Raw genomic sequence first — 72,089 nt, 5'->3', positions numbered from 1 at the left:
ACTGGAATTACACTCAGGGCATAGGTTGCCATACCATCAAAAAGAACAGGAGTACTTGTGGCACCTTAGAGACTAACAAATTTATTAGAGCATAAGCTTTCGTGGGCCAGCTGCGAAAGCTTATGCTCTAATAAATTTGTTAGTCTCTAAGGTGCCACAAGTACTCCTGTTCTTTTTGATGGTATGGCAACCTATGCCCTGAGTGTAATTCCAGTGCTCTGTGCTGTATTAAACAATGACTTCGATCAACAGTGGATTGTCACAGCTCAGCTGGCATGTGATATTGCAAATTTGTATGTCATTCTTTTTACTTGCGTTTTTAAAAGGCACGCTTTAATGAATAGTTTTCTACAATGAGTAAGTTTGTCCATTTTTAAGAAAGTGTTCCAAATTCAGTGGTTCCTTCATTTATAATGGAATCCCTAATTTTTTTTCTGGGGTGGGCCTAAAGGCCTCTCCCCAGCCATCTATGCCCACGTACTGTAGAAAAGAAAGCCAGCTAAAGAAGGAAGAATCAGGTCTTCTTTTTGCACATCCAGGGAACACAGAGCTCTTATCAGCCGTCAATTCTCTACTTCCTCTTTCCAGCTTCATCTATGGGATCCCAATATTAGATCCTCTGTGCTGGCACCATGACAGGATGACATTTCCATCTGTTATGATCAGAAATGTTCGGTCCCTGGGGCACATAGGTTACTACCCATTCAGAGAGAGAGAGAAAAAAAAAAGGAGTTAAATGAAACTAAAGTAAAATAAATTAACCTTCATGTCAGTTTTGTCCTATGTGCCATTTACAACCGTTAATTTAACATCCATCTATCATATTTCTAATTCCATTCACTGCTGTCAGTTTAACACTCTATTCTCCTTTCTTCCAGTTGAAGGATTTATGTGGGGACAGCTGTTCCACTGCATATGATATGCACTCCAGTGGTATGTAGCGAGTTACCATCCAGTGTACCCTTTTCTATTATTATACATATATATGTTGTCTGGCAGAATGAGTTATTTTAAATAATTTTGACAGATAATATTGAAGTTTATTCAAAGCACTTTGTTTTCAACAATTTAAATTTTCACAGGTATGGGAAATGTTGGGGGGCTGTCACACAATGGGGGTACAGACAATTTTTTAATCTTTTTGAATATCAACATCTACTGTCATTAAAGCTTTATAACCGTTAAAACACAAAGGAAAGAGAATCTGAGATTTTTAGGTGACAACCTAATTCCAGCAAATATCCTGAGTCTTACAATAAATGCATCAAATGTTGTTAACACTGTTTCTGATCCAAGATTAAAACACAGTGCATGAATCCAGACAATGGAAGTGGGCAGGGAAAGGAGGTGGTTGGAGGATAAAACTTATGGGAATCATATTATCTAGCCATTTGATCCACATTGAAATCTATGAGACTCTTTCCATTTAGTTTAAGGGGGACTGGATGAGGCCAAGGGAAAGCAATTCTTGTGAATTCCAATATTTTAAAATAGAGAATGAGGTAGGCCAAGACGACATCATGGGAATAGAAGCCCAGGGTAGAAGTTAAGGTGAAAAGAGTGACTTGGAAGAGGAGCTGGATAGAGCAGAGTGAGGATCCCTGGCTCACAAGAAGCGGGATATGGCTCCAGGCAAAGGGAGCAACACACAATGGGCTCAAAAGGGGAGAGTGGGAACAGACAAAGGCAGAAAAGTGGCTGGGGGAGGGACGGGGGAGATCACTTGAGCTGCTGAATGTTGAGTAGACTTAATTGGGAAGATGTGAAAGTCAGAGAGGAGGTTACAATATCTTCTTATTACTTATGTGACCTTCTCTCATCACAGTATCCTAGTGCTTCACAAGCGTGAATGAATTCATTTTTCTTACATCACAGAGGTGTGGAGAAGTGCTACCATCCACACTGTATTGACGAGGAACTCAGGTGCAGAGAGGGAACATGACTTGCCCAAGGCCAGAGAAGTCTGTAACAAAGCTGGGATGTGAACCCAGAATATGCAAGTACCCGGCCAGTGCTTTAATCAGAAAATCAGCCTTGCTCCCCATTAGCAGTGGGGACAGTGAGGAAAGGGCAGATTTGAGAAATGTTACAAAAGGGAGAAGTGACATTTGGGGTGAGGATGAATATATGGTGAGAAGGAAATAGAGGCAATAACCCACAGGTTGCTTGTGGGAGCTCCATAACAGCTGGAGCAATTGAGAGAGTAGGCCATCCATTACACAGAAATGTACCAAGGGACCTTTTCAAAACTGACCTTAATAAATGAATTCTTCTGCAGTGAGAGAGGTTTACATTGCCCTTCCTACAACCGTAACCTAGTGCCATCATTGGTCTGTATGCAAATGTGTTCACTGAACAATTGGATGTTCCCCCTTTGCAACGTGACATGACGACATTTCAACGCGCCAAGCCCACCAAAAACTTGACTTCACAATTTTCACTTCCTGCAGGTGTGCATCTTGTCTGGAGCACTGGCCATTCTCCTGCTCTAATATACAGCAAAAGCTGTACCAGAGACCAGCAAAATTAAGCAACTTCCAGTCCATCCCAAAGTATCGCTAAACATTCCAAGTCAAGCTGGTCACGCACCCACCCACATCTTTTTTGAAAAAAAATCAGAGTTGAAAAATTTCTGATGTGGAACAAAACCCAAATTCTCAAACCTCAATTTTTTGTGAAATGGCATTCTTGTTTTTCAGGCAGTCCTAATACCAAATTCAAATCTGCAACATCTTTTATTTAGAAAACCACCTCCATTAAAGAACTCGTTGTTGGTCCAAGAGCAGAAAATTACAACAGGTTCAGTCTTCCAGCATATAGGGTATTCATTTTAAGAGCTCATCACTTCCCAGAGGTGGCTGGAATTATGAACCCTGATTGGGGAATTGAGACACAGAAGGATTTATAACCATTAAAAAAAAAAAAAGTGCTCCCACTGACTTTTGGGTGCCTCCGTTTTTGAGAGTCAGGAAGAGACACCTTGGCTTGGATTAACAGAGGTGTTGAGCACTTGCAGCTTCCATTGATTTCCAGTGGAGTTGTGAGGGGTCAGCACTTTTGAAAGATCAAGGTCTTCAAATGGGCTCCCCAAAATGGAAGCATGCAAACTCAGTAGCCGCTTTTGACAATCCTGGCCTAAGCAACTTCCCCAAGAGCACAACGTGAATCAACAAACAGGCATCTCTCCTAACTTCCAGTCCTCCATCTATTTCTATTCTATAGACAGTCTCATACCACCCTCATAACCATAGCATCTGAGCACCTCCCAGCTGTGCATAAAGCAAAGGGACCAATATGTGCTACGAGGGTCATTCTTTCCTCCCATTGCACTCTATCCACTACACCACTCTGCCTCAGTTTCATTTTATTGTGCTAAATTCATCCTTGGTTACTCTCTCTCAAGGACTACTGTAGCCCTGCTTAAAAACCCTGCACATCTCAGCAAATACATCATCTTTCAGTTCTGAGACGGTCATGGATTTTTTTTTAATTATTATTATTTTTTAAGTGTTCCTGCCAGTTTCCATTGCAAATCATGCAATGTCTGGTAAGCAAATGAAAGGGTAAAATGTTCTCATGCTTGTGAGAAATATTCACTGCGGGTTGAAAGGAATGTTTCTTAGAAGTAGTAACATTACTTACAAAATACACATACATGCTTGGAAGCAAGTGATCAGTAAGTGCGGGCAGTGGACGTGAGGAAAGGGGAATAGGGGACATTTTGAACATTGGCTTGGGAGAGAAGGATATTTCTCAATTGCACAGGGAGGAGTGATCTATGGAGTAAGAAGGATCGGATTATAAAAAGAAACCTTTATTATAAAGATCTTGGGTAAGACAGGAATATTTACTAGCTAATGAGGATATGATGAGGTTTCCAATTCCATTCACACAGAAAGCCATTATTAATGCTTTTACATTATGTCTGCGAAGGGCCGATATATACAAGCTTCAAACTAAACTGACTTTAAAAACAAAAACACACCTTCTTTCATGTGCACCTTTGTGCAATACTTCAACTCTAGACTCTGTGCACTAGGTCTTTACAGACCTCACTTACATGCTCTGAGGCTGGGATTTTTTTTAAAATCTATCATTCCCTCATCAGGAGGATTGACGTCTGTCGTCAGAGGGCGTGGGTTAGAAATCCCTCCTTTCTGAGGTCTCAGTGGGTCGATCCCTGGACCTTCGAAGGTCTGAGCTGTATGCCAGGCGGTTGTGTCCTAGGTGGAAGAGTCTTAACCACGCTGAGCGCCTGGTACGATGGTAACCCAGGGTTCCCTCACACTCTCGTATGTTGGGCCTCATTTAAACAAAGGTGCTCTAGAAGGCATAAATACGAGCGGGGGCTGCACACCTCATAGCTTGTGTAGGCCAAGCGTATTGTATGCCCCAAGGGCTCTTTGCTTTTTCCATTCCTCACCCATACTCCCTGTGTGCCACCCTCCCCCTCTACTTCAGGGACTCCTTGCAACTCCCCCAGGTTCTATGAGGGCCCCTCATTCCCTTCTCCTCCCCCCATACCAGGATCCCCCAATTTCCCCCACCAGAGGTTCTGTGTACCCCATTCTCCCTCCCCCTTATGGAAGGATCCCTCATGCTTCCCCCACCACCAGGCAGGGGTTCTGAGTGTCCCCCACTCTCCCCTCCCTCCACTAGCAGGACCCCCCATTCTTCTCCCATCATAGGGGCTCTGTAGACCCTCCTTACCCCTTTCCTTCCATAGTCCCCTTCAGAAGTTTCTTGAGGTGTACTAACATATGCCCCTTTCAAACAGTACTAGGTTAATGCACACTAGGGGACTTTTAGTGCATGCCAGCAAGGTCTATATGGGCCACTTAGTACATGAGGCATATTAGAATTCACACACCAGTGGTGTGCACTAACACACCATATAGGCAAGCCTTCAGTGTAAGTGACAATCAGATGCAAGGTGTAGTGCAGTCATTTACACTAGTGAAAAGTGAGTGTAACCATCACCCTTCTGATTTTAGAATGGTTTATATCAGCCGTTCACAAAGTGTGGGTCACGACCCCATTTTAATGGGGCTGCCAAGGCTGGAGTTAAATGTGCCTGGGTCCGGGGCCAAAGCACGAGCTCCACCTCCCAGGGCCGAAGCCAAAGCCCCAGGGTTTCAGCCCTGGGTGGAGGGGTTCAGGTTACAGGCCCCCAGCTTCGAGCTGAAGCCCTGGGGCTTCGGCTTTGCCACTCCCCTCCCCCCACCTTGGGCAGTGTGACTCGGGCAGGCTGAGGTTTCAGTCCCCCCTCCTGGGGTCATGTAGTAATTTTTGTTGTCAGAACGGGGTTGCGGTGCACTGAAGTTTGAGAACTCCTGGTTTACATCAATGCACAGTGAGTGCAAAATCAGTGTAAGCGACTATGCCATGCAGGGCAGGGGAGAATCAGGTCCCAGCATGGTTACAGATTCAGAGGAGGCTCAGGTTTAAATGATCATTGTAGACCCTTTTACCTTCTATTTGTCCTTTCATTAATTATAAGCAGAGTGTGTAACTTATACCACCAACCATGGTCTGGGACAGAAGACTTGAGGTCTGAAGAGCTTTCAGTTCGGCATCTTTCACCCACATGAAATTGGATGAACTAAATATTTCAGGGATCAAGAAGGGCGTGGGGCAATGTATTTTTTCTACTCAAAGAACTTTCGACTATGTTCAGACTTGGGAGCCAAACACAAGCGAAGAACAATTTCCCATAAATATAGGAAAAAGCGATGACAGCACTTGGGAATACGCACCATGAGTCAAAACGGCAGAAGCCTTCCCACAGCTGCAGTGGTACTTGGAAAAAACACTCGCTCATTTTCCAAAGACAGTGAGGACACTTTATTAGGAGGGAACTTGACAGGCAATTTTCTTCCCTTGAATCAGAGCGGTGGATTAGGGTCTAGGCTTATTTCAAATGCAAGAGTCTTGAAGTGTTCATGGGGCTACAATGGCTCTCATAAACTGGTAGGCAGATTTGCTTAACACCTTGAAGGACTTCGCATAGCTAGAAAGCAAGCAAGCAGGACAGCTATTTAAAAGAAAGCTGCAGCATTTTATTTAGCCTGCGAGAGATGCAAAGGGGAGGAATGTGTGTGCCTACGGGGAAGTTGTTAAAAAGTGTCATAAAATAAAATTTTAATTTAAATTGGCATTTTTGTGGGCACTGAGGGCTTTCTGGTGCATCTGTCAACCCACACATGGACATGACAGTGAAACTTAAGTCAAGAACACCTCTTCCTACAATCTACTCACTGACTTATGGAACAAACCACAATCGAGTGGTGAGAACAGGGCATAGAGGCAGGGACCTGTTTTTTCTTCCACATACTGCAGCAGATGTTCTGCATGATGGTAATCTCACTGTGCCTCAGTTCCCCCCATTTATATGAGAGGGATAACAATTCTTATAGAGAGCTGTTGTAAAGTTGAATTCATTCATGTTGGTTGAGATTCTTGGAGTGAAGGCAATATGGGAACGTAGAGTGTTATTCTCGTTGGGTGTACATGATACAGGACTGCTGCCGAAACTCAAACTGAATTGCTCAGGCTGGCTAGACAGAGGTCCTAACCAAAGGAGAACCTCTGGTGGAATCATCAGGGGTCAAAAATACTGAGCATTGCTTCACCCGCAAACTGCTCTTTGTACCTCAGAAACCATTATGTGAAAAGAGTGATGTCATTTGTACCACCCACAATGTGGGAGGGCCCAATGCGTAATACCATGAATCAGTTGACCCAGGGTCATCCAATTCTAATAAAACTAAAAGCCTCCAACCCAAGTTAAAATTTCAGCCCCCCAACCCCCCCTTTAAAAAAAGTTAGAACGGTTCTCTCATCCTCTATTTTTCATTTTTGTACACGCTTAATATTTCTTGGACCACATTAGCTGATATAAATTAGCCTTGCTCCATTGACTTCAGTGGCACAGCCATTGACCTGAAGCTGAAATATCCATACTATACCTCACCATTTGCTTTATCCAATGCCCACTGGATAAGTGGCAAGCATCCAACTTACTTCAATGGTCTGTGTGTCTGACCCTACAAGGCATTGGCTTCACTTGGGTAGTTTAAAAAAAAAAAAAAAAAAAAACTGACCGTTTTATCTCTGGCCAACTTGGGCTCTCTCATTAACAGGAAACATCTTGCCCAAGGGATCCTAAACCTTCCCTATTCAGCTGTCAAGAACAAGTGTCACTCTGGGGTTCATTAGAGAGAGAGAGAGAGAGAGAGAGATTGATTTATTGATCATCCTTCTGGGAAATTTCAAGTCAATTTTGATTTCCAAAAAAAAGAGCACAGTTGGCTGGTGCAAATAATGTAGCTTTATACTTCCCCGTGATTCAACTAGGCACGCAGTGAGGAATATGAGATAGAGATGCTTGTCATTAAAGAAGGCAGGAGCAGGTCCACCATCCCTGACTAATCTGTCTTGCCTAGATAAGATATTTCTTGGGTTCCCATCACCATAATATGTGAGCATCATACATGTGAAGTGTCTGCAAAGCAGAAACATCAGGAAGAAGAACAAAAAAATAATAATAAAAAAAATGTGTACGTCACCATGCAAGTAAAGGGGGAGGAGAGGGGCATTCTATGTCAAAAGTGACATTTGTTTCTGGATCACTGACAACTTGGAAGCAAATGACATTGAATGTGTATGGATCAATGTCCTGAAGACAGAGCACAAGATGGGTACTTGGCTAGTGTCTGCTACAGGGCATCAAATCACACTAGGGAACAGGGTGACTAGCTCCTAAGCAATGATCTGTTTCCTTTCTGAAAGATAGGGTTGCCAACCCCCCAGGATTGTCCTGGAGTCTCCAGGAATTAAAGATTATGTCATGTGATGAAATGTCCAGGAATATGTCCAACCACAATTGGCAACCCTAGGAGAAGGGTCAAAGATGACACGCGAACCAGGGTGGGACCAAAACAAAAAGAAAAGGACTCATTTCTGTCTACTAAACTACAATTTGGGCAGGTGAATTAGCAGCTAGCTAGATTATCCTGGATGCAGCTAGATCATCATAGGTGATTAGATCAGTGATTCTCAGATGTTCTTTTACTGGGACTTTCCTCCTTCCCACAGCATCACCAGGATCTAGTCAAGACTCCAGTTTCATTTAGCAATATAGAAAGGGCAGGCTGCTTCTGCCCCACACCCCAATACCTCCTGCCTCATAGGTAAAGAGCCCTTGCCTTAGATGATTCTGGGTATCAAAAAACATTTATAGCTCATCCCAGTCTCAGAGAGTCACTGATAGGAAAGGATATCTGCTTCCTTGTTTCTTCAGAAATTTAGAAATGGATCAAAACTTTCCCAGAGTTCTAGAGCTGTTCAGATTTGGGCTTTTGATGTGGCTCCATCTAGAGATGGGAGCCAGCTTAAAAAAAAATACAAACACAAAAAACCCTAATCTAGCACTTCCCTGAAGCCTATCGGTCACTTCCATCAGGAGCTTTGGTTCCGGGCCATTTCTGCTTATTTACAGGATGCCACTTGGTTACCAACAGAATATTGTGGACCAAAAATGGAGTCCTGTTCAAGCAATCATATGCCCTTTACAAACCAGTGCTCCTTCAGAAAGTGGTTCTGGTCCATTTTTAGCCACTTATGATTTATTGACAGAGAACGTGCCTCCAGCAATATTTTTAAAAAAATATTCACACCCTATGATCTATTTGGTTTATAAAATCCAAGCCATTTATCAAACCTGCTCAGTGTCAAAGGAGGCTTCTGTCCTCAGTGTAAGGTCTCAAGATCTAAAATTAGTGAGTTGCATTTCTGAATATCATGCTATGCATACATTGTGTACCCATCTATAAAAATGAGTGGTCTCATTTCCTTAGATTTACAAGCTGCGAAAACCATGAATCAACTTCAACTTTAAGACTTTTTTTGGGGGGGTAGTCTCGGAGCAAACTGGAGATTTGTAACTTGGCAGAGGGGAACACTTCATTTAACCACCACACAGACATTTACTAAATGCTTGAGTTTAAAAGCTCAGAAAGCCCAAAGTTTTAAAGTTTAACATTTCAAAGCTGCTTAGATAGATGTTTGAGTGGCTTCCAAATTCTCCTACCAAGGCTGGTCACTGAGTGTGCAGAAGCTTCATAAATTCTCCACTCTCCCAGATGGCGAGTTACCATAGCAAATGATGTGGGAGCGCTGGCTGGTGTGGTAGGATTTACTGCACTAACTCCACTTTCAGTCAAGAGTCAGAAAAGGGAACAGAGTGTATGGGACTTCTGGGAGGTTACAGCCTCTCTTTGTACTCAGCCGACTGCACCATGGTCCTTGACAGCCTGGTAGACGCAGAGATTGCACAACTTGTCCTAGCCTTGGTCACGCTAATTATTCATACTACAGTAGTACCTAGAGGCCACAACTGAAGTCAGGGCCCTATTGTGCGAGGCACTGCATGTATACATACTAGGAAATGACCCCTACCTTGAAGGGATTTAGGTAGAAGAACAGAAGTATTGTTACCCATATTTTATGGGGGAGAATTGAAGCACAGAGAGATGAAGTGACTTTACAAGGTCACACAACAAGTCAGCGCTAGAATCAGAAATTGAACCCAGGTGTTTTGAGTCCTAGAGATGGGCCCTAACCACAACACCATCCTTCATCTCCTGTAAAGGAGGTAAAAAGAGAAGCACTCAAATTTCTGCAGGCAAGAGACACAACATCCAGGAAAATATTATACATACAGGAAAGGCTTGATATGGTATGGATTTGCCTTTCTTGGAGTCTTCCCAAAGCCCTGCTGTTTGAGATTCCACAGACTGATTTCATGGCATTTTCACACTCCAGTTAATTATCTAAATTTATTTAGGCTCCGATCTGTTTAATCTCTTCCATATAAGCCACAGCAGCATGCAGCAGACCTGATCCAGAGGCCATTCCCATGAATGGGTGTCTTTCCACTGACGGCATCGGGCTTTAGATCAGGACCCTGGTGCTTGAGCTCTGCTAGTTGACCCCTGCCCCAGATAGCCGGGGAAACTCCAAACATAGGTCATTGGGGAACTCCCTTTGCATGCCGGAGTAGAGCAAACATGCTAGGCCTCAAAATAAGTGAATAGGCAGCCACTGCTAACATGGTCAGTTCAGCAGCAGTACAAATAAACGGACCTTGCTTGGAAGTGAGATCACAGGCAATTTGTCCTTGCCTCAAATCCTACAAGAAGAGAGTGTTTTATGTTGTTGATTTTCTTCCCTCTCTCATTTCTCACGCTCTTTATTTCCATTTGCTTTCTACCACACCACGACCGATCTTTCCTAAGGCCTGGGGGACTGGAGTCAAGAGGGATCAAAGACCCTACACAGAGCTGGTTAGAATCCACCCCAACCTACATGGAAATATAACATTCCAAGGAAACATTTTTGATCCTCAGATGTAAATTATAAAGACATAGAACTTTTGCAGCTCATTAGTACGTCATTATATTCCCTTAAATCTCACCACCATCACACCCTGCCCTAAGCCACTCCCAAGGTCTAAAAGAGAATTTTGCTTTTCAGATATTGGTAAGTCATAGAATCACAGAAACGTAGGGCTGGAAGGGAACTCTATAGGTCAACAGTAGAGCTCAATCTCTCACATTCTAGAGCCTGTATATTAGGGCGCTGGCCTGGTGTGTGGGAGACTCCAGTTTGAGTTTCACCTCTGCATAAGAACGGCCATACTGGGTCAGACCAAAGGTCCATCCAGTCCAGTATCCTATCTACCAACAGTGGCCAATGCCAGGTGCCCCAGAGGGAGTGGGCCTAACAGGCAATGATCAAGTGATCTCTCCTGCCATCCATCTCCACCCTCTGACAAACAGAGGCTAGGGACACCATTCCTTACCCATCCTGGCTAATAGCCATTAATAGACTTAACTGGATAAATTCAAGGAGGTTCTTTTAAACACTGTTATAGTTCTTGTCTGAGGAGGTTGTGAAGGCTAGGAGTTCCACAAGTTGACTGTGCGCTGTGTGAAGAAGAACTTCCTTTTATTTGTTTTAAACCTGCTGCCTCTAGTTCTTGTATTATGGGAACAAGTAAATAACTTTTCCTTATGTACTTTCTCCACCTACATTTATATATCTCTATCATATCCCCCCTTAGTCTCCTCTTTTCCACGCTGAAAAGTCCTAGCCTCTTTAATCTCTCCTCATATGGGACCCGTTCCAAACCCCTAATCATTTTAGTTGCCCTTCTCTGAACCTTTTCTAGTGCCAGTATCTTTTTTTTTAAATATGAGGAGACCACATCTGTATGCAGTATTCAAGATGTGGGTGTACCATCGATTTATATAAGGGCAATAATATATTCTCCATCTTATTCTCTATCCCCTTTTTAATGATTCCTAACATCCACATTTATGCCAGATTCAGAGTGATAAAAAAAAAAGCGCACAACATCCTCTGCTCTTTAACCTAGATCTCCCACATCACAGACCATGTCCCTAGCCTCGTGGCTATAGACATGCCTTCTCAACTTGAAAAGCTCAGGTTTTGATCCAGAAAACCAGACATTTTGACAATTCCATTTTTGCTGAAAGGTTCGAATGGTTTTGTTTCCATTCCAAGGCAGAATAGAAAAATTCCAAAACCTCAAAAGATGCCATGAAACAGAGTTGTCATCCTCTGGCCAGCTCCATCCCCCAGTAGCTCTTGTTCCTCTTCCCAAATGAGCTCATGTATGCTTTGCTCGGAGGTGAAAATGGGGAAGCACAGGAAGAAGAGGATGCTAATTTCTCACTCTACAAACAATTTCTGTTGGCAGATTTTCTGGAGAAGGACATTGTGTTAAGGCCAAGGTTCAACATGCAGTGGTATGTTATGACGCCACCTCTGTTTTCTAGAGTCTCAGCTTTCATTGGAAAAAAAAAGGTGAATCCCAACCTCAGCAAAGACAATAGGAGTTTTGCCTTGGATTTCAGTGGGGCCAGGATCTCACCCTAAGTCTCTAGCTGTGATAGTTGTGAAGAAAGCCTTGATAATGCAAAGTGTATGTAATGGAATCAACCATGTCTATTTGGATTTGCAGTGTAGTGAAGTATCCAGCATCCTTGTCATAAAGAGCGTGCAATCTAGCAATTGATCTGTGCAACATCTACTGAATGGTTTAAATGGTTTGTCTTTTAAAGGTTGGGACCTAAATAGACTTCTATATAAATAAGAGAACATGCCAGCAGAAAGTCAGCAATCTTTAAGATATTTGGCTTGTCAGTGCATCTTAGGTTGGCAGCTGTCAACAATCTTACCTTGACAATGATAGGAAACCTTTTCTAATGGAACCACATCCAAAGTCACAGAGATCTTGCCAGGATATAAGTGTTCTGGTTGATTTCTCTATCAAGTCATGACAATATCAAAGCACAATTGGAAAATGCTCATTCACATTTGTTGAGCATTAGACCCAGAACAGCTATTTGCAGGAAATAAGTTCAAAGTTCTTGTGCTCACCTTCAAGACCCTTCACAACTCTGCCCCTCTTGACCTGCTTATTCTAGTCTGCATGGGCTAGATTCGCTGATCTGCTGCAGCATAAAGTGACAAACTATATGGAGATTTCCAGCTGAAGTTTCCCCCATGTAAGGGGGAACCTGTACTATCCCCGATTCTCCACTAGTAGGCGCTCTTTTATAGATTTTACAGCAAAGGCAGAAGTTAAAATCAGAAGTTTGAGCAGCCAGGGACCATCAGGGCTGGGAGGCAAAGTATCAGGGAGCTACAGTTGGCTCTGTACACTTGGACAGAGTGGAGAATCAAGGTCCTTTGGTCTGTCTAAATCAAGTAAAAGATGCTTTTAAAAATGTAGTTAGGTAATTAAATTTAGCTAACATGATATGAAACATGCCTTAACACCTAGCATAGACAGTTGAGCACTTTTACAATCACATTAGTTGGTCGTGTTGTAAAGTCTGACTTTCGTTTTTCCCCTACCCCCATCCATTGAAGGATGAACACTTCCAGAATGTGTGTAAAACCAGTTCCCTTTTAATCCAAAGAGAACACATAGCAATGACAAAAATGAAAGGAAATAGTAGGGTTAAAATCAGCCACTGGGCAGCACCCCATTTAGTTTCATGAATGCCTTAGAAACACTGGCAAAGACAGAGATAAAATAAGAGTCATGGCAACCTTTAGAAGCCAGTTTGGTGCAGATATGTTAGAACAGGGGTAGGCACACGCGCTGAAGGCGGCACGCAAGCTGATTTTCAGTGGCACCCACACTGCCCGGGTCCTGGCCACCGGTCCAGGGGGCTCTGCATAGAATCATAGACTTTAAGGTCAGAAGGGACCATTATGATCATCTAGTCTGACCTCTTGCACAATGCAGGCCACAGAATCTCACCACCCACTCCTGTATCAAACCTATGTCTGAGCCACTGAAGTCCTCAAATCATGGTTTAAAGACTTCAAGGTGCAAAGAATCTTCCAGCAAATGACCCGTGCCCCACGCTGCAGAGGAAGGCGAAAAACCCCCAGGGCCTCTGCCAATCTGCCCTGGAGGAAAATTCCTTCCCGACCCCAAATATGGCGATCAGCTAAACCTTGAGCATGTGGGCAAGACTCACCAGCCAGACATCCAGGAAAGAATTCTCTGTAGTAACTCAGATGCCACCCCATCTAACATCCCATCACAGGCCATTGGGCATATTTACTGCTAATAGTCAAAGATCAATTAATTGCCAAAATTAGGCTAGCCCATTATACCATCCCCTTTTAAAAACCTTATTTACTTTACATACAATAGTTTAGTTCTATATTATAGACTTACAGAAAGAGACCTTCTAAAAATGTTAAAATGTATGACTGGCACGCGAAACCTTCAATTAGAGTGAGTAAATGAAGACTCGGCACACCACTTCGGAAAGGTTGTCAAAGGCTGGAAGGAAGAGGATGGGCTAAAATGAGTGTTTTCCTCAGCTTGTGTGATGCTCACACTGCTTTTTTTAAACCTCTGCAGAGTGGGCCTTAACCTTTAATAAATATAAAGTAATAAAGTTATACTTCCACAGTGGCTTCCATTCCATTCTAAAGGTGTCAAAGAGCTTTATAAACATCACTACTCAATTAAGCCTCAGGAAGGGAGGGATAAGGAAAAAAATCCCTCTTTTACAAATGGAGAAACTGAGGCAGCAGGAGGTTAAGTCCTCTGCCTGAGATCAAACAGCTAGTCAGTGGCAGAGCTGGGGAAATAATCTGGGGTCCCCTGCTTTACTCTCTAGATCATACCTCCTCTCTGAGGTACTTCAGTGTGACAAGGCAGGTGCTTACAGGGGTCACATGTTATTAGATACCATGTTGAATCAAGGCTCCACATTTTCTGAGTTCTAGGACATAAAACAGTGCCCCTCCCCCTTCCAGACTGTTTTTCCTCTTCCCTCTTCCTGCCTCCATACCTTCTCCAGTCACCTCCCTGTCCTAAGAAGTCTAAGTAAGGCTCATAGCTGCTAACATTTTGATTACCCCTCCCAGCAAACAAAGAACAAGGCTTTCATTCCCCACGTCCCCTCTGACATTACTGCTGCTCCCTCATCATCCTTCTCACATCATCATGAACAATTTTGCTCATCGAGCCCCTTTGGACGGTCTTGGCTTCACAGACTCACCTGAGGTTTGGAGCCACCTCTCACACCATCAGGCCCAGATCCCAAGCATCCTGCCTTAAAGTCATCCATACCCACCACCTTGGTCACACACACACACGTCTCTACTTCTCTGTTCTTCCCTCTTCCTGCCCACTCAATCTCCCTTTCTCTGCTCATCATTCCTTACACACTTTCCCCTTTATTCTCCCTTCCCTTTGTATGACCTTTGTAGAATCCATGTTGCTATTATTAACACACATCTAATTTTTGTTTAAATGGGGGAAGACATATCAGGGAATTCAGACAGAAAAACAGCAGTCTAACAAACCTCAAAGCCAGCCCAGTCCTCTCTAGCAGTGCTCCAGCTTTTCTTCTCCACAGCTGTCACATCAAAACTAAATTGGAGACAGGTGCAAACAGCAGGCATTTATTCTGTAATGAACCAATTTGCTAAACATTCAAAGATAATTAATCCAATATTGCTGGGGTAGAATTTTGTACAAGGCACTTACCTCCGCCCATCTTCAAATGAAGCCCCACTCTCTGCCACTTACAAACAATCTGATCGTACTGCATTGCTTCTCCAAATGTATTGCTGAAGTAGAAAAATAAAACCCCACCATTATTGGCTGAGTCAAAAATTACCTGAAATGGGAAGCTGTGATTGTTTTCTTGATTATTTAATTTAAATTTGAAGCTGATGATTAAAATATTTTGACACTATAGTAGGCAATTAAGTGCAGCTAGCAACAAGTTTAAAAGAAAACCCCAAAAGCTGAAACAAATGTCCCCCACCTGAGTTTCACCTGCATAGGAACAGCCCCCATACATTTTAAAGTAGTGTAGTAATAGTGACATTGGCTCCATAAGACAGTACAAAAGACTAGAATAACAATAATCTGTAGGCAGACTATGCCAGATGTGCATAGGCAAAGCCGTATTTAATATGGATAATTTCCTGCAGAACCAGGTTGGGTGCAATAGATGGTGGGCGTAGAATATTTTGTACCTTCCCTTCTTCTATTTATTATTATTATTATTTACAGTGGCATTTAAGCCCCAGTTGAGACCAGGGATGTGTCTGTGCTAGCTGCTCTAAACATATTGTAAGAGACCATTATTCCAAATACCTTATGGGCAAGTCACTCTCTGCCTCAGTTTCCCGTCTATAAAATAGGGATAAAGATACTGACCTCTATGAAGAGAAGTGACTTGTCTATAGCCACAAAGCAGGTCAATATCAGAGCCAAGTCTAGAACCTAGGTTTCCTAACTCCTAGTCTAGTGCCCTAACTACTAAACCACATTACCTACACTTCTGTTCTTACCCAAACTTTGCAGTCTTCTGTGGTGGACTGTGACTTTGACTGAACTAAAGTGATCTTTGCCTGCGTGGCAGCGCTATTACAGCCTGCTGATAACTGGAATCACTGGTCAGTAAAGTAGTCCATGAAATAAAGATAATAAGTTTTCTAGCTACCCTTTGACATCATGTACCATAGGGACAGCACCCGAGTGAAAGTTTCAGATATGCAAAGGGTATTCACAATGTAAGAAGCTTAAAAAAAATAGGGCCAGATTCTCAGCTGACATAATTGACCTAGCTCTACTGATTTCAGATTGACTGCAGTGGCTATTTAAACTAGCTCAAAATTTGGCCCACAGAGTTTAAGTTCAAAAGTTTGGAAACTTATCAAAAAATGTATCTGCACTTCTTGAATCTTCAGGGTGGAAATCTTCCTTGGGTAGCCTTTCTTGGTCAGACCAGTTAATCGTAATGGTTCCTTTTGACCTTAACATCTACCAATAAATGTACAAAACTATATTTGCTACTCATGTTTTTTGGTCAGCCCACCAGGGCCGGTGCTACCATTTAGGCAAACTAGGCGGTTGCCTAGGGCGCCAGGATTTGGGGGTGCCAAAAAGCGGTGCCCCCAATTTTTTTTACAGCGTTCCTACGCCCCCTCCCCGAACGCGCAGTCGCTGCTCCACTTGCAGCGTCAATCAGCTGTTTGGCACCGCAAGCCTGGGAGGAGAGGAGAATTAGAGCGGGGGCGGCATGCTCGGGGAGGAGGCGGAGCAGAGCTGAGCTGGGCTGGGGAGCTGCCGTGTGGGGGGGGCGACTCAGGGTGGGGAGCTGCCGCAGGCCTGGGGGGGTGGGGGGTGCACAAGATGGATGTTTCGCCTAGGGTGCGAAACTTCCTTGCACCGGCCCTGCAGCCCACAAACACCATAGCAACAGGCATTCTTGGGTTATCTTGGCACTTTCACTTTTGATGCTCATTAGAAGCAGAAAGTACAGAGCACATGGACATAAAAAAAGTATTGGAACTTTTTCAAAGCATCAGAATGGTTTGCTTCTGATTCAGTTCTAGTTTTGGTGAAGACTTGGTTGACTATTATTAGAGCTGCTCAAACTTTTTTGTTCAAAACTTCTGTTTGACTGAAAATGGCTATTTTTTAAAGCCAAAACTGAAATGTCCGTGGGGGAATGTCTGTTTTTAAATGACGTTTTTCAGGGTTTTCCATCAGAATTTGCCAAACTGGCTTAAATATTTGGTTCACAAAAACTGAAATTTCAATTTTTTTTTTTTTTTTAAATTTCCAGGTCTTTGGGTTTTGATTAAAACCCAGGTAAAAACATTTCAGGGGGAAACCATTTCACTTCCTAGCCAGTTATGATATGATACAATCAGTTTGTCTATTCCAGAAAGTTCACAATTAATCTCACACTGGTTTGACTCCAGTGGCGGCAGTATGGATTCTCTGCAGTGTCCCCTTCTGGATCCCTCATTTTGAACCTGTTCTTGTTTCATCACCCCTGTTCCTGTTTCTTCACCTTTTGATACCAACCCCTCACATCTAGCTGATGCCCACATGGGTTGGCACATTTCACATCCATCCAGGTAAAGTTCCGTGGACAGGGTTCATCATTTCCTTGATTCCTTTTCAAAACAAATTTGATTAAAATTTATTTTTAAAAATGAAAGCAATTTGACAATTTTGGGCTGTCAGCTTTAGAGATAATGTCCTTGAACATGGCTCCGTAACTTTATAACATTAGTGAAATCTTAGAGCATCATTCCAAAGAGAGCCTGTATCACTGAAAATACCATGGTGTTCTCTTTTTTCCCCTATTGGTTTCCATGGGAGCTATATCAAGCCAGGGAAGAATTTCTGGAAGAGGGAATGAAAGCTAGATAGAGACAAAGGATTGTGCAGGTACAGGTGTAAGAATGTAATCCAATAGTAGGATAAACTTCTCAAAAGTACCTGTGATTTAAGAGACTAAGTCCCATTTTCAAAAGTAATTTAGTCACCTAGGAGCCTAAGTCTCATTGACTTTCAAGGGGCTCCTAAGTACTTAGGCACTTCTGTAGTTTTCTTCTCCATATGGTCATTCTGCTTCATCTGAAACAAAGAAGTGTAGAACTAGAGTACAAACTTTTTCCTATGCCACAGGTCAGACACAGCTGGTTATGGTAACGCTCATCTGCCATCCATGTTCTGAACTGATTAGTGCTGTGACTGATTGCAATGGGGACTTCTTTTTTGTTTTTTCAAATCGAGGTAAACCATGTCTTTTGAACATTACAATGAAGACCCTGGGAAGTGAAGGAGATCAAATGTTTAGTGTTAGTTACTCATGTGTGGAGCCAATTAGTTATAGAAGGAACAGCTGCTACGGTTAAAATATTAACCCCCCCCTCCAAAAAAGCTTGAGAGAGGCAACATATGGAATGGATTTTATCTCTAAACAGAAATAATATTGACATAAATTTCCTATGGTTCCTTTTTTTCTCCGAACTCGTTTGCATAACATTTCCTAGAAATATACTCCATATGTGTATCCCCACTGGCTGAACAGCCCAGTTCACTGAGGTATTGGATGTAATATGAGGAAGCTGACATTTCATTTGGGGAAGGTGATCATGGAAAAGAAACCTACTCTGAGTTAAACATCACTGAGACTCACATTAGGGTCCGTTTTGGTCCAACTAACTAGGTGAGCGGTTTCAAACCATCCAGACACCACACATTGGGGAGACAACTGGATCTGGAAAGATCACATTTAGCACAAAACAGACACCTAGATTGGGAAATAGCTTCATTTAGCATCTGGTGCAGAGCGTCAGATTCTGTTTGCGGGATTGGGCTCGGGAGATGGGTGGGGGAAATGACACACTCCAGAGAACATGTGTAACATGAGGAGTTAATCCCACATAAGCATTCGCCTTTTGAAAGTATATATTTTTGACAGTTTTGGAGCGTGTACTTATAATTTCCATAATGTTTGAAAATACACAGACACTCTCTCTCAGTGTCACAATGTTCTGACTTCTAAGACCCTTTTCATGACACCAAAAACTTCTCCATGGAAACACAGCAGGATATCAGAGCATGTAACAATATAAGAGGTGAAGAGTAGGGCTGTGGGAGCATTCAACTAGCTTTTTCTGGCCTTTTTTTTTTTTTAGTTTGATCTAAGAACATTTTGTACATTCTCTATACAGGGGTGCCTTTTGTATGATGGCAGACTCTGTTTTCTGGACTTTTGGTCCTCTGTAGTCACATGAAACAAGAAACATCACATACAATGAAGCTAGTGATGTGTTATCATCTAAGGTTCCCATGAATTCTATTTCTGTCTTTTATTCACTGAGACTGCTTTGAGTTCCAGTCAAATAGTCATCCACTACAACTTGATAAAAAACATTCTGAGTTTTCAAGAATGATCTTGGAGTTTTAAAATCTCTGTCTTTCTGTGTATTGCCTGCATATACTCTATGGTGGGCATGGCAGTGCTCATTAGAATTAAGATTTAAATTAATCTTCCTGTCACCTGCTTTTTCAGTTGTAATCTTGTCAGAAAATCCCAACCCTCGGAACTTGTTTATGCTTGTGTATACATATATCCACACCCTCACAGCAAAATGATTGACCAAGTATTATTTTATCAACTATACTTGGTGAATAACATAGTAAAAGCATCCTGACTGTTAATAATGAAACCACTCCGTGTTTTAATAGCATGTGCTGCAAAGAGCCGCAGGAGACACATTAAAGAGCCGCTTTCGGCTTGAGAGCCTCAGTCTGAGTATCGCTGCTGTGTCATAATGCAGATGCACAAGACGGACGAATTAAGGTTGCACAGGCAGCCTTAATTCTGGCATTTTCCGACTTTCCAACATGCCCAGTCCCTACTGACTCCCAGTCCCAATCTTCCTCCCAGGGTCTTCATCCAATCACAGTCTCGTTCCCCCTATCCTCCTTTGGTTCCTTACCCCAGTCTCTGCCCAGCCAGTCCCAGTTCTCTCCCTATATCCCAGCTCCTTGTCAGACCTTTCTGAACTCCCCCCTCCCCTTCTTGTTCCCCCAGTCCGTCTTAGTCCCAGTCTCCTTGCTCAGCAAGTTCCAATTTTCCCCTTGGCTCCTCATCCAATCTGTCTCTCCTCCACCCACTGGGTCACAATCCCCTCACCATTTCCTTCCCTGGCTTCCAGTCCTAGTCTCCTTTCCCAGAGAAGCCCAGTCTACCTTGGCTCTCTGTACCAGTTTTCTTCTCCTTCCGCCAACTTCCAGTCCCACTTTCTTGCCCCCACAGTTCCTTGTCTCAGTCTCCTCTCTTCACCCTCTCCCTCCAGGTCTGTCAGGCAACTTCTTCCTCCATGCTGCTTTGGCCCAGGGTTAGGGTTACAGCCCAGGAGAGACAGAGGCCCAGCTCCCAGGACCCACCACAGCCCACAGTAGCCTAGAACTGTAGTTGCAGGGAAAGTCCTGTTCAGCCCTGGTCTGGATCATGCTCAGTGAGGAAGGACTCTTTGGGAAATTTAGCCGCTAAAATCTATGTCTCTACTTAGCATATGCAAACTGATATTTTTCAGAGGCTAAATTTGGGCAGATTTTCCCAGTGATATCAAAAGGTACAGCCTGAGACAAAAGCCACCCCTGCCAAATTTCAAGTCCCTGTTCTAAACAATGGGGGCGCTAGAGTTTTTCCACAAAAGGTTGTCAGAAACATTTGACATGGGCAAAAGGACATTTTTTCCTCTTATCTTAATTCTCAGATACAGCTAAACCATTTTGGTTGGAATGGTCAATAAATAAGAACTGAGCTTGAGGCAGAAATCGGCCATGGAAAATTTCAGCTTAAAGTTTGGCAAAGTTACAATAAACTAAAAACAGGGTCTTATAATGGGAAATGTTGGGCAACCTTAACAATAAGTGGTGCTACCAGCCTCACCTATAATAAAGCAGAGTAGGCTGGTGTAAGAACTGATGGGACTTGGCCATAGGAAGTTTCTGAGTTGCCAACACTTCCACATTGGAAGCTCAAGGCTGGGTTTCTGCTGAAGAACCCTGTGAAGCTAGTCGCTGCAGGAAGTTCCACTCAGTAGGTCCTGAGTGGTAGCCCCCCCAGAGCCCACTCATTGGCTCATGCAGGAATATAAACCAGAAAGCCATCACAGGGACTTGTCTGAATAATGATGCAGACTGCCTGCTTGCTTCCACTCCTGAGCTTGCCTTGTTGTGAACCCTAGGGCTTGTCTACACTGGCCCGCTAAATCGGTGCTGCTGCGATCAATGTGGAGGAGTCCATTTAGTGGGTCTGGTGAAGACGTGATAAGTCAACGGGAGAGTGCTCTCCCGTTGACTTCTGTACTCCACTTCCCTGAGAGGCGGAAGCTAAGTCATCGGCAGAGCATCTCCCGCCGACAGTGTTGTGTAAACACTGCGTTAGGTCGATGTAAGCTGGGGAGGGGGCAGGGAGGAGGATATTTTTTCACACCTCTGAGTGATGTATCTTACATTGACTTAAGCGGCAGTTTAGACAGGATCCTAGACTCCAGTTCCTGAGCTTGGTTCATCCCGGACTTCATTCCTGGCCTCCTGTCTATAACCCGGTACCTGATTCAGCTTGACTCTGACTGCGCTACTTGTCTGCTGCCTATAACCTAGTATCCTGGCTTGACCCCGCTACTCATCCCCTGACCGCAACTTGGTAACTGACTGGTGCACACAGGCTGCCCACATCCTAGTCCTGACAGCTGGGTTTTCAAAGGACTCCAGGGGGTTGAATCATCCAAGTTTTGATGAAGTCGAGTGCATTTTGAGCCCATAATTGCTTTCGGCTTCTTTGAAATTCCCAGTCATAGGGACAATGCCGCCCAGAATTACGTCTATAGACACATGCAGTGCATCTCCACACAACACAATGATATATACATGCCCACAAACACAAAAATATTCTTAACACCGCACGGGTATAATTTGGTTGAAGTCTGACTTTAAAAAAATTTTGATTTGTGGTATTTTAGAAGTAAAATATGTCTCCATATTGCAAATGAAGGGACTGGAAAAACAGAGATTGCGTTCCCGCTTCTGTCTTTATGACTTTTTAGTTTAATATTTTTCACCATGGCTAACAGTGACTAACAGAGAGAGAGAGGGTTGTATTTCAGCCTGTAATTAGGCAGACACAATGAGGTGAGTTCTCAGCATGCTACAGGGAAAATTAAGCTTCCCTAGCTTCCATTACTGCTAATTTCCCACACACAAGGGGATAACATTTACTCCTCTATGTACAATGGAACTGAGTTAATTTTTTTAAAATCTCAGCCCATACAAGCATCCCAGGCCCCTAGAACATTATTAATGAAACAAAACACCGCTAACGCCCTGTTTCAGGAAATATGTCTTTAACGTTAAGCACATTAATTTATTTCAGTGCAACATAAGCATGTGCTTAAGTGCTTTGCTGAATCGGAGCCTACGTGAATAAACAACTATGTCCGATTTCAATTGGTCAGTTTTACATAGTTTATAGTTTTAGGTCAAAACGATGAGTTTTACTAGTTATCAGTTTGAAATTCAAAAATATCAGCTCAGGTTCCCTCATAAAATGACGTTCTTCCTGATTTTGGCTTTCATTATGAAAATTTTGCACAGTTCTAATGTTACAAGGGATAAATTCAGATCACATTCATACCTATGGACTACAGTGAGGTTGGATGGGTGGAACTGAGGGCACAAGTTGGCCCATTATAGATGAGCCATACATCATAATCCACAACCCTGTCGCTGGGAAATGAAATCAAAGCACCCCACCCAGTCTGCACTATTTACAATGGAACACAGCAAGAGTACAGTGTGCTGTCATGCTCTCCTCTCTTTGTTCTCAGGAGCATAGGACTAGCCATACTGGATTAGATCGGAGATCCATCTAGTTCAGTACCCTTCACCGTTAGCCAATAACAGTTGCTACAAAGGAAGGTGCAAACCCTGCAAAAGGTCATTGAGGCGGACACAGCAGCAACACGAGGACAGACACATGCATGGAATTAAGTGTCAGGCCACAACTTTTATTAAACTTTCACACAGGGGAGGGGCAGAATCTGCCCATCACCCCTACTCTTCTATACCAGGCATTTAATTAGTTTGGTGCGAGCACCAGGGTTACAGGTCTCCTTACCATATAACCCATAATGTGAGGTAAGCTCTCCTCAGCCTACCCCGAGGACTTAGCTCTTTCTGAGTCCAAGTACCCTCTCCCCCATAAGAGGAAGACAGAGGGTGCAGCATGGTGGGGACCTCAGCCCACGAGGACCACAAGGTCTGATCTTGGCCCATGAAGGCCATAAGGTCTCACCCTATCATGAGCCCAAGACCCATCACCCAAATCCCAGCAGGTCTTTTACCTCTGGGAACCGTTCATTTTATTCTCTTAACTGCACTAGAAAGTAGCTGCAAGTTGCGCCAAATAAAAAAAACTCCACCCAGTACCTCATTTAGGTACTAAGCATGTTCCTACTTAACTCAATGTGGCTTGAAGGAGCTGCAAGGAAGCAAAACACGCCCTGGTCCTTCACCAATTGGCCCACGGGAGAAACAAAATTCCTTCCTAACGCCTCAATGAGCAATCCACAGCCTCTTGTCAGGCTGGGTTCCCATTCCTAGCTCAGATGCATAGGACGGGCTGCTGGAATATTGCTGAAAGAGGCTTTACATGGCTCCAGCACTGGGTTAAATCCCGGGAGCTGGGGAATGCTGGTCAATGGGTGCCAGAGACTCCCAGTGGGAGGAGCTACCTATTGTCCCTTGGTGTGTCTCCCTCCATTACTGCGGGGATAGTTCCCCTTCACTGCTGGCCCCATCATGTTCTCCCAGCCGTTGATGTGGGTGATATTTATGGGACAACTGGCCCACAGGAAAAGTTTCCTCTGAACGCCCTAGCAGTTTGAGGTTGGCTTATGACTTCAGTTGCAGCAAACGTAGGAACGTCTACACACGGAAGCCATTGCGAAATAAATAGGATATGAATTTAAAGCACAATAGCTATTCCATACTGGCTTCCTATAGGGGGCGCTCTTACTCTGCACGTTAGCGTAATCCACTTCCAAACAGTGGACTAAGTGTCTACATGGGTAGCTAGTGTCTACATGGGTAGACACTAGACATGGGTAGCTAGTGTGCAATAGCTATTTTGGGCAAGTTCTAAATCCCTGCTTCTATAACTATCTACATGGGGAACAAATATTTAATAGTGGGCTCTTCAATCTAGGAGTGAAAGGTATAACACAGTCCAATGACTGGAAGTTGAAGCTTGATAAATTCAGACTGGGGGAAATAGGACATAAATTGTTAATGGTGAGAGTAATTCACCTTTGGAACAGTTTACCTGGGGTTGTGGTGGATTCTTCATCACTGACAATTTTTAAAACAAGATTGGATACTTTTCTGGAAGAGCTGCTCTAGGAGTTATTTGGGGAAGTTCTGTGGCCTGTGTTATACAGAGGGTCAGACTAGATGATCACAGTGGTCCTTTTTGGCCTTAGAATCTATGAATTTCAATGGGACGTAAGCCTATGAATAAGTGCTTCCCTGCATGGGATTGTGTAATAGGGTGCACTCACCTCTCTTGAGTGCCCCCTTGGCCGAGTGCACACTTGCTCTCTCAGATTGTCCCTGCTTTGGGATAGAGCAGTGCCCCCAGGCTGCCTCCCTGGAGACAATGTCTTCGCCCTCTTGGGGTTGCCTGGCTACAGCCTCCAGCTGGGCCACTATAGTTCAGTTCCCCCTCTGGGGTGCCTCAGTGTCCAGGCCACTTCCCCCCAGTGGCTAATGGCGGGGGGGACCCAGGCTCCCAACTACTCCAGGTCCCAGCCCAGGTACCCTGTAGTTCACTGCCATCAGCTGTGTCCCTTTAACTATATTGCCCAGCTTCTCCAATTCTCTGGGCCACTTCACTGCAGCCCTGCCCCATCTTCCCCCTTACCTCAGGGCATTGTCCTAATGGAGTCCCAGCAACCAGCTCAGGGCTTCTCCTCGCTCTCCCTGGCTTCTGGTAGCATTGCCCTGTCCAGGGTTCTGTAGCTCTGTCAGCCAACCACACACCATCCACACTCCTACAGCTCCAGCAAAGAACTGAACTCCCACTGGCTCTGCAGCTCTTCTTATACTAGGCTTCGGGGCCCTGATTGGCTGTGTCCCACACAACCACTCTAGGCAGCTTGGAGGATCCTCTCCGCTGCCCTTTTTGGGGCTGGATGTGGCAGGGCCACAAGGCCTCCAGCAGGGGGCCTCAGAGAGTCTGATATACCCCGTCACAGGCTGCTTTCCTGAACTGGAGCCTACAGGCTCAATTCTGTGGAATCCTGTGGATCCTCAATTCACCTTCAGCACCACACAAATGCAACTCAGCTCCTCCCATGATCAAATATGATTCTCAGCATCAGGGAGACCAATGCACCAAGAAGGAAGTAAAAAAAAAAAAAGATGTGAACCTTAGACAACATTAGACAAACAGGCCCAAATCCCTAGACAATGTTATGTTACATAGTTCTATTGACTTCAGTGAAGCTACTCCAATTTACTCCAGTTTCAGGTGCGAACCAAAAGTAATTACACACATACACACAAACACTCTCCTGGGAATTAGATCTTAAACATAAGCTACACATAAAAAAACAGTAATTGAAACTTGATGGATGAATGAGAAGCAGGGGGAAAATCTCAGCCCCGCTGAAATCAATGAGAGTTTCGTCATTTACTTCAATGGTGCCAGGATTTTTGCCTAGATTTTCAAAGCAGCTCCGCACCGGATATGTACACAACATACTGATCTCTTTGGAAAATGTGTCCCTGATTGTGGGTGCTGACACCGTTGATAAATAGATATCAACAGTATCTGATAGTGTCTTTTAAATTTATCCTGAAGCAAGACCTTTTTCAGTTGTGACAGAACGCTTTCTCAGTCATAATGAAGCAGCATATGGAAAACCCCCGTGCCGCATGTTTTCCTGATGTTTGGAACACTGTAAACATTTGAGTGAGCAGATCTTACCCCATAAACACAGCTGGACATAAGAAACAATGAGGGTAACTACTTATAATTTAAACAATCGTGTAACTAACCAAATCAACGATAATCACTTTGGTTTCCTAAGGACAACGGGCTCAACATTTTCACAACGTTGACATAACGGACCTTGTAATTACATCCGAAAATAAACTTACAAATGCTAAGATAAACTATTCTCAGCTTTTTAAGAACATTGTAGAAGAGCAAAAACAAAACAAAAAAAGAACAAGAAAAGAAAAAGCTGCATGGTGTGAAGCCAGCATTTTATATTTTGCATGAGAGCTGGAATGGTAAATATTAGCCAAAGGACCTCCCCTTTTTCCTTCTTTCCTCTTGCAACATATATTAAATTAATTGCTTTATGAACGGGAACATCATTCCCCCAAGTTCACCCCAATATAAGCCCTTATGTACACAGTTTATATACATAAAGAGCATATGGTGGCCAATTTTTGTTGTGATTAGTGAGAGATAAAATAAGAACAGACCTGAACCATCATTCCAAATTTGGAATGAATTTAATATGATTTTTTTCCCTACAGGTTCAATTGAGTTCACGCAGCTTTTTAATTCTTTACTCCTCTTCATTTTTATGAGCGTTTTCCATTTGCAGTTTCAGGGATCAGAGCAGAAATATCAGTGCACTACAACAGAGATAATTTTTTCCGTCAAAATCAAGTACTGTTCTCGTGAGCTTGTCACGTAAAAGAGGTTTAAAAGAGGCTTGAAACAAGCATCCAAACTTGCAGATCTTAATTTTTCTGAATCATGATTCTAAACGTTTTTGAGGTTCAACACATTACTTTGGGAGTGATTTAAAAAAAAAAGGTATTTTCTTTTGTACAATACGATTGATATAATCTATATCATGGTATAAGAACAGGGAGCCTGATTTCCAGAAGGGCAGAGCTTCCACCATATCCAATGACTTCAGCTGGAGTTGTTGATGTTCTCTACTTATGGAAAATCAGACCCAAGGAGTTCTGGAGTTTTTCCCCATACTATTTATTATTATTTATTATTATTGTTAATTTGTGTTGTGATAACGCTTATATGCCCCAACTAAGATCAGGGACCCAGTGAGTTAGGCACCGTACACACACAGTGTGAGAGACAGTCCCTGCCCTAAAGACTTTACTATATAACGAGACAAGATAGACAAATGATGGGGAACAAAACAGAGACACTTGCAGATGTAGAGCGCTGTGAGTTAAACCGGCCTTCGGAGAGCGCAGCAGGGAAAGCGCTGCAGTCTGTCCACACTGACAGCTTCAAGCGCATAGGCATGGCCACATTTGCAGCACTTGCAGCGGCATTGGGAGCGGTGCATTATGGGCAGATATCCCAGCATGCAAGTGACTGCAACATGCTTTTCAAATGGGGGGTGTGGGGTGTGACAGGGAGTGTGTTGTAGGTATGTGGGGGGAGAGAGAGTGGGTTTTGGGGGGGCTGAGAGCATGTCAGCATGCTGTCTTGTAAGTTCAGACAGCAGCAGACCCCCGCCCCCCGTCTCTCTCTCTTACACGCAGCATTCCACACTTATCCGTCTCAGAGCAGATAAGTAGCCAGCTGTCAGAAATGGAGTTTTCAAACAGCATATCCGCATTCCTACAGTGAGTTCAAAACAATGAGAAGAGCCAGCATTTGACTTAAAGGGATTATGGGACGTTTCCGGAGGCTGATCAGAGCGCAGTAATGCAACACCTCGTCCACACTGGCGCTGCGGCGCTCCAGCGGGGGCGCAGCAAACATTATTCCACTCGCCGAGGTGGAGTACCAGCAGCGCTGTAGCCGCAGAGTCTGAGCGCTCTACGTGCCTTGCCAGTGTGGACGGGGAGTGAGCTAGTGCGCCTGGGGCTGCTTTAATGCGCTGTAACTCGCAAGTGTAGCCAAGCCCTCAGAAGTGAAGTGACTTGCCGAAGATCACCCAGCAGGCCAGCTGCAAAGCCAGAATAGAATACATAATTAAAACTATACTCGAGTAAAAAACCCAAACCCAGTGAGGATGCTAACTTGAGTGCCTGAGTCATGTGATACCCAACCAGGAAGAGTACCCTTTACAATAAAAACCACACTTCTGTCCCGTGATTAAACAGATATCTTTTTTATAGTCTAGGACAGTGGTTCCCAAACTGGGGTTAGTGAACCCCTGGGGGTATCCGAAATGTTACAGGGGGTTCTCGGGAAAAAATTTCCTAATGGTGGACAGAGCTGTCCCTAGAGACCTCAGGCAGCTCAGGGTCAGCATCCCAGAGCCCCTGGACTTCCAAGAGCTAATCAGATCAAAGCAAGCATCTCTATCACACTGAGGAGATTTCAACTTCAAGACCCCCTATCAGAAATGGAAAGGGCGGTGGATATTTTTTGCTGTTTTTAAAATTAAATAGGCAGCTAGTGTTGTTTTTAAAATTATGATGAAGAACAAGTTTAAGCTTTGTTGTAGCGTGCGTTGTTTGCCTGGACTGCTCAAGACCTGAACGCTTGTGTAGGAGGAACTCTTTGAGTTGGGTTCTTAAATACCTTCATGCTGGTTCACATCTGATACTCGTTGATGAAACATAAGATTCTGGTCTCATAACAGGCTTACTCAATGTGATACAAGCTATGAAAGTGAGATCTTGGAAGAATGTTGTTGTTTGCATAATGTAATAAAAATACTGTAATGATAAATAATAATTAATAATAAATAGTGTGTAATAAGCATGTCATAAAAACAAATTTTATATTTCCAAGATCACTGCTGTTATAATTTATCCTCGGGTAAAGGAGAAAATCCCTGGAAATATTCATTTTTCGGAGGGGGTTCGTGAGACTTGAAATTTTAATGAAAGGGGTTCACATGTTGTTAAAGTTTGGGAACCACTGGTCTAGGACAATGTCCACATTGCTTCAAGTCCCCATTTGACACAATTGTTAAGAACTCCATCTATAATGTAGTGAATAAGTAACTGGAGACCATTCATTGATTTGCAAATAATGTCACTTTCAGAATCATGGAAACTTTCTTTCTTCTTGTGGCTTTCCCATTCCACTTCTTGCATGGCTGCCAGGCAGGTAAACAGAATTCCACCTAATCAGTATGCTGTTTTTTTTAAAAAGGCCATGGAAAGCTAGTCTAATTAAAGCCAGAATTTTCAAACATGGATGCTTACAGTTAGCCACCTAAATCCATATTTAGGAACGTGAAACATTACCCTGATTTTCAGAGCCTTTAAAACAAGTCCAGTAATCTGTGGTGTTTTCCTATTCAACATTATTTTGCACATAAGAGACCATCTAAACATGGCATTGTGTGGTTCTAAATGTGTCTCCCTAAGACTTCCTGATTTAGTTTGCTCAGCTTACAAGTCAAAAGATGATTTCCTAACAGCTGGCTCTGAAAACACAATCTGGGATCTGACAGCCCAGCAGCACTGGTATGTCCACCCTATCATCAGTAATAAAGGTTTGGACGTTGGAAGATATCTGGCCTTTTCTGTCATAGCAGAAAGCCAACGTGAGTGCTCCAGGGAGAAGAGAATTACCTGGTGAACTTCAAGAGTGGGTGTCACATTCTGGGATGCAATGCAGAGCAGTAAGGGACTGTGTCACTGCCTGCCCTGTAACACTAGGTGCCTAAAATGCACTGCTGTTGTGGCTCACAGCCTTGGCACCAACAAACACCAGACAAGCATGCAGTATCCTGAGGGTCTGTGTGCTGTGCAGCCCAGGTTCAGCGATCTGACCCAACCGCCTGCTTACAACTTAACAGCCCCACCCTGGTTTCCACCAGACTTGATTACTACTTGCTGGGTGACCCCAACAGACTCCCAGTCCCGAATTTTCCCCAAACCATCTGCCCTGAAGAGTCCAGCCCTCTCCTGGATCACTCAGAAAAATAATAATGTTTCTTTTGATCATTTAATGAGACAAAAGCACATTGATTTAACTTAACTGGGTAAATACATCCTTCCCTTCAAGCACAGCACTGAATTGGTTTATGGTAAAAATAAAACAAGTTAAGTAACACAAAAATATAGGTTCAGTGATACCAACTAGATGGAATAAAGTCACAAAGGATTACAGACAAACAAGAGTAAAAATACCCTTTCTAGTGTAAATACCCTTAACCATCTACAGCCTTGATTTGAGGTAGATTTCTTACCAATCTTTCTCTTTCAAGCCACTTGCTGTCTCTCAGTCAGGACCTTCCACAGAAATACAAGGTGCTGGTTTCCCTTGTCTTTTTAGATGAAAAATCTTTGCCTAAGGAGGCATCTCACCTATGTTCAGGTCTGCGAGACATAAACCCCCTTGGTTGAAACACCCATCTTTTTCAGCTTGCAAGAGCTCTGACCCTTTGTATCTGTCCAATGATGGATTGCATGATGACTTCCTTTCTCTACTTATATTACCTTCCCAAGCTCATGTTTTTGTCCCCAGACTCAAGATGACCTCATGCTGTTCTTCTCTTCCTGTGGACATTGCACCCCCCTGATGAGTCATATGTAAATGGGGCTTCCATTATTCTGATTCCACAATGCTACCCTCCCTCCAGTCCGAGGGAAAATCTGTTTCTCCCCATGTTTGATCACAGACTTTAATGCATCATATCTCTGAGTATCCATATTTCCTCAATGTGGCTTAATACAGACATTTCACAATGACATTAATCACCAGTGTGTCATTAGCTTTCATAAAATACTTTACCTGATACACTTTTGTAACACATCAATTTTGTATACAACCAGTTGATTCAATTACTTATGATTTGAGGTTCAGACCCCTGTCTTTACAGCTCTGACAAAGTTTCTCTCTCCTGCTGGGTTGTAGATGCCATGCTATCTTCTCCCCCACTTGATAGCTTTGTTTACCTTATATGTAAATAGACCTTCATTGTCATCTTCCTGATTACCAGGCTGGACAGATAAATACACATTCCTTTGTCTAAGGCAGACTGTGCTTATGCATTGCTTGCCAAATACATTTTAAGAATATAATTCTAGCACATATCTCTAACTCTTTGTATACACCTCAGACATACATCGAGCAAGAATATTAATGATCAGGGAGCATTTTCCAGTGATACATTACATGCCATCTTTTGGGCATATGCCATAATGACAGTGTCGTAGGTGTGTTGAGCATGTCAGGTCTGACAAGAGTTGTTAACATAGTAGTGAACCACCAAAAGGCCTTTGTATCACAGTGGACTTTTTCAAAAGCATGCAGTACTGTCCTAACTTCCTTTTCACTGGAGTCAATGCGGGTTGATTGCAAAGGAAGCAGACAATAACTATACAGCAAATTGATCTGTAGAACTGAGGAATAGCCTTCAAAAATGAAGTCACCCTCTTGCTAGCCAACATTTAGAACTGGACTGAACGAATGCTACAAAATATATGGTAGATACTGTTCTGCATTGCTCCCTGGGGTACAGATGGTCTACAGCAGTGGTTCCCAAACTGGGGCTCATGAACCCCTGGGGGTTCACAAAATGTTACAGGAGGTTCTTGGGAAAAAATCCCTAATGGCAGACAGAGTTGTCCCTAGGGACCCGGACCCCAGGCACCATGGGGCCAGCAGCCCGGAGCCCCTGGACTTCCAAGAGCTAAGCAGATCAAAGCAAGCATATCTATCACACTCAGGAGATTTAAACTTCAAGACTCCTTATAAGAAATGGAAAGGGAGGTGGATATTTTTTGCTGTTTTAAAAATTAAATAGGCTGCTAGTATAGTTTTTAAAATTATTATGAAGAACAAGTTTAAGCTTTGTTGTAGAATGCATTGTTTGCCTGGACTGCTCAAGATCTGAATGCTTGTGTAGGAGAAACTCTTCAAGTTGGCTTCTTAAATACCTTCATGCTGGTTTCACATCTGATACTCCTTGATGAAACATAGCAGCCTTGTCTTATCACAGGCTTATTCAAAGTGATACAAGCTACAAAAGTGAGATCTTGGAAGAGTGTTGCCGTTTTCATAATGTAATAAAAATACTATAATGATTAATAATAATAAATAGTGTGTAATAAGCATGGCATCAAAACTTACCTCAACTTCTTTCCCTGGTATTTTCAACCAGCTTGGCTGAGATCTCTTTCATGAAGCAAAACCAGCTGTCAGTTTATTTCGTAGGTGAAGGATGCCAGGGTTTCTCTCTGCGCTCCTAAATATACCAGAACAGACCTTTGATATTCATGTCAAAATAGGGTATCTGCCCCCACGTTCCCTATCTCTCGTTTACCTCTTCTTGTTAATTTCCTCTCTTTGAAGATGTCACTATCCTTCATTAGCATTCAACTCAGATTGAGTTATCAGGTTAAGGTAAGCCCTAGGCTCCCCAATAAACTTTGTTTCAAACTGCAACTCATGTTAAATAATTACACCCACCTTGTCTTCAATAGGATTTTTCCTTATGTTTGTTACTATCTCTCTTAGTTATTTATATAACCCCCACCACTGCAGTACCTGAGCTCCTCACAATCCTGGATATGTTGATTCTTACAACCGCTGGGAGGGAGGGTGGTGCTGTTATGCCCATTTTACAGATAAGTAACTGGGGCACAGAGAGACTAAGGGTATGTCTATACTGCAAAGACACCCTGTGACTGTGACGAGACATAGTCCAAGTGACTCAACAGTGTCACAGAAGAAGTCTGTAGCAAAGCAGGGAATTAAACCAGGTCTCCCAAGTCCCAGATTAACATCTCAGGCCATGTCTGCACTAGGAGTACTTTACCTGTTTAAGGAAACTGATGCAGGTATAATATACTGGCAAAGCACTCCTAGTGTGGACACAGCTTATACCGGGGAAACTGTGCTTTTACTGGTATAACTTATTCCACCCTCCACCCCCAGTCCTAAGCAAAACAAGCTATACCAGTAAACACGCCGTTTTCCCAGTATAGCTGTGTTTACACTAGGGGCTATTGTCAGCACAGCTATGTTGGTCAGAGATCACACCCCTTCATACCCCTAGACCAGCACAGCTAGACCAGCAGATTCCTGTAGTGTATACCTGATCTCAGATACCATGTTAGGCAACATGTGGTAAGGAAATGTGGTTTTCCTAGTGAAGACATTCCCAAGGACCAGCCCCTCGGTGCCATTAAGGCTCGCTAAACACCGATTTTGAGGGTTTAAGTGGTGCCTAAGTCTTGCCCAAGTCCTCAGCACAGCGATGAATTTCGCTCTACGTGAGTAAAATCTCCCACTGTGATTCAAATGCAAGGAGACTAGGGAAATGTCTACACAGCATCGGAGACATGTAATTACCATCTCAGAGAGATGAACAAGTGTTAGTTGGGATTGACCTAGTACCTCAATATAGCAGTGTACGACCCAGGGAGGCATGGGCAGCAGCTGCCCTGAGGACAATCCTGCCCAATCCCTTGGTTATATACTCGACAGGCCAGCCCTCGCTGTTGCATGTGCCACTGCAGCCACACTGCTATTTTTAGACCTTAAGTCAAGCAGTGCTAGCGCGTGTATGTCTACCTGCACTGAGAATTACACCTTCTAGCTTCTGCCTAGACATACCCTAAGTGCAATTGATTCATAGCCTCCTATTGCACCTATATTCAGAAGGGGCTATATACATATTATTAGACTAGCTGTAATATGTGACTCTTGTTTGGAATACTCCTCTTATTAAAAAGTTCAGCATGATGCGAGTTAGCTTACCAGCTGTGCATTTCACCGCCCCTATCCCCAACCCACAGATCCAAAATCGCCTGTTTATCAAATATGTATCTAAATCATACTCCACTGTGAGATCTGAAAAGGAATTTCCATTCTTATAAATGTCCCCCTTGTGGGACATTACCATCTGTTCTGATCACCGTAAAGGCTCCCTGTCTCCTCCTAGTCCAAACCCACTGAAGCATTTATTTAATGACTCTAAAACAAAAGGCTGGAGCCTTTCCGGTCTTAATTTATACACAAATATATAACCAATTAGAAGGTAATTGTGAAGAATCCAGCTGATAATGGAATGCCTTCTGCAACCTGATCTGGAGCCTTGCTACCGTGACGTTAAAATAATTACTTAATATACCCTTTAATTTGTCTCAGTTTGCACTGGCAGAATGGGAACTGCTGCCTACACAGTTTTTTCACTGAAAACTGTGAGGGGAGGAGAATATTGAGAGATTCCTTCGGCCGCCTATCCACTTTGTGCATCAGTTTCCTTCCTCAGTCCCACCTGTGTAAAACTCAGAGTATGACTCCATTAAAGCAAATGGAGTTATAGTCCAGATTCATACCAGTGTAACAGAATTTGGATCAGTGCCTTTCAAACACACCAAAAATACAAACTCCAAAACAGCTTATCATTGCAAGCGGCCTGCCGTTTATATTCTTGTACTGCTGCCAACTTGAGCTGTATGAACTGTTTCCCAGCAAACGATTTATCCATTGGATTAAGTACAATTTTCCGGTTTGTAAATGGTTCATGATAAGATCATGATTTCAAGGAATATTTCTGCTGTGCAAACTTATTCATAGAGATGCAGATTCTCCACCTCTGTCTTGCAGGTGCAGTGGAGTGGGGGGAATTCCAGGAACCAGTTGCTGGTCTCGAACCCTCAGCCACCTGGCCTTGGGGTAAATTAGAGCTACACAAGAGCAGCTTTAATTTATGTCAGTGGAGAATTGGGGGGAATCAGAGCTAGGCTCGACCATGGCTCTGTCTCTTACCAAGGCATAGGACTTGCTCCTGAATGTTCTCCCTCCTTTTACTTCAGGGACAGGGCATGACTGGTGTGGAAACTGCCTCTCTGGGCTTTCCTCCAGCAGGGGGTTCCTGTTAGGCAAAAGGAATTTCCCTTTGCTTTAAGGCCGCTTAGCGCTTTATGCACTGAGTAGTTAGAGAACTGGAAAATCCGGCCCCAAATGCTGTATGGGAATGTATTTCAGCTTTTGACTCACTCAAGTTCTGTTCACTATAATTAGTACTGCTTCAAGGATTTAACATTTGCAGCCTGGGCCCCTTTAACCAGCCATGTCACTATTGTTGTTCCTTAAATAGATGAACAGAACTCTGAGAATGGGGTTTCCAGGGTGAATTTCTACCCATAGGTTTTTACCTTACAATTTCACCTTGAAACCCTCACCAATATCACAGCCCCATTGCGCTAGGGGGTGTTTACACACATCATAGAATCTCCTGAGGTCCCCTAGTCCAACCCCCTGCTCAAAGCAGGGCCAATCCCCAGACAGATTTTTGCCCTAGATCCCTAAATGGCCCTCTCAGAGATTCAGCTCACAACCCTGGGTTTAGCAGGCGAATGCTCAAACCACTGAGCTATCCCTTCCACATAATCAGAGACAATCCCTGCCCCCTAAAAGCTTATCATTGAAATAGAGACGACAGGTGGGAGGAGTCTAATTTAGCTGTTACCACTCAAGAAAGAGATCTTGGAGTCATTGTGAAACATCCATTCTGAAAACATCCACTCAATGTGCAAGGGCAGTCAAAAAAGGAAACAGAATGTTGGGAATCATTAAGAAAGGGATAGCTAATAAGACAGAAAATATCATATTGCCTCTATATAAATCCATGGTACACCCACATCTTGAATACTGTGTGCAGATGTGGCTGTCCCATCTCAAAAAAAGATGTATTGGAATTGGAAAAGGTTCAGAAAAGGGCAACTAAAATTATTAGGGGCATGGAACGGCTTCCATCTGAGGAGAGATTAATAAGACTTGGACTTTTCAGCTTGGAAAAGAGACAACTAGGGGGGATATGATAGAGGTCTATAAAATCATGACTGATATGGAGAAAGTAAATAAGGAAATGTTACTTACTCCTTCTCATAACACAAGAACTAGGGGTCACCAAAAGAAATGAATAGGCAGCAAGTTTAAAACAAACAAAAGGAAGTATTTCTTCACACGACGCACAACCTGTGGAACTCCTTGCCAGAGGATGTTGTGAAGGCCAAGACTATACCCGGGTTCAAAAAAGAACTAGATAAGTTAATGGAGGATAGGTCCATCAATGGCTATTAGCCAGGATGGGCAGAAATGGTGTCCCTAGCCTCTGTTTGCCAGAAGGTGGGAATTGGGGATTGATGATTAGCTGTTCTGTTCATTCCCTCTGGGGCACCTGGCATTGGCCACTGTTGGAAGACAAGTTACTGGGCTAGATGGACCTTTGGTCTGATGCAGTATGGCCGTTTTTATGTTCTTATCAGGGGAAGCACAGAGAGGTGAAGTGACTTTTCCCATAATGAGGAATCTCTCATTATTCTCTCCCCCTCTCCACAGTTTTCAGTGAACAACTGACTATGTAGCAGCTTCCATTTTGCAAATGGCCAAGTGTCTTATCACCCAGCCCGTCAATGGAAAAGCTGGAAACAGAACCCAGCTCCCCTCACTGCAAGTCGGTACCATGCTGCCCCTCCACTTACCCAGCTTCATTTATCAGGGCTTGTCGAATTTCAACCACCAAGTTGTGTCAAAATTTCACATTTAGATTAAAAAAAAAGAGCTGAAAAAAAGGGATGAAATATTTGTGATGTTTTTCAACTGGCTTTGGTGACTATAATAATAAATGGAGATATCTCATCTCCTAGAACTGGAAGGAACCTTGAAAGGTCATTGAGCCAAGCCCCCTGCCTTCACTAGCAGGGCCAAGTACTGATTTTGCCCCAGATCCCCAAGTGGCCCCCTCAAGGATTGAACTCACAACCCTGGGTTTAGCAAGCCAATGCTCAAACCACTGAGCTATCCCTGCCCTCCCACTAGAACGGAGCACAGTCTGGCTGAAGTTCTGCTGCTCCTGGAGACTGAAATTTACCTCTATACGCTGGGCCAGCGTCAGATCTGTGGCACCACCGCCTATGTCCTACTGAAGCTCTATCTTGGGGACAGACGTGATGCACAGGCCTCGTCCTGGGCCTCTGTACCGGGTGGGATCCCAGCCCATAATAAGCAGAGATCTGCCAGCTGCTTGTCTTCAGCCTTTAAAAAACAAACAAACATAAGACGGGCCTTACAATTGCTTCATGGTGCATAACAAAGATACAGAAATGAGGGGGCTTCTCTTGGAATGTGTAATAATTTTAGTACCCATAGTATATTTTTAACACGCTTCAAGGACACTTACCCTGTTTCCCCGAAAATAAGACATCCTCCGAAAATAAGGCCTACTTACAGTTTTGCCTCTCGTTGTAATATAAGGCATCCCCCCGATAATAAGACCTCCCCGATAATAAGGCATCCACCGTTAATAAGGCATTTTTCATTTCTGAAAAATAAGACATCCCCTGAAAATAAGACCTAGCGCATCTTTGGGAGCAAAAATTAATATAAGACACTGTCTTATTTTCGGGGAAACAGGGTAGTAGATAATGTTTTCACCCCTCAGCTCACAGGGTCCTGAATACAGTAAAACCTCATTTGTCCAAAGAGTTTGAAGCCTTTTTCAACCTTTGGGCATAGGATAAGTGGATAATGAATAATGGATGGAGTAGGCAGTGGTTCTCAAACTTTTGTATTGGTGATGCCTTTCACACAGCAAGCCTCTGAATGCAACCCCCCTTATGAATTAAAAACTCTCTTTTTTATATTTAACACTATTATGAATGCTGGAAGGAAGCGTGGTTTGGGATGGAGGCTGACAGCTCGTGACCCCCCATGTAATAACCTTGTGACCTCCTGAGGGGTCATGACCCCCAGTTTGAGAACCCCTGGAATAGATAGAGGTCATGGGGGACTTGACCAATCATGAGTAAACCAGGAGTATTGATTAACCAAAGCTCACTTAAATGGGATTACATTACACGCTACTCTCTTGTGATTTTTGTTCCACTTTAAGATCAATGCCAGGGGATTCAGTAACTGAAAGAACTGGAGAGAAAACTCTCTCTACCTCCTGCATTCATGACTAAGAAAGTAGAAGGGATGTAACCATCAGAGTCTGACCCACAAATTATATGGACACATTAGAATGGGCAGTTGAGAGGTGCAGAAGGCTAGAAGGGATCTCGGTCACCTACTGCTCCCTGTTTCCATCAGCACAAATTCTGTGTCCAAATGGAAGGGGGATGAAGGCTGCCAGAAGAGGAATAATTTGCACAGGAGGGGGAGTAGCCGAGTATATTAGAAGTGAGGAAAACAGGCAGTGCAGCCAGACAGATTCAGTGCATCTGATGGGGTGCGTAGGATAAATCGAGCTCTACACACATAGTCATGTAGTGGGTGTTTTGCTGAAGACTTGTGCTTTGTGTAAGCAGTTTGCCTCCATAAGTGGGAGAAATGTTCTGTAGCATGGGGAGGCACAAAGGCTGGTTCCTGTAGTCTGACTGAATGCAGGGAACATTCTTGTCCAATCTCCCTTATATTTTAGGAACTATCACAGGTGCCAGATAAGAGAAAACGTAGCAAATTCATTCCTGGCACAAGTCCACTGATTTCCATATCGTTGCACCCACTTGCACCAGAGTGGACTGTGGCCCAGTATGTAATAAGCTGTTTGTGAGGGAGGACTAAGGTGGCAGTTTGCAATATGGTCTGAAGTGTCACTGAGTGAAAAGATCACAGACTGTCATGAGAAAGGAAGATGGGAACTGGTGACTCTGCAAATATTCGGCCTCTCGTTACAACGATGTCAGCTCAGGACAGACAAGGCTGCCTCGAGCGTTACTTCTAATACGAACGATAAATATGGGTTAACGGACTTTCCAAACCTTGGTGTTCAATGCAAGTTGATCTGCGAGAACAATAGATGGGGAAATACAGGAGAGTTGTAAAGAAGTTATGCTTTCCCCCAACCATTACAGAGTATTGATATGCACAATTAACCATCAGAATAGGTTCCTTTAATCTAGAGATGGGATTAGCTCAAAAACCCAGAACTGACATATGCTTGAGCCAAGTTCTCTCCATTTTCAGAACAGGGTGCATTCGTTTGCTACAGGTTGCCTGCCATAAGCAGTGACAAGGAATTACCAACATACCATCTCTCACACATGCATTCTCTTTCTGTCTGAGACGCAAGCAAAGCTTCCTAGAACACTGAAAGGCACAGAGCAAAAACCACTGTGATGGCCACTTAACTAACCCTGGATGTCACCCTTCTAGGCTATCGTGATGAGTGCTCTTGTAATACAATGGATTAGACATCGACAGACAGAGGACGTTGAAATGCGAACATGCATCCAACAAATGCAGCTTGGGCCAACCTCCATGTCTGACTGGCTTGGTGCAAGTTGCAGTGTAGACAGGCCCCTCCAAACAGGCATGTTGACCTGGAGTAGGGTCTATATCTGTACTTGGGCCTGATGCACCATGTCACTCATCCTGTGAAGTCACTTACATCAGTACAAAGTGGATGTGCATTGGTGTGGTGCAAGCCCCACACCAGTCAGGAAAGAGTTAATGGGTTGCTGGGGGGCCCAGTCAGCCCCGCCACATGACACCTGAAGCTGGTGTCAGGCTTCGAAGGAGGAGCTAAAACCCGGGAGCTCAGCTCAGGTGCTGGCTAACTGGTGCCTCAACGATGGAAGATGCTGGATGGAGCAACGGAAAACAGAGGCAGAACCACTGCTGTTCCATGCTACACCATAAAGGGTATGCGGCCGCAATGCATAAAACCCCTTAAATCAGAAAAAACAACAATTTGCACTCGTGTCAATGACTCCACAAGTGCCAGGCAACGGAGACTCCAGCTCCAAGCATCACATTTATTTCCACCGTTTCAGAGAGGCTCTGACTCCTAAAGCTCTTTTCCCTCATACGTATGAATCGACACTGCACACGGCTCTGTATTATCTCCCTGGGCAAAGGGAGATAGAATGGTCTGATTGTTAATTCAAGACTTGGAACTTGGTAGTGACCCAGATTGGTCATTCCCGCTCTTGTTTGTTTCAGAGGAGTAGAATAGGCCACAGAAAACAGTGGTATTGAGTAAGCGAGTATGACTTTCTATTGAAAGCATCTTCCCAGAAATGATCGAAGAGGGGGACTGGTATTCTTAAGGGTTATTTCTCAGATATATTTAAGCAGTCCCGTCTCAGCTGAAAGTCATTCTCTTTTCTTCAGCCTCTTGCTACATTTCCTGCAGACAGTAAAGGACAGAAGTCATTGCTTGGTATAAGTCCACTTACTGCATATATTTAAGGACAGCACATAATGTTCCTTACCCAAATATTTCCACCCATGTGGTGATGTGTTTACATGTCCTGCCGTGTATGATCAGCAGTTACTTGGGATGTTCTAGACCTCTGATGTTACCACCCTACCAGGAACCGTGCTATGAACCAGGTAGCCTCAGCTGCTTGGTCTTATTGAGAAAAACAGCTTGTGATGTGAAAATTGTTATCTTCCCTTTTCAGCGATCTCTTTAGCGTTTCTTGGTGACTCGATCATCTCTCAGCTATTTCTTCAAATTGTAGTTGGTTAGGACAGAGCTGACATCAGCCAGGGAATGATAGGAATTCTTGCTGGAATGAAAAATGTAGCAAAATACGTTCTTAAAAACCAAGAGTGACTTGCAAAATAGCAGCAACTTTGTTCTGTTCTGTAAGGACTAGACACGGGCCCAAATTCCCAAGTGTGGAGCTGGGTCAGCGCTTTCCGACAGTTTGGGAGCACGAAGATAGGAAGGGTGGTGGAGGGGTGTATTTGAGTTCAGAAGATTCCAAAAACAGGCCCAAGAGCAGAACAATTTCTCACAACCCTTCCCGGCTACTCCCATTACCATAGTGTGAGCACCTTATGGTCTTTAGTGTATTTAATAATAGCACACCCCTGTGAGACAGGGAAGTGGTACTATCCCCACATTACTCAGGTGTAACTTAGGCCCAGAGGCCCAGATCCACAAAAGTTGATTTCAGTGGGAGTGAGGAGCCTAAATACCTTTGAAGATCTGGGCCAGCAAGACTAAAGGTAAGATTTTCAAAGGTATTTAGGCTGCTAAAGATGCAGATAGGTGCTTAGTGTAGCACCTAAGAAGGTTTCAGAGTAGCAGCTGTGTTAGTCTGTATCCGCAGAAAGAACAGGAGTACTTGTGGCACCTTAGAGACTAACACATTTATTTGAGCATAAGCTTTCGTGGGCTACATGAACTGCATTCGAAGAAGTGGGCTGTAGCCCATGAAAGTTTATGCTCAAATAAAGTTGTTAGTTTCTAAGGTGCCACAAGTACTCTTGTTCTTTTTGCACCTAAGCAGGTGACATGCCTAACTCCCTTTGCTCTCTATGGGATTTCAACAGGAGTTACGAGCCAAACCTGCTTAGGTGCTTTTGAAAAATCCCAGTAGGCAGCTGCTGGCATCTTGTAGGCTTCTGGGGGTAGATATTTCAGAGGCATTTAGTTGTGACTGGGCTCAGCATTCCAACACCTAACCGACTGGGGAGACCAAGTCTCATTTTCAAAAGGGACTTAGGCCCTTAGCAGTCAAATCCCAATAACAGTCAATGGTCTTTAAAGTCCTAAGTGCCTAAATCCCTTTTGAAAATGAGATCCAGGCTCCTAAACCAGTTAGGCATTGCAACACTGAGTGTCACAACACCTAAATACCTGGGCCCAAAGGGACTTAGGCATTGCAATACTGAACGCTACAGTGCCTCACGTGTAGGTGCCTAGAAAGTCAGAAGGACACACTGTGAGTTGCCCTATGCAATGAATGGAAGGAGAGTGAGGGCTGGTCCACACTAATCCCCCAGTTCGAACTAAAATACGCAACTTCAGCTACGTGAATAATGTAGCTGAAGTCAAAGTATCTTAGTTTGAACGACAAGGCACTTACCGCGGGTCCACACGCGGCAGGCAGGCTCCCCCGTCGACTCCGCGTACTCCTCTCGCGGAGCAGGAGTACCAGTGTCGACGGCGAGCACTTCCGGGATCGAACCCAGAAGATCGATTGCTTACCGCCGAACCCGGAGGTAAGTATAGACGTACCCTTAGAAGCCTTAAAAGGTGATCCACAAAAGCCAGCATGTGGGGCAGGGAGTTGCCTAAACTAGCCAATGGGAGATCTGACAAAGACATCAACAGGAGAGACCGAAGGGGCTCCAGTCAGATATTCCATAGCCCAGTGGTTAGGCATTCTCCTGAGAGATAGGAGACCCCTGTTCAAATGCTTTCTCCCCAACAGGCAGAGGGGGGACTTGAACCGGGGGTCTGCTGTGCCCCAGATGAGTGCCCTAGCTACTGGGCTAAAAGTTATGAGGAAGGTCGTCCTTCTCCCCCCCGCCCCAGCTCTTTTTGTGTGAACTCCACGTGTGTGGGGCGGGGGAGGAGGGCAGATCCAGTGGGCAGCCTCTGAGCACACCTACTGGACTGGGCCCTGAAGGAGAGTTAGGCTGCTAACCAGCAATTTCCCCCGGTTTGTGGGGGTGAGGCGGGAGATGGGCATCCGGACGCCCAGAGGGAGCCAGCACTGAGCATGCCCAGAAGCAGAAACATAGGCGCTGAGGGAACTTGTTACTGCAAACATTTTGGCGCTGAGTGAGTTTAGGCCCCTACAGGTCCAGTGGCCACAGAGACTAAACCCCAACTTCAATGCCTAAGTACCTTCGTGAATCTAGATCCTACGTGACTTGCTCAAGGTGGCACAGGAACCTTTCTGTATTCCTTCCAGAACAGCATGTAGGGCATCCTCCCTATACCTTCTTGGCTCGAGAATGATTTCACATAAATCCACAGCTGAGTTACTGTGGGACCCCCGGAGACAACACTTGATTAGGAATGAGAAGATCTGGGTTTAACTCCCGGCTGTGTCACCTTGAGCAATTCTCTAAGGTCCTGACCTGGCAAACACCCATAAAATGAACCAAGTGTGATACCACTTTACTCCCAGGGCATGTCTAGATGAGCAGTCAGTAGGCTGTGTGCTAACTGTCCATCCGGGCCCTGCTATTGTGCACTAAAAGTATCTCATAGGTTCTGACCCACACAAAGGGCACTGGGGAACCTTTAGTGCACAGCAGCAGGGTCCACCAGACAGTCAGTACCTGGCACACTGGGTTGTAAATCGACTGCACCCGGGAAAATGGGTGTTCAGCCACCTAACTCACATTCAGGGCCCAATTCAGTGGGTGTGCTCAGAGGCTGCCCGCCAGATCCAGGCCCCCCACTTGAGCAGATTTGCACCCCAGTTTGCCATGCAGTAACTGTTCATGTAGACTACCCCCAGCCCCACCCCACCCCGAGCAGTCCTGTTAACTTCAATGGGCTACTATTTAATGAGAACAAGGGACTCAAATTTGTGCTTCACTTCCTCTGTAAAATGGAGAAGATAATGCTTCTTCCCCTCTCACTCCCTCTCCCCCCACCGCCCTTGTCTGTCTTGGGTATTTAGATTGTAAAGGATTGTCTTTTATTTTGCACGTACAGCACCTAGCACAATGGAGTCTCGATCTCTTAGGCCCTCTAGGCAGTGCTCTACTATAAGTAACCACTATATACATCTATGCTGGAACATTGAGCTTTGAGACGCTAGTAAGTGATGTTACCGGAGCGAGGCTGGGAGACGCTCAGGGGGAGAGAGGGGGAAGAATCCTCTAGGGAACAACAAAACATTTCCCCCTTTCCCATGATTGTCTCTTGATAGTCAAGGCTAGAAGGCAACTGAGTCACTGGCGTGCTTGTTAAAGAAACCGTAGCTGCACCCTAGTTAGAGCCAATTAGCCAGAGAGGAGTTACTGCTATTCATACAGTGATCGTGGGTGGAAGCAACAGAGCAAACCAGAGGCTTGATCTCTTGTAATAAACACACACAACGCACTTTGGAAGGACTTGCTGGCAATTCCAGAAGCTGAGAAACATGGGAATGTTCTTGTGACCCCATCTGTAGGAGGCACAACAGCTTCTCCGGAGTTCACAAACAAGGGGGTGTCCCGGATCATGGCGGGGATCCCGCCCTCCCCCCGAGTAGGGGATTTCCCTTGTGAGAGAGTCCCAAAGTTATTTCGGCAGCATCTGGCAGTGGTGCTCTCCGGTTACGGTTGAGGCTGCAGTTCTATTTATAAAGACTGATTGTTTGCTTGGGGGTGTCTTGGCATAGGAGGCCTCAGGAGAGCTAGTGATCTGGTTAACAAAACATCCAAGGAACTGGGAAACCAAAGCTGGGTTTTGATTTTATAATACAGAGGACTAGAGCTATGACTTCCTGGGCTTATAATTCCAGAACAGGTCTGATTATTTAAAGCTAGCATTTAAAAACACACCATCAAATGTAGTTCCCGTCAGTATGAAACTACTCACCGAGTGAAAAGGACTAGGAAAATAACAAGGAAAACTCACACAGCTAACAGTCGGTTAGCTAATGGGACGTTAGGTGGGTGAGACAAGCCTCAGCAAAGAGACAAACTTGCACGTTGTATGACGTGTTGGTGTAGCCATGTTGGTCCCAGGATACTAGAGAGACCAGGCGGGTGAGGTCATATCTTTTATTGGACCAACTTCGGTTGGTGAGAGAGACAGGCTTTCGCGCTTACAAAGCCCAATGCCACAAACACCCTTTGCTTCTAGATTTTGTTAACCTATTGCTCCCCCTTGTGGCGAGGTGTGAACATTACCCTGATTCAGCCAAATTCATAGTGTCAAGTATCAGGGGGTAGCCGTGTTAGTCTGTATCTACAAAAACAACAAGGAGTCTGGTGGCACCTTAAAGACTAACAGACTTATTTGGGTATAAGCTTTCGTGGGTAAAAACCTCACACATCCGAAGAAGTGAGGTTTTTACCCTTGAAAACTTATGCCCAAATAAATCTGTTAGTCTTTAAGGTGCCACCAGACTCCTTGTTGTCCAAATTCATAGTATTACCCTAGGAGGCCCCTCGTGTTTATGTCTACTCTTATGAGCTAAATTCACCCAGGTGCAGAGGGTCAGGGCAAGGTCTATGCACCACTTGAAATGCCTCAACATGGAGCTTACATGGGATTCAAATGAGCCTTCTCAACAGGGCTGAATTTCACCCATATTTCTGGGGTTTTGTGCTTATCACATGTAACAATAGTTTTGATGTTATGCACTGAAGAACACACCTCTGTTTGCTAGATGCCTGTGTGGTCTGAATGTGCTGGGCCTTAGCCCTCTTCCAGCGGATGAGGCTTCACATCGCAAAAATCCTCTCCATAGCCAGGGCTAACTTGCCCCCTTGCTGGCAGACTTAGCACAGAGGACTGAACAGACTCAACTTCGGAGCTCTAGCAGTGTCTCCTCAGCTCAGAACTGAGGCATGTTGTCAGAGGAGCACAGGGAACCTTGCCCTGCGCTGCTACCCAGGTGGTACCTGATCTCTGGATAAAGAGGAAACATCAGCCTCCAGGCACAGTCAATAAGCACCTATCGCCAGCAGGAATTTCACACTAAATACATTGAAAGAAAGATACAAAGATGGAGTCTACCTCCCACAGCCAGTCTCAAAACAAACCATCCTTCAAACATGTCATTGCCCTACCTGGCAGCCTGTTCTGCCCTGTATTAGACCTGGCTTTGATGCTACATGGGTCATAGATTTCAAGGCCATAGTTTTGATCATTTTGTCTGACCCAAGTATAACACAGGACATTGACAAGGACACTGAAATGCACATGAATGCCCCTGTATAGTATGCCACAGACACCTGTGAATGGGCGAGAGCCTCAGCTAGCATAAATCAACATAGCTCCCTTGGCTTGATTTACGCCTGCTGAAGACCTAGCCCATTTTTTTCCAGATCTGAACGCTCTATAACCAAGATGTTTAAACCCATGATCTATTAAACAGTCACTCGCAGGAAAAGTGGGACAAGATTACCATCCATTCCTCCTGCTTCTCATTTAAATAGAAAGATTCCCTCCCCCAGTCTTTGCCCCATGAGTGTATTGTTACTGTAGAAGGTGTGAGGGAATCTGCTATGAATTGCTGAGTGCTGCTGTAGGAATTTACAAAGCGTCATTTCAGCAGCATATACAAAGGACTTGCAACAATTGAAACGAAATTCTAATCCGCGAATCAAAACGCTTGCAATGACTATTTCAAAGCAGGTGAAACAATAACAAATAATGCACAAAGATGTTTCAAATCTTTGCTGATATACGCTGTGCTTACTGAATAAACTGCTAAATGGACACATTTTAGTCTGAGCCCCAGGGATTGCATATGATCGCCTCACCTCACCCTGTGCATCCTTCTTTCGTCAGCTGATATTGCTTCCTAAATGTTTGCTTATATTTAAAACAAGGAAATAGAAACCATACAAAAACTAGGCCAGATTATGTGTTGGTTTAAAAACCAGGCAATCCTATTGATTTAAGCTTGGGTCAGATAGCATGTAAATCTGCAATGAATTATTGCTATTCAGGTCTCGCTAAAGGCCAAATGTATGCTCAGAGCATAGAAAACACAGATCTCTGCCCTGGAGACCTTACACGCTACAAAACAAATCACACTGCAGATCAAGAGGAAGCAGTTAGTTTAGATAATTCTCCATCTTAATCTATGTTTTCCCCATGTCTTCCAGGTAATGGTCTCACTGATGCATCTCATTATTATTATTTGTGTTGTTGTAGCACCCAAGAGCCCCGGTCCTGGATCAGGATTCCACTGTGCTAGGTGCTGTACAAACACAGAACAGAAATTTGGTCCCTGCCCCAAGAGTTACAGTCTCATCTATCTGTGAATCCAGGTCCATCTCCATCACCTTTCCCTATTGGCTGACAGATTCATGGTCATGGGGAAGAGAACCTTTCGGGTAGCTCTGCAGAGTCCCACAAACGGCCTTGAATATAAGGAGACACCTCCTTGAACTAGACTCTGTATTCAATGGGGAGCTAATGCAGAGAGTGGAGCTCTGGGGTGATTGTGTTCATGGCAGCCTGCATTGCTATGCAGATGGGGTTCTGTAGAATGTGTATTTAGGAGGGACTTGAAAGATGGGAAGCTGGGAGCCTGGCAGGCTGGGAGTGATAAGTTAGCCCACGACTAGGGGGCAACATGGGATAAGGGTTCAGAGATGGGAGTGGAATAATTCAGCTGCCAGAATTAAGGTGCCCTATTTTAATGTAGTCTGATGTATCCTTTCCTACATTGTAAATGGTACTAGGGCTGTTTATTCCAGTGCATAATCTAGTGCAACAGCCTGCTTTGAACTGCACACCCAGATCCTTGTTTCTTTACTGGACTGAACAGAAGCAGCTAGAAGTGACATCGTACTTCAGGCAGGGCAGGGACAGCAACCCAAATTGGGTTATTCATCCCTTAATCCCCCCGGTTTATTCTCCCTTTAATACCAAGGCAGAATCCCTTAGCCACATTACTGGGAGTGTGGACTGTACACAGGACTGGCCCACGCAGGTGAACGGTCTGTCTGAAGGTGAAAAAAGGGATTCACTACAGGTCACAGGTCTCTAACGTCTGGGGAATCTTCAGCTGAAAGATTCTGCCCAGGGTCCCTGCTGCAGTTCTCCTGGAATTCCAGGCTCCTCCGGTCCACACAGAGGTTACACTGGTTTGGATGTAGCACAAAAGAACCTCTCTGCTGACAAGCAGCTGGGACCGCCAAGGCCCAGCCGATCTCTCTGCTGCAGCCCCCGCAAGTGTTGTTTACCTTGGCCGGGCTGCAGTCAGCAGCTGAGCTTGCCAAGGGAGTGCTGTGAGCAGAGAACACCATTGTGGAGGGGGGGGGGATCCTACCTTTTCCTTAGTCCCCAAGAGAAACGGGACCTGGCTCTCACCACAGCTACAAGCGCCAGTTCGGAGCCCTTGCAACCCCCCTGTTCTTTGGAAGGCTGATTCCCAAATCCCTAGGCGATTCATTATCTCTTCCAGTTGAGGCACTTCCCCTCCCCCCCCCCACACCCCCTCTTCTGTTTTCTTCCAGGTAATTGTTCCCACAGCATCTGCCTGAATCCAAACCCACCATCTTTCCTTACTATAGAGCTTCTCAGGGCCATGGGGATTTCCCCCCCTCTGTCTTTATAAATAATAAAAACCAAAGACACAAATGAAACATTTTTGTGCAGAGACTCTAAAGCCGCACAAAGAAATCACTCCCAGGTAGACCGTAGGCCTGGCGCTGTGTTGTTTGTGACATTGGAAACCGGACAAAGCACAAGAACAACCATTATAGAAAAAAATCCAGCCCTCACCAGAAGATGTGACCTTATCAGTCTTCTTCGCCTCTGGGCCCAATCCTGCTCATGCTAAAATCAGTGACCAAACTCCCGGAAAGCTGTTGCTGGCCCGAGGTGTAATTTGCAGACATGCTGAGCACGCATCTCAGAGAGACAGCAATGGGAATTGCGGGGGCGCAGCCCCTTTGAAAACGAGACCCTTGTTACGTCATCGCAATGCTTGCAAGAGACCCATCGAGCTGTGAGCTCATCTCTAGGCAGGGAGTGGGAGGGTGCGGTGAGGTTGGTTCACATTGTTATGTACAGTTAACACCGATCGGGTCAGCTCCTCAGCGGGAGTAAATCAGCCTCGTTCCACTGGAATCGACGGAGCCAGTTAATACCACAGAATCTTAAAACGGGTTCGAAAATTATACTGAGTTTATTTTTAAACTCTGGTGTTCAGCTGAAAAATGGCTGAGCTAAAAATACCTCTGGCTATTGTTACTCCTGTCAGTTACTGTGTGTTGCCAGCTTGGGGCTCTAAATAAACTGCTCTAAACTAAGTACATTTCCTGGGAGCCTGTGCTGCTAAGCAGATGGAGACTACCCATGCCGGCCCCATAGTGGGTGGGGGCAGAGTGAGGGCAGCTAGCCTCAGCAGTGTTACTGAGCATGCTCAGTCTGTGTGAGCCTAGTCAGTACAAGACAAAGAGCAAATCGGGGGGAGCGGGGGAATGTGACCCCACATGCCCCCCCACCCATCACCTCTGGATGGCGTGCTGTGAAGTGTGTCTTTCACGGGGTATGGAAAGAAAAGAAGGGGTCAGTTGGACTGGGAAGGGAGCTATGCCAGCTATAAGTAGGACACAGAACTCCTCCCGCTGAATAAAACATGCTGTGAATGTTACTCCCTCAGCCCTATTCCTATTCAAAAGCAATAGGCCAAATCCTAAAATCAGATCTCGCTCTCACAAATGAAAGGAAGAACTTTTTCATACAACGCACAGTCAACCTGTGGAACTCATTGCCAGGGGATGCTGCAAAGGCCAGAAGTATAACTGGGTTAAAAAAAGAATTAGATAAGTTCATGGAAGTTAGGTCTATCAATGGCTATTAGCTAAGATGGTCAGGGATACGAGCCCACGATCCAGGTGTCCCTAAACCTCCAATTGCCAGAAGGTGGGACTGGACAAGAAGGGGTGAATCATTCAAAATTGCCCTGTTCTGTTCATTTCCTTGGAAGCATCTGGCACTGTCCACTGTCTGAAAACAGGATACTGGACTAGATGGACCATTGTTCTGACCAAGTATGACCTTTCTTATGTGCATCTCTCACTAAAAGCTGTGTGCTTATATCATTCAGTTTGTACCTAGTCCTTACTCAAGCAAACTCCTGTTGAAGCTAGTGGGAGTTTTCCCCATGTATGAATTCAGGAAGGCATGCAGGATTTGGCCTGGAGAACCCTCCAGCCAAAGTGACAGTCTCCATTGGCATCAGCATCACCTGTCCACCAGAAGATGTGATTCTCCTCCAGCTTCCACCCATTCTATACCAGTGGCGCTCCATTGACTTCAATGTAGCTACTGCTGACTTACCCTGAGAAACATGAGGAGAACCAGGCCCTAAAATGTCACGTCAGGCCCTGGGCTTGTGCATCACTCTACAGTCACCGTGTCGCACCCAGGGCATGACAGCTCTTTAAAGATGCCATATTTTGGATGAGCTTTTAAACTTGAGCTCCCTCCAGTGGCTGACTAGCCAATTCCCAGGCACCTGAGAAGATTAGGTGAACTACCCAATCCAGGCTGACACCCTCTCTTAATAATATACACCCTGTAATAAGCAGGGTTGTGTGTGAGCTGTTGTTTCTGCTGTACTGGCCTGTGAAGCTGCTTTCCTGCCAATATGTTCCTCATTAAAGCACTCTGGGACGCTAAGAGTGTGTTAGGCGCCATTCGCAAATCAGTTTTTAGTCTCTTCTAAAACACCCAGAGAAACACTTGAGAAGCAAGAGCCTTGGGACCTCAGTGAGGGCGGCATGGGATGAGCTGCGGAGGGGAAACCGGAGCTAGCCCCTGACAAATTTGAACCATCCTATTTTGATCCGTAACAAACAGAGACCGACGCTGAATAAACCTAGTCATTTTGCAGAAAGGAGATTACATGGGTAATGGAAAATCTGGGGCGTGGGGAGTTTGGCTACAAAATTTGGTTACAAATAAAAGCCTTCAGTTAGGTTTCCATGATGAATGGAACTTCCCATACATGAGCTGTACTCAGCATTTCCAGGTCCCAAAACAGCCTATTGATATTTCCATATTTTTTGAATGAAGGTCAATGGAATTTGTAGAGCTTTTCCATGTTTCCATAACTTCCTCGGACCCAGGTGATTACCAGTGTCTCCCCCCACTTCCACCTCTCCTGGGTGGGGCAGGACTCGTTGATGGGGGAAATAGAATGATCCCTTCTCTACTCCTTTCTTGTGCTTGAGCTAGAGAAGGAAAGGCTTGGCAAAGGTGGATTCACAACACCTTTGTGCTCTCTGTTTTCAGCGGATGTGCAAGGGCCTGCCCAGCCCACAGTATATAAGTTAGTGCAGCCTCAAGGCTGCTCTAGTTTATGACCTCCTCCCAACAGCTGCCTACTGTCCCTGGGAAACAGAGAATAGTCATATCTACTGAAGGTACTTATACTGCCCTCATTATCATAATATCTGAGCATCTCCTGTGAAGTAGGGCAGTGCTATTATCCCCATTTTACAGAGGGGGAACTGAGGTGCAAAGAGACTAAGGAACGTGGCCAAGGTTGCACAGTAAGCCTGTGGCATAGCACGGAACTAAGCCCAGGTTGCTCAAGTCCCAGGTTAGTGACCTAATCATTGGATCATCCTTCCTCTGCTTATGGTATAGAGCCCTTTGTCCACCCCCACATAGCCAGCTTGGAGCAGGGCCAGGGTAACACCTTTTACACCAGATGGGCACTGGCTGGGGAAGCTCCCTATACAAAAAGATTTTCTCAGGGGACCATTCCTAGCCATGTGAACACCCTTTTACATTACCAGAGTGACATGAAAGAGCTGTAGCAAAATGGAGAATCAGGCCCAGAGTATCTTTAAACCTATAGCTCCTGTAAAGAAAGGAGCAGTAGAACTGGAGCAGAAGTGCTGGGTGTGAGCGGCCTGCTAACCCAAGGACCCCCAGGAGGGATCCCTATAACAATATCTTAGACTTATCAGCACTGTATTTTCATCCCAGTTGGATCCAGAGCACTTTACAACTATTCTCAGAGCAGTCACTCTGCCGACTGCTGAAATGCAGGCCCTCTGGATAAACTTGGCAGCAGCTTAACAATAATGCTACACAGCACATTTAAGACAAGAAGTGATGATCCATAACTAGTTAAACCTACAGCAAAGGAGGGGGGGGGGGATTTAGATAGGATAACTGCTCAAGGCACAGGGCCCAATGCCCGTGTACAGACTGCAAAGGAGAATCAGGCCCTGAGATTTTAATACCCACAAGTATTTAATTATCATGAATAAATAATAATAGTCATTAACAGTAGTGATCCCCTCAGTCAGTCTGAGCAATACAGCGGCGCTGCAACTAGGTAGGGCATAAGTTCGTACTGATTAAGAGCCAGGAGTGACAGATATTGGACTCCCACCCAAGAGCTGACCAGGCCTAGTACTGCTTAGTTTGTGAAAGCTAATATCACAGCCTACGGTGGAATTTCTACAAGGAGTATGGGGAAAGTCCTGGTGGTGGGGAAGCTCAGAGATACACCAATCCCATCATGATCCAGTAGGGGTCACTGCAGCGACTGAAGTAGGAAACAGACATTCCAACTCTAACACTGTGGGTACATCCACTCCTCAAGAAAGGCACAGGGTGGCAAATCTCAGAGCCGGGTCTATAGACTCGTGCTACAGGACTAAAACTAGCAGCATAGACATTCCCGCTAAGGCTCTGAGACCCAACACCCACGCTGGGGTTCAGAGTCTGCATGGGAACATTTTTAGCCCTGTCGTGCAAGCCCCCCAAGCCCGAGTCTGTAGACCCAGGCTCGAATACTTGCTGCTGCAGGGTTTGGGTTATTATTATTCTTTTTGCACTGTAGACGTACCCCATGTGGCTTCCAAGGGTTCCAGTCCTCAGAAAAACATATTTCTACAGTTGCTTTTGAATCACTGTGGCCAGAGGGGGAGAAAGGTAGCTCCTTGGCTCTGGCACAACAGGGTCATCTTTGATCTCCTGGGAGGTCTATTTCCTTCATTTGGCCTTTCTTAAAATATACTTTTAGGAACCCTTTACATTTTCTCCCTCAGGCATTTTCCCTCATTAAAAAGAAGCTTTATTTTTTAAAGTCACACTTCAGCAAAGGAAAAAATCTTATTTCTTTGCTGCTAAAGGTTACCTGAAACTGCTGATCATTTGCAAAGACAGTGGAATCATTGTGTGCATCTCACAGGAACCACAGGGGGTGGAGGGCAGAGAAATGGCTGTATTAATACTATGCCATTAAAGAGAGCAGGAATATTTGGGACTTAGAGGATGCTGGCACTGTACAGCAGGACCACAGGACACTCCCAAAGAGAAAGGAGCAGCGATGGGGACGAACAGTAGCAGGATTTTGTGATGATGGCAATGGGTCTAGTGCTTAGAGCGTAGAACAGGGAAGTCAGGTCTTTTAGGTTCTCTACCCTGCTTTATCACTGCTTGGCCAAATCAGAGAACCGATCTGTGCCTCAGTTTCCCCTCGGTCAAACAGGGATGATATTATGGCTCTATTTGATAGTAGGGCTTGAGAGACTTAAGCTGGGATTTTTGAAGGAGCACAATGAGAGTTAGGTTCCCACCTCCCATTGAATTTCGCCACCTAGTTCCTTTTGGCGGCGTTGAATTTCCAGCCTTAATTTTTTGAGCAAAACACTTTCAGATCCTCAGATTGCTCAGGCAAAGTGTAATTTGTAGTTGCCGTGCACTGTAATTTACAGGTGCTGTGACTGCACACTAGGGGTGGGAGGAGAGAGACACTTTTGGGAAGGTGTTTCTTTTGTCCTTTAAATTCTTCCTGCTGCAATGCCACAGTTAATAAACTCAACATCTATTGATTGCTCTTCCTATTAAAAGGGACAGGCAGGGATTTTAAGTGCATCATCGGTTATCATTTCTGTACAAATCAGATTCTAAACCCGTGGCAACTTCCCCCATCTTGGTGAACTACTGTTTATTGGAAGACCAGTAATATAGGCACAAGTTGACAGGGCACCTGATCTTGCATCAAACAACATTTTTACTAATCTATTCTTCACTAAGAATGAAATTCACCCCTGTGCAGAGAGCCGACCAGGCCTGTGCATAACTCAAGTTCCAATTAAACTCGGGGGCATAAGAGGGGGTTTAGTGGTGCACAGACCTTTCCCTAGCTCTCCACAGGGCTGAACTTCACCCTAAATGACTTCTAGCACCAACCAAGATAGTGTTACACACTATTTTCTGCCCAACCTACATGCAGATTACAAATAATATTCCACAGAGCTCCTGTTCATCGATCCTTGGTGGAGTTCTGCCCCTTGCCACCTGACTTTCTGGCCTTCATTTTGCAACTTGCAACGTGATCATTCCCCTCTATTGGACATTGGTGAGGTCTCATCTGGAGTACTGTGTCCAGTTTTGGGCCCCACGCTACAAGAAGGATGTGGAAAAATTGGAAAGAGTCCAGCAGAGGGCAACAAAAATGATTAGGGGACTGGAGCACATGATTTATGAGGATAAGCTGAGGGAACTGGGATTATATAGTATGCAGAAGAGAAAAATGAGGGGGGATTTGATAGCTGCTTTCAACTACCTGAAAGGGGGTTCCAAAGAGGATGGATCTAGACTGTTCTCAGTGGTACCAGCTGACAGAACAAGAAGCAATGGTCTCAAGTTGCAGTGGGGGAGGTTTAGGTTGGATATTAGGAAAAACTTTTTCACTAGGACGGTGGTGAAGCACTGGAATGTGTTCCCTAGGAGGTGGTGGAATCTCCTTCCTTAGAGGCTTTTAAGGTCAGGCACCTTAGTTGGGGATTGGTCCTGCTTTGAGCAGGGGGTTGGACTAGATGACCTCCTGAGGTCCCTTTCAACCCTGATATTCTAGGATTCTATGAATTTAGGCTCTTCTTGTTTGCCAGTTATCCACTGGCAGCTTACAATTTACACAGAGGCATTCACTATTCCAGATTATTTGCCAAGTCATTTCTATGAATTAGCATGATTTAAACCCTTGGAACTTGAGATGGGTCCAAACCAAAATGCTGAGCTTAGCACCCCTACCTGGGCTGAAATGGACCATCTGTACCTCTGACTTCTGAACATATTCAAAATCCAGCTAGGAATCCAAATATTGCTCTTGGGCCTAACTTCTATTTGAAATATAAGAACATAAGAACAGCCATACTGGCTCAGACCTAGCTATTTAACTAGCCTCCTCTTTTTTGTGTAGTTCCCAGATACTGTGCTCCTCTTAGGACTAAATCAAGAATTGCCTCTTCTGGGTTTCAGCACTAGCTGCTCCAAGAAGCAGTCATGAGCGGTATCTAGAAACTTTCTCTTTGCATCCGGTCTTGAGGTGACATGTACCCAGTCAATATGGGGCTAACTGAAATCCCCCATTATTATTGAGTTTTCTATTTTTATAGCCTCCTTAATCTCCTGGAGCATTTCACAATCACCATCACCTTCCTGGTCAGGTGATCGGCAGTATATTCCTACTGCTGTTCTCTTGTTATTCAAGCATGGAATTTCTATCCGTGGAGATTCTAGGGGTCAGTTTGATTCATTTAAGATTTGTACTATATTTGACTGTATGCTTTCTTTCACAAATAGTGCCGCTTCCCCACTAGCGCGACCTACTCTGTCTCATTCCTATATATTCTGTACTGTGTCCTATTGATTATCCTCATTCCATCAAGTTTCTGTGATGCCTATTATATCAATCGCCTCATTTAATGCCACATACTCTAGTTCACCCATATTAATCCGACCAAGTTGCAGTTGCTGGAGTCTCTGGGCCAGATGCTGATCTCTGTTACTCACAGAAGTGTGATTCCAGATTTACACAAGTGTAACAGAAAGATGCTGCCCCCCCCTTTTCCTTTTCAAACGTACACCATGATTTATTACAACCTTAATGTGATTGGATTTAGCAGAAATCAAGTACCACAGCAAGTCAGAGGATACTTTTTAGTCTTTGCGGCAGAGAACTCTGGTTTTCTGCCACATCATCCCCAGCCCTGCAAACTCAATTTCAATTACATTTAACAAAGCTAGCTGGATGGGCCGCGCAAAGGCAGGTGAAATTCAGTGTCGACAAATGCAAGATAAAGCACTTTGGAAGGGCTCATTTGAACTATTCAGGAAAACGAGCCATAGAGTTTTTAAGAGATGTGTGCAGTGTCACCCAAAAGAGAGAGAGAAAAAGTTAAGATGTACAAAGAACTAGGTAAGAAATACTGGAAATATTATAATGCCTCCATGGTAACCCCTTACCTGCAATACTGTGCTCAGTTCTGGCCACCCTAATTCACCAGGGGTCTAAGCAGAAACAGGAGAGGTTCTGAGAATGTGAGGAACAATGGAGAGACTGCAGTGCTTGGGTTTAGCGTGCAGGTGTTGGGAGCTGCTGGTGGCTAATGGTATGCAAGAGGTCAAACTAGATGATCTGGTAGCCCCTTCTGGCCCTAAACTCTATGACCCCACATCAAACTCTTTTTTTTTTTTTGCTTTGTTTTACTTTATCTGTCTCTCAATACAGCTGCAGATCCCCAGTGACATCAGTTTCTAAAAGTGCAGTCATTCTTGTTTCCAGTTGAGCAAAATGTCAGCAGGTGACAAGCCATGCTTTTTTGGGACCGTTCTATAATTTAACAGTGTTAAATATGGATCAGAGTCTTACTCTGCAATGTTCTGCAGTAGGCACTTTATTATTTTGACACAGTTTTCCACCGATCCATTAGATTGGGGATAACAGGGACTAGCGGTTACCTGTCTAAACCAGTACTTTGCTGCAAACTGCTTAAACAGATACCCACTAAACTGTGACGCACTGTCCTACATTACTATGTCCGGTATACCATGGCTAGCAAAAATAGATCTGATGTGCACAATTATCTTTTTAGCAGTAATATCTTTTAGTTAGGCTCTCTCAGAGAAGGGAGAATAGTAGTCTAGGACAAGCACATAGTTTCTTTCCAGCCAGCATAAACGAAACAATACCTATTTTGCTCCAGGAGACCAATTTTTCCTGTGTCATCAACACAGGCTCTTTCACTTGACTTGGTCTCTATTTTTAGCATATGCTACAAGCCTTGCTAGCTTCCTCAATGTCACTGTTCACGTGAGGCCAGTATAAAACATCTCTGACCCGTCTCTTAATTTTTTAATCCCTAAATAAATGGTCTTCGTGTATCCTTTTCAACTTATTTTTCTTAAACAAGTTAGGAATCACCATCCTGCTGTCTTTTTTAAACAAAATCCCATCTAGGACTGACATCTCCCCCTTAAATTCATAATAGGGGCTGGGGAGATGCTGTCCCAGCCATGCTGTGCTAATAGACTTAATTACTTTTCGCTAGGTCTCATCCTGAGCGGTAGCTTTGGTCATCACAGTCCACATTTCAGCTGAGGCTGGACAAGTATAGTTTTTTTTTAAATCAGACTGACGTGCAAGTCTAGCTCTAGACATTGTGCCAATGGACTTTTGTCAAATGGGATAGACCAGTGGTGGGCAACCTGTGGCCCGCGTGCATCTCATCAGGGTAATCTGATTGCGGGCCGCGAGACATTTTGCTGACGTTGACCATCTCCAGGCACAGCCCCCTGCAGCTGCCAGTGGCCGCGGCTCACCATTCCCAGCCAATGAGAGCTGCAGGAAGTGGCAGCCAGACGTTCCTGCGGCCCGCCGCTTCCCACAGCTCCCATTGGCCGGGAACGGTGAACCGCGGCCACTGGGAGCTGCGGGGGGGCCGTGCCTGCAGACGGTCAACGTCAGCAAAATGTCTCACGGCCCGCAATCAAATAACCCTGATGGGCCGCATGCGGCCCATCATTGAGCTAGACAAAGAGTCTGCGGCCCCCAAATCTCTCTCCCAACAAGCAAATAATGCATTTGTATCTGGGGAAAAAAAAACAAAAATCCCTTTTTATTCACAAGGGATGTTTGCCAGAGCCCTTTTGGTTTAATGTGGCTTAAAGTCAATTTCAGCAAACTCTGGCCTCCCATAAAAACCATGAAATATTTTATACCCACATATTAAGGCAGTGGTTCCCAAACTGTGGGTGGGGTTGCACCACCAACAGATGGGCTCACGATGATTTGTAGAGCGAGGAGGATGCCATTTTGCTCCACACAGCATAACCTTGCGCACACCATATACTCCTGGGGGAATTCTGCACCAAAAAATTAAAAATTCTGTGCACAATATTTTCAAATTCTGCAAAATTCTCCATATTTTCTGTGTTAAAATAACACAATATAATCACACCAGTTTCAATATTTTGGGTCATTTATTTCAAAATATCTGTCAGCAAAAATGTCTGTAACAAACAAAAAAGATTCAGGAAATGTTTTTTGACAAATAGATTCCTTACTAGTCATATTAATATAGAATGCTGAGTAATAATTCATTTAAATTACAATACAGAACCATATTTCCCGCCCTCCTCAGAAGCAGTGCAAAGGCTTGGGGGAGTCATGGGTAATGGAGGAGCTGGGGGAGAGGGAAGTAATTGCTGGGAAGGGGACTTGGTGTGAACTTGGAGGGTTGTTGGGTATAGATGGGAAAAAGTATGGAACAGGGTTTTTTTGGGTGGGGGCGAGGAGGGATTGTTAGGGAGCTTCCCCCATGCAGACCCTGGCTGACCCCTAACCTCTCCTATTCAGTCAGGCACATCTGCCCCTGTCCCAATGTGTCCCTGCACCCCCATGTTTCCTTGCACCCCCTGTGTAAATGTGTCCCTTCACCCCCACTGACACCCACTCCCCCATCCGGCCCTGCACCCCCTCCCTCTATCCCCATGTGTCTCTGTGCCCCCACTCAGCAACTCCCTGTACCTAAGTGGCCCCGCACCTCCTTCCCCCCATGGCCCTGTGCCTCCACTCCCATTCAGTCGCTGCCCCAGTCTGTCCTCCCACATTAGCCCTTATGAGCCCCTGTCTGACCCCCCACAGCAGCCCCACATTGTCTGTTTCCCCATAGACCCTGTCTCCTGACCTGGCCCGACAGGCGCTGTGAATAAGGCAGGCTCTTTCTCTTCCCTAGCTGGTCAGGAACTGCTGCTCTGTTCTATTGCCACAGTACCCTCTGCTGGGCAAAAGTCAGAACTGCAGCAACTTTGCAGCTGAAGTTATTTTCCACTCAGGCTGCTATGTTCTAGCACCATAGTGCCCTCAGGTGGGCAAAAGGTGGAACTGCAGCAACTTTCCAACAGAAGCTTTTTTCTGCACAGAAAAGTAAAAATATGTGTGGCTCATTAATTATGTGCATGCACAGTGACACAGAATTCCCCCAGGAGTAACCATAGGTACAAGATCATGTTGTAAAGAGAAAATGGCATCCTCCAGGTAGTGTGACCTCACGCAGATGGTGTATGTGAGATCACGCTGTGTGGAGGACACCATTTTGCTCTCCAAAATGGCATTCTCCATGCTGTCTGGGGTCCTGGAAGGAAAAAATTCATTAAAATGGGGGCATGCTAGCAAAAACTTTGAGAACCCCTGGACTAAGGCCAAATCCTCCTCCTTTATTTCCATGTATTTGCATTGTAAGGGGCTATCCATCAGAAAGGTATGCTCACTTGGGTGGCAAGACAGATTGGATTATTCAAGAGGACTGTCTGTGACTCCATGTTAAGGTCATTATCATGCCTGAAGAGTTTATACTTGATGATTGGTGACATCTAAGTACTGAACTCACTTAGAGGTTTGTGGCCTGCTTCTTAACAATCTGGCCTGATGTTGGTACCCCACTCTTGAGCCACTGCGAGACCACTTAACACTCTTCCGGTGAAACATCTTGGGTGCTGAATGCAACCCAAATGGCAGCCTGTAGAAATTCCCTCCCCCAAGGGTGGGTTGAATGTGCAAACGGACACCTGCCAGAACCCTGCTGATGTATCCATTGTAGAAATGTATCTGGTGTAAGCCACCTCCCCAGAAACGTCTCCCCGGCAAGCAGTGAAAACGTACTTTAGGGTCTATGCCTCAGGGAATGGTTCCATCTTTTTTTGTCCAATGCCCAATAAGCTTACCCACTTGGCTGGCTCTTTTACTTGCTTTCTGGTTCCCTGTCCAGCTCCTCTTTTAGCCTCTACCTTAGGGCAAAGGGAACTTTCCTAAAGGGGTGAAATATGGGGGGGGAGGCGGTTAGGCTCGTTCAGCTCTATTCTGTATCCCAAGAGCTTCCTCACCCCCTGGAAGACATCCTCAATCTCTTCCTCAATTGTTTTGGACCCCTGTTACACAAAAGAGTGCCCCTTCTTGATGAGACCAAGGGCTTGACACATTTTAACCAATACTGGGTACTCTTTTCCCTGCTACTATTACAAAGCATATCTCTTCCAGTTTGTTCTTGACCAGTTCTTGAGTGGGGATAAGCTCACGCCTGTAAGCCTGAGTTTTACCCATTTACTCTCCAATACCTCATAGACTCATAGACTCTAAGGTCAGAAGGGACCATTATGATCATCTAGTCTGACCTCCCGCATGATGTGGACCACAAAACCTGACCCACCCACTCCTGGAAGAATTCTCTCCCTTGACTTAGCTGTAGAACTCCCAAATCATTATTTAAAGACTTCTAGTCGCTCAGAATTCTCCAGCAAGCGACTCCTGCCCCATGCTGCGGAGGAAGGCGAAAAACCTCCAGGGCCTCTGCCAATCTACCCCGGAGGAAAATTCCTTCCCGACCCCAAATATGGCGATCAGCTGATCCCCGAGTATTGCGGGCAAGATTCTCTAGCCAGACCTTCTGGAAAAGTTCTCTGTAGTAACTTTTAATATCCCATCATTGACCATTGTTATCGACTTAATGACTAACATCACTGTATCCCATCAAACCATCCCCTCTATAAACTTATCAAGCTTGATCTTAAAGCCAGAGAGGTCTGCGGCTTTCCTCTTAGTGCCAACATCACCGTTTCTGGCAACACCTTGCTTGCATGCCCACATCCAACGTAGAAGTCCAACATTGTCCATTGTGCCGCTGAAAAATAACCCTCAGCTAATGGTGCTGGCCCATGCTGCCCAACCTCAACTGAGGCTTGCAAACTCTTGGAAGATGATGTAGTTCACTGCATTTCTTACGTCTTTCCACATATGCTGGACACTGTCTTGGCTGAAAACAGCTTGTGCAGCTGGACTCTGAGATTGAGCTCCACACACCTTTCGGCCAGAGGTCTCTTTCCTTGTGGATTCTCTGACATCTATGGTGTCCGAGTCCTGTCCACTCTCCATACGTTTTATTCTGCACTGGGCATCTTGTGTTGCTTGGTAAATTCTAATTGATTTGTCAAGGATTAACTATGGTTCTTCCAGCTGCCTGATTTTCTTTTTGTTGTTGTTCCAGATTCCCACCATGGTCTAGTCTCTTCTCAGGAACAAACTTAGTCCCCTTAAATTGCGAGATTGACTCTTCAGCCTTAGATCAGTCACAAGCACTTTTACGGGTTCCCCTTATTTTGTGCTCTGCTTGAAAACTTCTCCCGTGTTTCATTTTGAGGTGGCGTGCAATACTCAGATTTCTGTAGCACAGCTGTGCAGTTGGCCTCCCGTGCATGAGTTAATTGCAAATGGTTAAGCACATCAAGTGCTTCAGAACCAGCTATTGTCAGAAATAAGGCTCCCTTCTGAGTTCTGACTGTCTTTCCTTTTTCTGGCAGCCATTGCTTGCAGATAGAGAATGAAGCACTGTTTAAACCTTCTCCAATTGTTGTACATATCTCCAGAGAGTTTCAACTCTGGTGGGGTTTTAACGACTCCATTCTTCCATTCTGAGTCATGTTTAGGTCCTTTTTTGACTCCAGGAACCATGTGGTGTTCGGTGAGCGCTCAATATTTAAGGAGCTTTCAAGAGCTCTGCTCTGTGTCTGGATCCAACTGGCTCTGCGTAGCAAATGCTTCACAGCACCCTGTCCAGTCTCTCTGTCTAGGAAGCTTAGTCCTTAAAGGGACAGTCCCTATAACCACAGTAGGAAACTGAGGCACAGAGAGATTACGGTCCTGCAGGATGTCTGGGGGAATGGAACCTACATTTCCAGAATCCCAGTGCAAATGCCTCACTGAAAGATTCATTTCCCTCTTCACACAGTGCACCGTCAACCTGTGGAACTCCTTGCCTGAGGAGGTTGTGAAGGCCAGGACTATGACAGGGTTTAAAAGAGAATTAGATAAATTCTTGGAGGTTAAGTCCATTAACGGCTATTAGCCAGGATGGGTAAGGAATGGTGTCCCTAGCCTCTGTTTGTCAGAGGGTGGAGATGTATGACAGGAGAGAGATCACTTGATCATTACCTGTTAGGTTTACTCCCTCTGGGGCACCTGGCATTGGCCACTGTCGGCAGACAGAATACTGGGCTGGATGGACCTTTGGTCTGACCCAGTATGGCCGTTCTTATGTTATGTTCTCTGCCCTTTGGAGGCTTAGTCAAAACATTTTGCCATGTCACCGGTATGCAACTCGGAAGCTTCTGCTGCTCCTAGAAGGAGATGGTCAGGAAGCCGAGTGGTCTGGCTTTGAGCAGAGATGTAGCAACGTCCACCCTACACTTCACCACACCTCCCTCCTCTCCCCAGTCAAAAAATGAATTTCCTAGAAACCTAAAGTGCAAGGGCCAGTGAACTGAGGCCCCGCTGGCTGCCTCCAAGTGAGTAGAGTAATTGCAAACAAACCTGACCTTCCAGGAGGATCTCGCCCAATCTGCCTTTCAGGAGGGAGCTTATTTTGTGAAGTAGGGAGCCATCTGCTGGCGGAAGCTTGCAACATATATATTAAAAAATCCTAAATGCTGGACCAGTTTGCTCCATTCATCTCTGGTAATTGAATGCATGCCCTAGGGGGGTGCATGGTGCGGGGATGAGAGTAAGGGGGAGGGGCGAGTCTTTATATTTGTCTCTCCGGATTTACTTTATCTTTATCGCCAGCTATTTTGAAGGTCATGGGGAGCTAATGAAGATGTGTTGTGCGTCTGAAGCTAATGGAACAACTTTCTCTTCTAAGTGTATTAAATTCTTACTTACATTAGCAACTAGAGGGGAAACAAAGAAAGGAAGAAGGAGATAAAGAGAAAGGGATGAGCTGGGACAGGAGTAGAAAATGAGGTAGAGAAAGGGTTCCTCCCTGCTTTTTCTTTTACCTCCTTGTTACCTCCTTTTGGCCCCTAGATTTTCCTTGCCTTGGTCTGAAACTCCAATCAAAACCTCTCCAGCCTAATGTGGCTAAGGGCCTGGGAGCTCCTATCACAGAGGGAGGTAGATGTTAAACAATGTTGCACTCTCACAGGATGGGCTTTCTGCGGACATCAGGGAAGCTGGGTTTTTGACTTTACATCTACCTCAGCAGCTCCCGTCCAACTGTCTTGGGCAGACTAAGACTGGCAGAAAACTCCCTCAGTCACCTATTTAGCCAGCAAGATAGACATATGCCATTAGATGCACCTGGGAGAAGAGGAACACAGCTCATCTCTTTCCTCTACATTTTTCACTGCAAGCCAGACTTTCTAGAATGAGCTGGAAAGATCAGGAAAGACAAGGACAAGGTCATGCTCCCCACCCCATGCAAACCACACAGCTCTAAGCATTCTGTGTCACCCCAGCCACCCTCCGTTTTCCAGGGTTTCCTTCTCATTGGCCCCCAATGCCCACAGCGCTCTGGAGACAAATTTGTAGAGGCCTTAGAGCATGAAGAAGACGATTCCACAGATCAGTGATTCTCAACCTTTTCCATACTAGGCACCCCCACCAAGCCAGGATCTAGCTGGATTCTCCTCTCATGGAAAGGGTTAGGTGGCTGTGACCCCTGGCACTTGGAGGTTGTGTGTGAGAACCCCTGATATAGAGGAACTCTGGTGTGAGTCAAAGTATGAGGCTAGGGAGCAGAAAAGTCCTTCTCTGGGACACCCCATCCTTACCTTTGCCATGGTGGGTAAGGGGCAGGCAGGCAGTCTTCCTTAAAAGTGGAGTTCTTCTGAGAGTAATAAAGACCATACCTTTGCTGACATTTCCCACTTTGAAGTGGTTTCCATTTGTTTCATCCGCCCAGGCAGGATCTGCCACACCTTAGATGCGCCGGTTTGGCCAGAAGTTTTATTGAGACAGCTCCTTGCCTTTGGGATTCTCTGTCTAGACCATTGGAGGGTGTTAACAAAGGCAGGATGATTTCCAGATACACACCAGCTGAATGGAGTTCCGGAATCCGGGCGGTCCGTAAAACAAAAGATTCCCTTCTTCTCTCTGTCACGCACATACACAGATAACTTGACAAAGACTAGATCTACTAGAGGTCGCAGAGCAGGTCAGAGTGCAGTCTGTTGGCCAAATGCAGCCCAAAGAGCTCTGGGATGTGGGGCCTGTTGCCGCCATTTTTAATATAGAGCGGTGGTGTGAAAAGGCTAGAGATCCCACCAGGCAATGGGACAGACTGGCCAAAGGTGTCTCTGGAATGGAAAAAGGACACTCTGGCATTTGTTGCAGGGGTGCTGGAACAATTTGTATAGTCGGGGTGCTGAGAGCCATTCAACTGAATGATAGACCCTGTATATAATGGAAACCACTTCAAGCAACACCGCCAGTTCCAGCACCCAGGATCTGAAGCACCTGGCACTGGTCGCTGTCAGAGAGAAGATACTGGACTAGGTGGACCTTGTGTCTCATCTGATATTAGGGCAATTGCCATGTTCCTATTTTCTCCCCCCTGTATTTATAGCCAGCCTCATTAGGGGAGAATTACCAGCCCACTAGCTAGAAATTCATACTATGGTACTGAGTATCACAGTAGTTCTATATCTCTGACTCCTCCCAATAAGCTTGAAAGGCAGTGTGACCTAGCAGACAGCACATTGAACTGGGATGCAGGAGGCCTAGTTCTGCCAGTGGTTTGCTGGATAACCTTGGGCAAGTCACTTCCCTTTCCCATGCCTCGGTTTCCCCAACTATAAAATGGGGATAGTATCGCTTACCCCCTTTGTAAAGCACTGTGAGATCTGCTGATGTTAAGAGCTAGGTATTATGATTATTAAACTGGGGAGTTAAGAATGCAGTCCCAGACCAGCTTGCTCCCATCCCTCCCTTTGAATCTTGACAGGTTAACATCAGAACTATACCGTTCCCTAGCTACCGCTTTGTGGGTGCGTGCATATAGGGCTCAATTAGTTTTATGTCTGTACTGTTTGTTTTCCATGCCTGACATTGCTAAATGTTGCTCTGACCCTTAGGCATGAAGTGACAGCTCGCAGTGAAGCCAAAATGAATCATTCGTTTAAACGCCAGGGCAAAAGCACCCGCCGGCGAGAACAAGGCTGCAGGCATCACTCAGGTAATTTCACTAATGGAATGTCATAAGCAGCATGAAGTCAAATCCCCCTGGGGTCAAAGAAGAAGTGTAAAGCAAAGGTGGGTAGCAGGGGTTGTCCTGGGAAAAGAAGCTCTGACATTTTACAATGATATTGACAAAGGGGCAGCGAGCCGGAAGACCACCTCATACATGGATCACTACTAGAACGATGTCTTGTCCTGGCTCCATTCAGGAGAAGATTTTATGGGACTGGGGGAAGGTAGTTGTGGGGTTAAGGTTCTGGCATAGGACTCAGCTCTATATCCAACTTGTGGCTCTGCCAGGGCTCAGTGTATAACTCTGGAGGCCAGATTTCAAGGCATCAGCACCCTGAATTAGACCAGATTTTCAGACATGCTCAGCGCCTATTGGGATACTTTTCAAGAGGTCTCAGAGCCCGGCATACTGAGCTCAACTGGTAGTCTAGCTCAGATTGTGGGCATGGATAGGGTGACCAGACAGCAAATGTGAAAAATCGGGATGGGGGTGGGGGGTAATAGGAGCCTATATAAGAAAAAGACCCCAAAATCGGGACTGTCCCTATAAAATCAGGACATCTGGTCACCCTAGGCATGGAACACTTTGGAAAATTTGACCCTTACTCTCCCTACCTCACATCCCAGTCTTCTGCTTGTATGTCCTCTCCCTTTCCCCCACCCTTCGTCTGTCTCGACCAGTTAGATTGTAAGTGCTTTAGGACAGGGACTGTTTCTTACTATATGTGCATATACAGCACCAAGCACATGGAGATGCTGCTGTTGGCTGGGCCTCTAGGTGCTACAGAAGTAATAATCATAATAATTATAATCAGTCTATCCCATAAGGAGTGAAGCAGCTCGAGTGCAAAACCTGGTGCATGGAGAAATTCTTCACTGTCTGTGTTAGTTACCAAACATCACACTTTTCTTGCTTGCGAGACGCAGGGGAAAAGGAGCAATGAATACACTTCTCCAACACACTCATGGCTATGCACATACAGCCCACCCCTCGCTGGTAGATATCTAAGGTGCCCCACAAAGTTCTCCTACCATCTCAGCGCAGAGTGCCTGTATCCGTACCATCATGGGTTGTGCTTGATCAGCTCGCCCAAAGCCAGGCCCGGCCAGCGCTTGCAGGGGGGAGAGTATGGAGACCTCTAAGGAAACCCTTGTTGCTATAGGAACTGATAAGTGAGGAAGTGATATCATTGTGTCAGTAATGAACCAATTTCCCAACCCGGGTAAGGGCCTCTGCAGTTTGAATTGGACAGAGGTTTTCCGCATTTTGCTCTGCTCTGCTCTGTTTTAGTTTAACTGTCTCCTGTCGCCGGGAGTTACTAGCAGTCCCTGCATTTCACTACAGTCATTGCATTTCAGTGGGGAAAGGTGCCAGGACTAGGGTTAGGGGAGTGTGTTGTGGCCAGGTGGAGCATGTTGTGGAAAGGGAGAGCATTACATTCACATGCAGGCACCTAATTAAAGTAGTCACTGTAACAGGGCCACCTTACCCAATCTGGCTTCAGGCTAGCTGCTGCCTCAGTTTCCCCCCTGCTCATTGGGGATTGCCTGGCCTCCCCAGGAAGGAGACTCTACCACACTTTCCAAGGACAGTTTTATTCCTCAAACATTGAACTGAGACAGAACAAAAGCAGTTCCTCTGCTCACCCAGGGTAGATCTACACTGCAATTAGACACCGACAGCTGGCCTGGCCTGGGCTAGGTGACTCGGGCTCCTGGGATTTGGGCTAAGGGGCCATTTAACTGTAGTGTAGACGCTGAGGTTTGGGCTGCAGCCCAAGCTCTGGGGCCCTCCCACCTCGCAGGCTCCTAGAGCTTGGGCTCCAGCCCGAGCCTGAACATCTACGTTGCGGTTAAACAGCCCCTAAGTCTGAGTCCTGCAAGCCTGAGTCCAATGGCTCAGGCCAGCCGTGGCTTGTTCCTTGCCTTTCTCTGTGTTGAAAGGAGAACCCCCCCCACTCCCCGCACTCACTGCTGGAGCCCTTCTACCACTCTCCTCAACTGAATGCTCTCAGTCAGGGGCACCGGGACAGGAGAGGCTGGGGAACATAGCCCCCCACCTTTTACTGGCCGTAAGGGCAAGCAACAGGGGAGGAGAAGGGGGCAGAGAGGAGCGAGCAGGGGGTGGGGCCTCAGGGAGAAGGGGCAGTGTGGGGGCAAGAGGGCATATTTCAGGTGCTGGTGCCCTCCCCACTTTTAGAGACCTTCTCCTGCTCCCAGTCCTTTATAGGGCTCACCTGAGCTCCTCCCCTGCTGAGTCTGGTAACAAGGTAGGCTGGCCCCAAGCCCCCTGGCCCTTACAGGGACAGACCTCACGGTTAGTTTGATTTCCAGAGGCCCGGCACGCTCTCCCCTGCCATGGAAGTCAATAGCATCTCTGGCTGCTCAGCGGCTCTGAAAATAAGGTAACTTCAGTTTAGGTGCCTGGGTGGTGCATATGGGCTCCTGATCAACACTGACAACAGGGGGCTTAGTGACGCGTGCAAGGTCACATACGGCGTCAGGGGCAGACCTGGTAACGGAGCCTGTTCACTTCGACCTTTAAGGAACGTTATGTACCCCAAGACAGAGGGAATGCAGAATGCTCCTTATACCAATGAGGGCTAATTGCTGTTGTGGATGAGATCAAGGGGACAGCTCTGCTCCAGGAGATGGCTGGGAGTTCTCGCCAACAAAACCTGACCACACAGCCTCTGCTTATAAGCCCAGTGTTGGAATGACCCTGGGCTGATAGTGAATAGTCCTAGGACCCCTGTTAGACAGGATAGTACTACATGGTAGGGAAGAACCATTCCCTCCATTGGGGGGAATCACTGGCTGAAATGTCGTGGCCATAGACTTTCACCCAGTGATCCCGCCACTGGAGGAAATTATTCTTCCCTGCTCGGCTGTACTACATGAGGCAGGAGGTCAGACTGCATGATTGTCATGTTCCCTTCTGGCCTTCAGCTCTAGGGGTCTGATTCTCTATTGCTCTGGATCTCATATATAGCCATTTATGTCAGTGCCGGGGGCTGTAAATGCTACCGTTATGATTCAGTGGGGTTTTCTATCGGTCTTTCTTAGGGCTTGAGACACCATCCATCACTGTACTAATCTAAGCACCTTCCATCTAAACATCGACATCAACAGCCAAGTCCTTAGTGGACTTCATGATATCTCTGGCATGCAGTGGTGGAGTCCTAACTGAAGCATCTCCCTAACAGCCTGGCCCACTAACCCCACCCGCACACTGCTCTAGCCCCATCCTCCCACCCCTACATTCTCTAACCTCACCCCCGGGCTGCAGGGGCTGACAGAGATGTAGTGTAGCCAGAATGCTATTTTGGTGCATTCAGGCTGCGCTGCACCATGGCTGGCATGTCTCTCCTTTCGGGGACAAAACTCTGCTTAGAAGAGGATTTTGATTTTTGTTAACCCCACTTTGCACTGGTATAAGGACGACAGAAGATGCCAGGGCTTGGAGAATCAGGTCCTCTGGGCATCAGGCACACCTGGGGTGACTTCAGGTGGAAACCATGCAAAACTTCTTGTTTCAGCTGAGCTCTGCTTTGTGTTTTCCCGTTGCTTTGAGAACACCAGGGTGCCCATGTCTCGAAGTCTCAATGTCGCCAATGGAAGGAAGCAGAAGTTTTAGCATGGAGTTGATAACCCACCTCCAATAGCGCAATGCAAACAGTCCCTTTGCAATACCATATTTAGTCTATGTGACATCAACATGATTTATCTTCATTAAAGCAGCAATCTGCTACACATTTTTTCAAAAGCTCTAATCAATCTGAGCTCACAACAGATTGAGTGGCTTCACACATACTGGCCAGAAGCCAAGAAAAGACTAATCTATTATAAAAATCAATCTCGCCCTAAAACACGGAGCTATATATGAATACACGGACAGGGCCTTGCATACATATGTGGCTCCCATATACTTTGGGTGGATCCGGCACAATGGTTACTTAAGCTGACATCATGCAAATCCCAACGAGAGACACGCTAGTTTTGTTTCACAAAAAGCGAACAGACAAGCCATTTTTTGATTTAGAAATTTGCAAAATAAATAACAAGCTCAAACCATGAAACCCTTGGGAGTTTAAAATGCTGTTTTTTTGCCCAGTATTTTACATTTCCCATAAAAGGGCCTCACAGCTCTACCTGCTAAAATTTAAAGCACCACTTCGAGTGAAGTATTATTATCCCCATCTCACAGATGGGGAAACTGAGGCACGGAGTGGTTAAGTGGCTTACTCAAGGTCATGCAGTCAGCTGAGAACAGGCCTTTGGATGCCTCACTCCCAGTTTTCTGTTCCAATCACTAGAACACTTCATGATTTGGGGACACTAACAGTGATGTGGGAACACTTTTTATAGTGGGGATGCTAAAAGCAAGCCCCCTTACTCCTGTCTGCCACCCCCCCACCCAAGTTGGAGCCAGGAGTAGGGCCATGTCTCCTGGAGGAGGGGGCAGACGGGGTAAGGGGGCTGAGGCTGGGTCCACAGCTGGGGGCAGGCGCAGGGCCGGCAACCTGGGCCCAGGGCTGGGAGCAGAGCCCTGGGTGTGGGGCCAGGAGCCAGGACTCCATGTAAAACCTAGGGGTGCTGCAGCACCCCCCACAGCTCTAGTTCCCATGCCTATGGGTACTAATCTTTGTTTCTTTCCTTCATGTTCTTTAAAGTTTATCACATAGGCCCTAGTTAGCCCCCCAGCTCCAAACACCCCTGAACTTTGCATAGCTCTTTGGGGCAGGGAAAGTGTCCTAGTCTATATTCATAAAGCAATTTGAAAATGTACGGTTCTCTATAAAGGCCAAATTAGGGCCTTCCTGTGCAGGGCAGTAAGCATCATAAATAGGAGCACTGAGGGGATAACAGCAAGTGCCCCTACACCCTCTCCTGTGCAGGGGGCCTGAGAGGTTCGTTCCATCCTGGCATGCCAAGCAGTGCAACCATGCCAGCGTGCTGGGGCACCTTTGCTATGTCAGGTAGTGTGGTGGTGCAGGGTGCATTCCGCCTGCCACCCAAAGCAGAGGGAACTGGGAATCCAACTGTTACTCTCTTCTCTGTCAGCTGCTCGTGGGGCACTGCATCAATGCCCTGCCCCTTATACCAGGCTCGTGGTAAAGCTCCCATTTACAGCAAAATGGTGAACAGCGATAGATTCCCCATGCAGTTGCAACTGGCTGTGGCATTCTGCTTCATCTTGTGTCCTAAACGGTCATGTCATGTTGCATTATGCCGTTAAGCAGCTTCTCTCCTCAACTCCAGAAATGGCTGCATCTTCGTGGTTGGTAAAATATTCCCTACAGGTCTGATCCAATGCCTGTCAAAGGCCATGGGAAAACTCTTACTGATTTCAACAGGCATAGTATTGCCCCCTGTGGGCATAAGGTCTGTCAGAGCTCTTTCTGGGCCATGGGAATGAAAGGGATTAAGCCCCTTCCCACTCATTCCCCCCTCTTTGACTCTGTTCATGCTGACATTCCAGCCATAGTGGAGAGAGCAGGCAATACTCACTTGATACTTGTTGACCAGGCAGCTGGCTGGACACACAGGTGGGAGGTAAACAGCTTGCCAAAAAGGCACGCAGTATTTTGGTCCTCACTCAGAGCAAGTGGCTAGCAAGGGAGGGACTGTAGCTGGCTGAGTCACAGGTTGTTCTTGGACGTGGTCCCGGAGCAGTGCAGCTCCCTGCCCACTATTTCTCAAGGCAGCTTGTAAAGAGGTGGAGCAGTCCAGGTGGTAGCAACTGGCCTTCAGAACCAGCTGAGCTGGGGTCTGTTCTTGGCTCAGCCACATGCTGCATGACTTTGGGCAAGTCATTTCCCCTCTCTATTTTGTCACAGCCCTTTGGGGCTACCTCCTGAGGACACCTCCATACTGCAGGTACAGTAGTCAGACCCGAGTGAGCTTTCATCTGGCTGGGATAGGTACTATAGCCATGAAGCAGTGCTTCAGCACGGGCTCTCCAAGTCCACCCAGAACCCTGGGTAATTGCTGGGGCAGGAGGGCACCCTAGATAAAAAACTAGCTCAGGTTCTTCTACTTAAGCTGCAGTCCCACCTTGTGATTGCAACACAGTCCTAACTATTTCTATGTGTTTGTACAGCACTGACCGCTATGGGAACCTGATCTCCACTGGATCCTCAAGGTGTGCCACTGTACCATCAATCTCCAATCTAGCCTGTACTGGGTGAGGCAGTCTGTCGAGATCTTTGGATTGAAAGTGCCATATAAACTATCCGTTGTAACTTTCTCCCTTTTTTGAAAAACAAATCCATCCCTGAACTCTGACAGGAACTAGCTGGTACTGTACAGAGAGTTCCGTGGTTGGGCAGCAAGTCGCTGAAACGTCAGTGGGATTCGCTACATATTTCACTTACCCATAAGGTGGCCCCCTCTGCTAATCAAATGAAGATGATGAATGAGAGGTGTGGGCTTCTCCTACGGACCCAGCAGATTCATTAGTCAAGTAACCGACTGCACTTGCCTCTAGTTGCTCTAGTGCAATGTTTGCCACTTGTCTTGTTGTCTCAGCTTCCGGTGCAGTTTGCTCGGAACAAGGTTGGCTTCTAAATAAGCTCCACTCAACCCTGGCGCTTTGCCTTCAGCAGTAGAAATGAAGGCTCTGGAGCTGAAACAGCTGATTTTTTTTTCTGGATATTGGGTTTTGCTGTTTTACTTAAAGCATTTTCCAGCACTAAAAAAAAATCCAGCAGCAAAGCCTAAAAATCCCATTTCTGAGCTGCACAAAAACCTCACGGCCCTGCCTCCGCTGCAGTGGAAGATGGACATGGCTGACGCTTTGTTGGAAGGGAAGAGAATTTAGACTGTGCTTCAGAGACACAGACAAAGGGTGCAGAATACAGGGACCACAGTCGGGTGGCTGGAGCAGGGACCTGGGAATTAGGATGCCTTGGTAAAAGAGAGAACAAGTAGGTTTATAGCTAGAGCACTGACCTGGGATCCAGGCGATAGAGGTTCACTTCCTATCTCTGGCACAGGAGTCTTGCATGACTTTAGGCAAGTCATTTATTCTTAGTGTTTCAGCTTCCCATCTTGAAAGTAGAGGTAGTAATTCTGTCTTGTCTGCTTAGATTATGCTATATGTCTCGTGCTATATGTATGTGCAGTGCCTAGCACAGTGAGGCCCATATCCAGTCTGGCTTGCCCCAGGGGCTGGAAAGCCTGGGGCTAAACCAGTCCCGATTACCGAATGAGTCCCATCTGAGAGAAATCAAGGGATTCCAGTGTAAAAGGAACAGGAAGTTGCAATCAAGGGGGCAGAGCGTGAGGAAAGCTCTCCAGGCCTGGGAGAGACCCTGTTTAAGCAGAGAAAAGACTGCAAAGGCCCTAGACAGGAAGGTCTTGGAGGAGGAAGAGAAACCTGGTGTTGTGGAGACTTATGAATGGATGTTCTTCTGGGGAGGTTGAGTTTTTAGAGTTTATATTAATAAACCTAGTCCCCAAAGAGGGGTATCTTTTGACTAAGAAAAAGCCTGAAGTGAAGTTGATT

The sequence above is a fragment of the Trachemys scripta genome, chromosome 17, assembly GCF_013100865.1.
Source record: "Trachemys scripta elegans isolate TJP31775 chromosome 17, CAS_Tse_1.0, whole genome shotgun sequence".
In the NCBI taxonomy this organism is placed as follows: Eukaryota; Metazoa; Chordata; order Testudines; family Emydidae; genus Trachemys; species Trachemys scripta.
This window is presented reverse-complemented; position numbering follows the sequence as displayed.